At 27.0% G+C, this 72089-nt stretch overlaps 3 protein-coding genes and 3 long non-coding RNA genes across 6 annotated transcripts; 2 read left to right on the top strand and 4 right to left on the bottom strand.

The window, feature by feature from the left end:
- Window positions 1–3189: 3189 nt before the first annotated feature.
- LOC135925231 (uncharacterized) lies at window positions 3190–3964 on the bottom strand. The gene is made up of 6 exons (XR_010571587.1): window positions 3932–3964; window positions 3809–3886; window positions 3699–3761; window positions 3529–3654; window positions 3391–3472; window positions 3190–3339 (listed from the first exon to the last, which is right to left on the bottom strand). It is a non-coding gene; the product is annotated as an uncharacterized LOC135925231 (long non-coding RNA).
- A 668-nt stretch (window positions 3965–4632) lies between these two features.
- Window positions 4633–7767, bottom strand: LOC135924381 (uncharacterized). The gene is made up of 3 exons (XM_065459437.1): window positions 7667–7767; window positions 5288–7535; window positions 4633–4653 (listed from the first exon to the last, which is right to left on the bottom strand). The coding sequence occupies exons 1-3, from the start codon at window positions 7765–7767 to the stop codon at window positions 4633–4635; spliced, it is 2370 nt and encodes a 789-aa protein (XP_065315509.1).
- A 4644-nt stretch (window positions 7768–12411) lies between these two features.
- LOC135925186 (uncharacterized) lies at window positions 12412–12702 on the bottom strand. Its single transcript, XR_010571568.1, has 3 exons — window positions 12630–12702; window positions 12482–12586; window positions 12412–12442 (listed from the first exon to the last, which is right to left on the bottom strand). It is a non-coding gene; the product is annotated as an uncharacterized LOC135925186 (long non-coding RNA).
- Window positions 12703–13280: 578 nt separating this feature from the next.
- On the top strand, window positions 13281–33363 carry LOC135925339 (WD repeat-containing protein 48-like). The gene is made up of 21 exons (XM_065460609.1): window positions 13281–13327; window positions 13398–13538; window positions 13581–13656; window positions 13697–13779; window positions 13820–13949; window positions 17421–17611; window positions 17789–17893; window positions 18153–18278; window positions 18658–18723; window positions 21050–21176; window positions 22995–23092; window positions 23305–23415; window positions 25804–25999; window positions 26664–26765; window positions 26883–26943; window positions 27805–27919; window positions 28324–28400; window positions 31318–31460; window positions 31745–31896; window positions 32849–32929; window positions 33192–33363. The coding sequence occupies exons 1-21, from the start codon at window positions 13310–13312 to the stop codon at window positions 33282–33284; spliced, it is 2292 nt and encodes a 763-aa protein (XP_065316681.1). The 5' UTR covers window positions 13281–13309; the 3' UTR covers window positions 33285–33363.
- Window positions 19090–19660, top strand: LOC135925340 (uncharacterized). The gene is made up of 3 exons (XR_010571621.1): window positions 19090–19196; window positions 19416–19456; window positions 19505–19660. It is a non-coding gene; the product is annotated as an uncharacterized LOC135925340 (long non-coding RNA).
- A 557-nt stretch (window positions 33364–33920) lies between the features above and the next one.
- On the bottom strand, window positions 33921–51385 carry LOC135923811 (alpha-glucosidase-like). The gene is made up of 13 exons (XM_065458760.1): window positions 51343–51385; window positions 38574–38701; window positions 37054–37233; window positions 36550–36692; window positions 36175–36300; window positions 35968–36090; window positions 35773–35888; window positions 35335–35521; window positions 35160–35247; window positions 34941–35038; window positions 34743–34877; window positions 34504–34655; window positions 33921–34162 (listed from the first exon to the last, which is right to left on the bottom strand). The coding sequence occupies exons 2-13, from the start codon at window positions 38677–38679 to the stop codon at window positions 33943–33945; spliced, it is 1674 nt and encodes a 557-aa protein (XP_065314832.1). The 5' UTR covers window positions 38680–38701; window positions 51343–51385; the 3' UTR covers window positions 33921–33942.
- Between the last annotated feature and the right edge of the window lie 20704 nt (window positions 51386–72089).

A 72089-nucleotide genomic window follows, 5' to 3' on the forward strand; every position in this document is an offset into this window, starting at 1 on the left:
ATCTAAACTTAAGAAATAAAAATAAATAAATATTTTATCAAGTTTAAGGTTACTTCTATCTTATATTCAAATATTAAATCAAAATAATGAATATAACTGGACATATATACATTTGAAATTGGGGTCTATTAAACCCCACCGGAGTACTAACGTCATTTTTTTCACCGGAGTATTGAAGGGTTTTAAATGGGATTAATAAAAGGTATTAAACCTATCACTATCAAATTAATTACATATATTTTATTATTTTAAGGATTTGAACATATATATGAAGATGAATATGTTCTTTCTGCAATTATACATCCAATATTCAATGGCCATATAAAACTTCCACAGAACCCACTTATCTAGAAATGCTAATGCAAGAACTGTTAATTTCGAAGTATCCTTTTTTTGACGACGAAGTAAAGGATGGATTGGAGTAGGATAGCCAGTGACCCCTACACTTTTTGAGGGATAGAAGCAGAATACCCCCCTAAAGTACCCCCCCCCTTGTAAATTATTTTTTGACAATAAATTTCAAAAATAATTTTTATTGCATCAATATTTATTATAATATAAATATAATGTAAAAAATATATGCTTTAAAAATATTATTTTTAAATTAATAATTTAGATAAATTAGGGGAAGAGAAAGCAAAAGAATTTATAATTTCATCAATATTTAATTGTTTAAATAAATTATTTTCCATTGATAAAATGGTTAAATTATTAAGAAATGGATCTTTCATGACACTAAGAAATCTTGTTTTAATTAGTTTAATTTTACTTATGACCCTTTCGGCAGTACATGATGTAGTAGGAATAGTTAATAAATATTTATATAAAATTGTTAAATTTGGGGAAGCAGAAAAATTTATAAGCAGACGAATGAATAGTTTCTCCAGTCTGAATCATTCATCTCAGAATTATTATCATCATCAGAAGAAGCTAAATAATGTATTAGTAAAAATATTTTAATTAAATAAATTTACAATTCTCAGAATCTGATAAATCTTCTTTAACCTCTAGGTCACGAGTAATAATTACGTCCCCCGTTTTAGCCATTTTATAAATATTTCTAAACATCAACATTTCCTCAAAAACTTGACTTGTATTTAATTGATAAAATTCACAGATATCCTTGATATCATCTTTAACAATTGCCTTTTCCGCCATTCCCTTTGGGGTAAAAAATGATGTTTGACTCAAAAATTTTATCGATTCATCGTTAAACCTTTCACTAAACTGCATAATAATTAAATCAAGTGCAGCATAAAACACTGATTTTAAAGCTAAAATAAAATATTATATTTAATAATGAAAGTATATATATACCTCTCCTTTTTGGATTGTAATGTTTGAAGTCTTGAACTTTCAAAATCAAAAGGTAAATTTCTCTTCTTTATAAAGTCTTGGGCCTTTGAAAAGACATCCAAAATTTCAGTGTTATTATCTATTTTAAAATTATAAAATAATAAAAGATAATAATTTAAATTATACTTCTCATATTAATAAGGCAATCTTTTACCAATTGAATTTGATTTATTGCAAACCCTATATCCTTCGAAATGGTTTGCAATTTTGTACAAGCCAAGCATGTTATCAACAATATTTTATCTAAAACAAATAGTGATAAAATAAAATCAAATTTTTCTATTCTATAGACTATAGCACTAGCCATAGTGGAAGTGGCAGGATCTTCAGAATCCTTTAAATTTGCCAAAGCTGCCCTCAAAGCATCATAAAGTAGGAAAAAATTTACAATCGCCTTATATGATGTTAGCCAGCTTCTATAAATATAAAATAAACATTATATATCGAAATAATTAAGATAATATTACCGAGTGGTATTCTTGATGCGTAAAAATCTATGTGATTTTGTCAGTAAATCACTCTGACATGTTTTGAGCACTTCATATCTTTTAACACCATTAAAATGTACTTAAATTTCGTCTAATATTCCCAAGACATTTCGCAGCTCTTTTACTGATTGGCATAATTGAACAACTATTAAATTTAATCGATGACAATAGCACCAAATAAAAGCTGCCTTTGGCGCTTCCGCTCTAATCAAAGCCTGCACTCCATTAATTCTTCCACTCATGTTTGAGGCGCCATAATAGCTTTGCCGCACTAGGAATTCGAGGGGTAGATTCATGGAGCCAAGCTTGGATATTTTATTCTTTTTAATATCGAGGCCCGTTGTATTTCCCGTACAATAAATGTCTATCAGCCTTTCAACGGGCTTAGGTGTCTCGCTATTTTCAACATATCTCACTGTCAAAGCTATTGCTTCTGATTTCGATACATCACATGTGCCATCAACTATAATTGAATAGCACCTGTTGAATTCAATCTCCTTTTGAATTTTTTTTATAATCATATTTTTCATGGTTTCAATAAGAATATTTATATTATTATATGATAACAGATTTGTATATAATTTAGATTTTAATCCCTTAATTTTTTTCTCACTTCTTCTTTCTTCATTATCTTGTATATACATTTTAAGAACAGGCTCAGAATCTGCAATAAGTTTAATAATGCTCATCATTTTGCCATCTTGTTGCCTGTTCCCCCAGAAGGCTTGATTGCGAGATATTAAATATCCTAGGCATCTTATTATTATTCTAACGATATAACGGTTATTATCGACACATTCCTTTTGGGGTATTATAAATTGTAATATGGAATTTTTATTGTGAGAAAGCCTTCCATAATCGGCCATCATATGTGCCTGTGAAGATTCATGCACAATAATATCACGATTTTTCCATATATTAAGACCTTCACATGTCCATTTTGAATTTGAGTGTGGACCTCCAAATAATAGACATGTTAAGCAAAAATCTTTATTCATTTTAATACTATATGTAATCCAATTTCTAGCAACTTTGCTCTTGTCAATATTAGTTTTCTCATAAAAACTTTCATTAAAGGATCTGTTTCTTTTATTAATATCATAAAAACTTTCATTAAAGGATCTGTTTCTTTTATTAATATCTTTGGGGAATAAATAATGTTTAGGTTGGAGAGCTCCTAATTCTAGATATTGATCAATTATAAATTTGTCAATTCTTTTTCCAACAATATTGATGGGATCATTTGATTCCTAAGAAAATGGAGGGGGAGGGAAGATAAAATAAACATAACATATTTCACATTAAATCGGGGTTTAACTTCTTTTGCTGATCTTGATAACTCATTATTCTCCATTATTATCAATCCCACAACACCAGATCCAGATGGCATCTCTTCTTGATGTTGATCCTCTTCTGTAACTGTAGTAGTGTCCATAATATTTATCTTTGACATGATAATATCTTCTGTAACTGTAGTAGTGTCCATAATATTTATCTTTGACATGATAATAATTATAAATTTATATTTATTTAAATATTATATTACTTTTTTCTTGAACTTTTTCTTTAGCTGAAAAAGAGTGAGTAGACATTGACATTGAAGTATCTTTTAAAATAATATCTTTTGCCTATTAATTTTAAAACAAATATAATCTAATAATAAATATTTTTTTAAATGTTGTACTTGAAAATAATTCTTTATGGTATTACTTTTGTATTTTAATAAAAATTTTGGTTGTGGTTCTTCACCTTGTTCTTGTTCCATAGCCATACTCAGATTAATCTTAATGGGTGTAATTTGTTTTTCTTCCTGTTGTATTCATTAAAATTTAAAGATAAATTGATATTTATTACCAGTAGAGAGATAATAGGTATTACTTGTTCTTCATCATTGTCAAATCTCTACTCTATGTCTGCCTATAAAAAATATTAGAGTAGATAAAAAATAAGAATAATAAAATAACTTCTGGTTCACCAATTTTATGATCATTATCAGAGTCAGATATAATATTTTCTTCTAACATATTTTCATTATTAGTACACTTTTAAAAAAATAATCATATTAATAAAAATATTTATTATCCAACAGCATTGATTTGCCAATTTTTACTTCTTTTTCCTTAAATTGTGTTTTAATACCCTTTATAAATAAGTATAAACAATTATATATTTAATAAAAAAATTACTTTGCTATTTGTCCAATTTTGAGAAATATTCTTAAAAGCTACTATTTCAAAGCTTTTATTTATATCGTGAAAATTAAGCCCACCATATCTTTTTCTAATATGATCTGTCTATTTATCATATCTTATATTATGATATGTACAATTTTAATCAAGCATTTATATTTTTTTTGGTTAATATTTTTGGGCATATTTTGACAATGATCTAAAAATTATAAATGATTATATATAAGATTTAATATTTAAATTTTTACTATTCCCTTTGATAAAATTTTAATTTTGCGCCAAATCTTGAAAGTGGAAAAATAATTTTATGATAAGAAATATCGGATAACAAACTAATTTGCTAAACATCGACCATAAAAATTTAAAAAAAAAATAAAAATTTTTTTAAAAAAGTACCCCCATAGAAATTTATAGAAGCAGTTGCTTCGGACCCCCCCCCCCCGTTGTAGGGGTCACTGAGGATAGCTTATCTTTTTTTGAAGCAAAGGACAAAACAATAAATGTTTTAATAAATTCCCCACATTAAATGAGTTGTTTATGTAACCGCATTCCCCTTATCTGCCTCTGTAGAGCTCATTTTTAGTATAGCTAATACCGTATTAACTACCAAGCATTCCTGTCTATAAGATAAAAATTTTGAAAAACAATTGTTATTAAAAATTAATAAGGAAAAATTTTTATAAATAAAAATATCTTTTTATTCGCTATATTATATATTATTTTTTTTTTATATTCATGATATATTTATTTTACTTTTTAATTTACAAATAGTTTACATGATATTTTTAAATTACGTATATAAGTTTTACTTTTAACGTTCAATGTATTATTTGTATAATTAAAAATGTTTGAAAAATATATAATAATACTATTAAAAAAAGAACGGAGATGGTGTGACGCAGGGAAACAAAAATGAAAAAGGGACGTAAGCGTTTTCTATGATAGCTCTTTGGCTAGAAGGCTACCATAGAAACTGATATAATTAGCTTTGTGAATCGCTATGGATAATCGTTGACGAAGAAAAAAACCCTCTCGGGGTTCTTCTGAGAGTTTGCTGATTTGTGATCCTAATTTTTTGAAAAATGCTAAGGCGAGTTTGCCGAAGGTGCCAAGAGTGGTTGATATGATTGGGATGAAGCAATGATCGTTTATTATTTCTGTGTATTTAGAAATTTTAAGTTGTTCCTTCTGGTCAAGGATGTTGATGGCGTGGTTGGATGGGGCCAAGGGGTCAATACAGGAATAGTCCCATACCAAAAGTTGGCCTCTCCTCCATGGGATTTGAGAGATCCCATCAGGACGTTTACCGTCAGATCTAAAAAGACCCTGTGGTTCTAACGTGGAAGGAATTTGGGCGGATTTCAGAGCATGTTGGATGATTGTATTACATTGCTTGTGTCTGATGAATCGTCCATTGCAGGAGCGACAATGTAAACTATGTCTACCCTTCGAGTCAACTGGCGAGTTGCACCCTGAGCAGATGTGGGGGTGAGTGATGGAACAATTTAGACGAATGCCGATGGCATGGGTAAATTCATTGTTGGATAGTTGAAGCTGAAGATTGGTAGATGGGATGGCCTCAAGAAACTCATGTCCCGTACCATTGAGCAAGGAAGAGAATAGGGTGCGGTCGGTAGATTGCATGCTAGATAAGAGAGTTTCAACGCAGCGAGCAACCACTGGTGCATCCCAGTCTTTCTGTTTATGGGTTGTGGGGGGATGAGAATCAGCATTGATCCTTGTTTTCCAAATATCCATAGCAACGATTAAGGAAAGGTCTTCTTTAGAATTATGGGCGGTGGTTATTGGCTTTGTCAAGAGACTACTCGATATGAAAGTAGTTGTTGCTAAGTCAAGTGGAGATCTGATGCCGAGACCACCAAATTTGGTTGGAAGAGTTGCTTGGGCCCAAGCAGTTTCGTTGAATCTGATATTTACTATTTTTTCGGTTAAGTCCTTTATTCCTTTTTCATAAGTTTGGAGAGGAATAGGATATTTAAAAATTGGAGTTGACCGAAGTGCGTAAAGAATCCTTGGTATAAAAAAGAAATTTTTTAGCAAAAAAAAGGACTTGTGTGATGGAAGAAGTGTAAAGATGTCCTCCAGTTTAAGGAGTATGTCAAGTGAGGAATGAAGAAAGGTGCTTATTGCCTCGTGTCCTCCAACAGGCGATCCTAGATGTGTTAATTCAACGCTTGATGTGAATTTGAAATCGTGAGTGTTGGGAGCATTAGAATTTAAAAGTGAGAATTCAGATTTGCTCTGGTTAAGCGAAAGTCCAATGGCTGTGCCCATTTCTTTAATTATGGTGACTGCTTTGGCAATTTCACTACTGGGACCACTCAAGATTCCATCATCAATATACCAAGCGTGGAGCGATAGAGTACTTGAAGAGTTTATTGATTTTATCATGTCATTGATTCCAAGACTAAAGTGAAGGGATCCGAGAGGGTCACCTTGTTGGATACCCTCAACAGAAAGTATCTTTTCTTTGTTGAATTGTAAGATTGTTGGTGATTGGTAGCAAGAGAAAAGAAATTTGGTATAAGCTGGGAAATGGAAGCAAGTTGAATGTAGGAACGTGTTGCGCGAAAGAGTGTTGTAAATTTTTACTATGGATTCGTTTTTTGGGTTATTTTCAAGGTGAATTCTTGCTAAGTGCACAGCAGCTTCACACCCACCAGGTATCCCTACACCAAGTTGATAGGGGCTTAGAATGTGTGCGGCATCGTGTTTGATTCTAGATGCGATTAATTTAGCGACCAATCTACGGTAAGTTGAACCAATGGCGATGGGCCGAATGTCCTTGTTTGGTTTTTGGAGTGCGATGAGTCTGGCACCGAATAGTAAGGGGGTAATAAAGCTGGGTACGTCTCCATTTAGGATTTTGTTGACTAAGTTTGTGATTTTAGTGAGAATTGAAACCTGTGTACAGATCACAGGAGAGGTAATGTCCTGTAAAAAAATTGGTCTAATCCCATCTAGACCATGAGCCGAATCCCGATGAAAAGATAGGATTGCTTTCCTTACTTCTTCCTGTGTGAAATCTGCTGCACAATGGGAGAAGGGTTGGGGCAATATTGGCATAAATGTTGTTGTGGGATGCTTTGATCGAAGCTTAATTAAGGTTTCTAAATTGGATTCCGCCAGAGTGTCATTGGTTGAAATGAGTTTGAGGGCCCCATTGATATTAAGACTGTCAATTTTCTTCGAAATCAATGAGGCTTTTTGTTGAAGTGGGGTTATTTTTTTTTTGTTTATGGGATGTCTGAAGATTTGGGACTCATGAAGATGAGTGTTGATGTTTAAACAGGCATCTTTTATTTGTTGAGTTAATGATTTTTGGAGTGATATGTCAGGTATTTTGAAAGTATTGTACCCAAAGTTTAAAAATTTTAACCATTCTTCTTCTTTGTTAAAATTTTGCAAAAGAGAAGATATGCAGTTGCTGAGAGATTTAGCTACTTGTATTCTCGCTCCTTTGGGTATTCTCGTTATGATACTTGGTTTTGTGGAGTTAAGAAAAATATCTGAGAATGAGGCACCAATTACTTGGTTTAAGGGAGAATCTATGAGAGGGGGGGAAGCCAGTAAGTGATCTGATAAAGAGGCGTGTGTTTTGAATGCGGACACCTGTTAGAGATTGGTCCATGAACAAAAAATTCTCCATCATTTGTTAGATGTATTTGTTTCATGCAGGATGGGCAGATTCTGCGTTCGTGGGGAATGGCCATAGGTATAAAAAATAAAAAAAATGCTGCCAATAATAAAGCAAAAGCACCTGTGAGAGGTCTGTTGATTGATGTGCAAAAATAGCAAAGGAATGATGAATGTGTATGTCAGAAAAATCGAGCAACGAGCGAGAAAGGTGCTCAATATGAGAGGTTTCAAATAAAAAAAGGATTAATTATTATAATTATATTATCAAAATAAAACTATATTATTTTTTAACATGGCTATAAGACATTTATTTATATTAAATTATATTTTAAAAAAAATTCATAAAATTTTGAACATGAACGCTTCCTTTTTTTGAAAGTGAACGTGAACACGTTTGACTTTTGTCAATGAACGCTGAACAGGTTGGATTTTTTTAGAAATGTTTACAGCACTAAAAATTTCACATAAATTTATATGAAAATAGTAAAAAAGCATTAAAATATATATATTTATATGAAAAAGTTAATATATTGCAAATTTAAGATCTTAGGCGCAAATTATACAAAAATAAGTTTTAGGGTTATATTTTGAAATTACATAGACATTTTTGATAATAAGAATAAGTAATTTTGATATGTTAGATTGTCATTACCACGTCAATATATAATAAGAATATTATAGTATATTTTTTTAAAATTCCAATTTGCTAAAAATTCCATTAAAACACTTAGAAAATTAAAACACTAAAAATAAAATACAATTTCATAATTGTGTTCACAAAACGAAACCATAATGTATCGAAAGATTTCTATTTGAATTTTTTGACAATTATATAAAAATTATTTGGCTTTGTTGGCCATATATTGAATTTTATTATTTTTTAGAAATTAAGTTAATGGCAAGAAATGGTCATTTGGTTATGTGATTATTGGAATAAAAAGTAAGTTAAGTTTATTAATCCGTTTTATTACTGCTTGAGTTAGCAGATTGATGTTTATGTTTGAGGGGAATGAAGATCAAGAAATATGATTTCAAAAAGTAATACCAAAAGCAAAGTAGTTGGTATTGAATATATCTAAAATAAAAAGGCGCGAATTGAAATAATAAATTGAGATTTTCTCATGTAGTTTGGTTTAAAATAAGATTAAATTTAATATCCCCAGTCGAGCCAATTTATTAATAATTTCAGGAATATATTTTGAAGAAATAATTAATTTAAACTATTTTCCATTATATTGCTCCTAGAATGGATATATCTTGCCTAACTCCTCATTAATAAATTTTTATATTCCCCGTCGCGAAATCGCGTTAACTGAAAGAGGGGATACCCAGCATTCAAAGCAAAAATTCGAAGCGAAGTATACTAAGTACGCTGTATTTTTGTATACTCATCCCTGAATTCGCGCTAACTGTTAATGAGGGGTATAAAAATCTGTACTCCTTTATGTAAAATATTTTAAGGTCGGGCCAGAATATTTTTACATAACTATTTATTGGCTGGGCAAAATTATTATTGGCCGAGTCTTTTTTCTAAAACAACTGCTATCTATCGGAAATGTGTTACCTTTATTGGAGACATCAGTGCGAAATCATAAGGCGACTTGATTTTGCATATGTTCATACACATGCAAAGATTGGATTGGGAAATTTAAACATAAATAATAGACGAATAAATTTATTAACATGTGTTTATTTGGTAATAAAAATAGAATTTGACATTTTGGTGAAGGAAGATTTTTGTGAAAATAAATAAGTATATTTTTGAAAAATACAGAGCAATTTTTGGTTAAGGATATCTTACTGTTTTTTTAGAAACAAAGGGTTTCACTTTTTTTTGACATTTTTGCTATTACTAGTAAAATGGCAAGACACGGTGTGCATATAAATCAATGGTCTTATTTTACATTCAGTTATTATTTTCTGTCAATATATTGGTCTCCAATTAATCATTTTTACTCTAAAAATTCAAATTATGACAGTAAGTGTGAGGAAGTTAATTGAGATGAGGATAAATGTGGCATGATAAATTATTTAAGGGGGAAAAGTGAAATCACCAGTTATATTATTAATAGAATCCAATTATATTAAATAAATAACTGTTAGTTATATCCTACTTAAACCTTCAAAAAAATTACAATTTATACATCAAGGGGGGAACATACCAAAAAAATTTAACTTTGAAAGCTGGAGGATCTGGAGTTATAATTTGATGCCAATTTTTCCTCCTAGTTATTCTTATATATTATCAGAGTAATGATGCTCATAAGGATATGTGAAAGCTTGTTATCTATCTACAGCAATAACAACAGATGGATAAGAACCAAAAAATAAAGAAAAATAGGGGCCAAAATATAATATGTACATGGCTGGCATATCCAGGGTTGGGTAGTAAGGTGGATACATGTATTTAAATAATAAATACAAATACTTTTTTTGTATTTAGTATTTATTTGAATATTTTACAAAATTTAGTATTTGTTTTTTAAATTATAAAAAAAGCATTTTATATTTATTACGATATCACGATCTTCTGACAAATACAAATACCTTTTTTAAATTATATTAAATACACATTTAATAATTATATTATATTTTCAACCAGAGTAAGCTAATTAACATCTCTATTTTAAATCCATTTAATTTCTAAAATGAGTATTACCGAATGAAAAACACAAGTTATTTTTAAAGATTATGAGGATATAGTAAATGAAGAAAAGGAGTTTCTATATTAAGCTATTATGTCTATAAGACATTTTTATAGGGATTCTGTGACAACATCAAATCTTATGAATGCAATTTGATAATTATGAATGAAATTTTTTTTTCAAAATATCATCAAAAATTAATAACATAGTGAAAGCTAAATGTAATATCTACTAAAAATAAAACCAAAATTATAAATGGAGCGATTTCTTTTTCCAGCAATTTATTCTTTGCTCTGCAAACAGTGATATTTATTATAATCGCAATTATAACATTATTTATGTGATATGCTACTGCTGCAATTAGTGTTGTTAAAACGGCTCGTTTTGAGCCGATTTTTAAAACGGCTAACTCAATATTTTGACCAGAAAAAATATTGCCTGACTCAAGATTTCGATATAATGTCTAAACCTTTGTTCTTTCAATGAAAAATATCTTCAAGCTTGGGTAATATTTTTTTGGATAAAATATTGAGTTAGCCGTTTTTAAAATCGACTCAAAACGAGCCGTTTAACAACACTAGCTGCAATAATAAATATATTATTTATAATGTTTACATATTACTACAGATTTCCAGAAAATGGTTAGTAAAAATATTATTTAATTTAAAAAAATCTGATAGTATGGTACTAAGATAATCGATTTACAAAAAGTATTAGTTATAGTATATTTATGCAATTCGTCATATTTGTATTAAATAATTTTTTTGAAAATATTTTATAGGTATTAAGTATTTATATTTATAAATAATTTTTTGAAAATTTGCTAAACCCTAGGTGTATCATTCACAAAATGAGTTTAATCTGTTGAAGGTTTAAATAACTATTGCTACAGTATATTTGATAAAACATGGAAAGAATCTGATCTAATTGAATTATCCAATTTTTTTTTCTTCGAATAATGTAATATGATATAGACGAACATTTTTGAGCTATTTTCAGTCTACCAAATCATAGATAATAAAAATTGTCCAACCAATTAAATTTGAGTATTTATTTTCAAGATCAAATCTGAAATTTTATTTTAGAAATAGATCTTACTCTGATACAAATTATTTTGTGTTATTCTTAAAATATTTATAAAAATATAAGAAAAACAAAATAATTTCAAAGCTGAGGACCAGACCAAGTTTAGTTTAATCCTAAATAAATTTATATTCAAAGTCCAAATCCAACCAAGTCCTAGAGAATATCTGTCTAAGCTGTTGCAAGTTAAGGTGTATTAATAATGATTAGTCTATGCAGGCATGAATTAATACCATCTAATAAGCAGATAAATAAGCATTGTGTAAGAAAAATTATCATTTTTATGTGAGAAATGCAGGAACTTACATGGAGCTTATGCCATACAAAATTTGAATAATAAAACTAATGTATATGGTTCAATTTTTTACTTGATACCATTAAATATCAAGAAATCATGAAAAAAAATTGAAGAGGGAATGGGTTTAGGCAAAAAATAATAATTGTTGTTTTAAAAAGATGATTGTAATATTTTAAAATATCTTAGCAATTAAAAACTATTAAAGCAAATTTTTTTATAAATAAAAAATCTACTTTACTTTATAAATATTTAAACTAAATATTGACTGTCCTGTGTAAAAATTAAAAGCCCCCACTACCTATGCATATAATATATTTTAAATAAGGATCAACATAGAACAATTAAAAGATGATTAGTGGAAGAGGGGGGGGGGTGCATATAGTTTATTTATATAAATTTAATAGAGGAAATTAATTATCAAAAATTTTATTACATTATTTTAGTTAAGTTAAAAAAATTTCTTTTAAAATATATAACTATTAGAGACTTCTTCTTCTTTTAAGATTATATACATATCATATTATCAATGCATTCATTTCAATAGTGCATATAAAATATTTTAGAAAATTTATTTAATCAACGATATCCATATCAAATGTTTTGTATATTTCCTTTATGGTTACACCTTTATATCTAGCCAATTCTCCAAATATTTTGAGACCTATATCTTTAATATCATTATACTCATGCAACAAGTTCATATATATTTGTGATTTATCTAATCTATAATTAAACATTATATATTTTAAAAAAATATATTACTTGTATCCAATTTTTATAAACTCTTTAATTTTTTCTTCTATCTCATTTAGTTCTTTTTCTAATTCTTCTATATTTTGAGATACCCGTTTCCGTTTTAGAGGAGTTCTAAATGGCTTATTTAAAACATTGTTAGAAGATTTTTGCATACCGATTTATAAAATTTTTAAATTAACATATGGTTTTTATGTACAAATGGGATAGACATCCATATGACATTATTTGTTAAACAGCGCTTCTGCAATTTTAAATTTTTGGTTTAATTAATCTCTTTCCTCTTTATATGCCTTACCCTATGCTATAGCTGTGTTATTATACTTTGTTATATTTTATTTTAAATTTATATTCTTTGCGTATTATTACTTCGAATGATCTAGCAAAAGTAAGAAAAATAATTGGTTTGGAAATGAGGTTAATTTATTAAATGATCTAAATTTTTGTTAAATCCAGTAGGTGCTATTTTATTTTTTGAAATGATTTTGATATATTAATATTAGATGCGGAGATTTTTTATCTGTACAATAAAAAAATTATTATGGCTTTAATCCTAAATTAGTCTAAAACCAAATTTATTTTCGAAAAAAATTGTTCTTTGTTTGAATAAATAACTGTAAATTTTTGAGCAAAAAAAATTACAATATTGTAATTTAAAAGCTATTATTTAATATTTTGAACAAAAGGTTATCTTAAAAAGTACATGGTTTGGTTTATTATATTATATATGGCTATTCTGGACGAGGTTATAATTTAGCAGAAACCATTATGTACTTTATAATTTTTATATAAAATGTATTATCATTCACTCATATTATCTCATATATAAACTGGAAAATGAGGAAAAAAGTTCAAGTATACTATAAGATACAATGCGATATATATCATATTATGATATTTATATTTATCATATTATTTTTTTAAGATTTCATATGTGATAAAAGAAGAGATCGAAAAGTTTAATCATAATGGTATAAACGCTTTGCAATATAACTACGTCAATGATTCTCTTTACACAGCAGGTCGAGATTCTATCATACGATTATGGAACACAAATCAGACTGAAGTTTTTTGTTAAAAATTATTATATGATTGATTTAAAATTTAGAGACCATACATATTATCAATGGAGCATCACACAGACTGGATTAATGATATTGTACTTTGTTGCAATGGAAAGAATTGTTAAAATCTGAATTCTATATTTTAAAAATATTTTTTTAGTAATATCTGCATCAAATGACACTACTGTTAAAGTTTGGAATGCTCAAAAAGGTTTCTGCATGTCTACATTAAGAACTCACAAAGTTTTTATAATTAAAATATAAATGATATATTTTTGTAAAGGATTATGTTAAAGCCTTGGCATATGCTAAGCATAAAGAACTTGTAGCTTCAACAGGCTTAGATCATACTATTTTCTTATGGGATATTCATACCTTAACAGCATTAACAGCAACCAATAATATAGTTACAAGTATTAAAATTTGAATAACAAATAAATTAATATTTAAAGTAAAATAACAAAAAAAATAAGAAATTCTTGTTTATTTAAGTCAATTATCTTTTATTTAATATATAGTATATTTATTGTTCAAAATAATTAATTATTTAATATATTCTAAATAAGAATTATAATAAAATTTAAATTTATTGCATTTTCCTATTATATTTTTATAATATTTAATTATTTTTCTTTGAATATGGTAAGATTAGAGCAAAATTGATTCTTTATCCTATCTTCTATATGATTGATTTATTATTTTAGTTTATTTTATGATTATCAATATTTTTTTTATATATGGTTGTATTGGGATATGAAATCCACAGGTCTTAAAAAATATATAAAATATATGAAAAAAATTTTCTGAAATTCATAAGGTAGGTTAGTCATATGCATTGGGCCTAATTTTTGCCCAGTTCAAATTTTTTTAAAAAACGTTTTGCATGCCCATCTCAAATTTATTTAAATATAGAAATGAATTTTTATAATTACTCAAAATAATATATGTTATATGGCATCTAGTTTCTATAAATAAAATCAAATATTTTTATTTTAAGAAATTAATATAAAATTGATAAATTCAGATATATTTAAAAAAATTCCAAGATCAACCCAGCCCGAATTTTTTTAAAAAATTATAGACCAACCCATCCCAAATTTTTTTTAGAAAATATTAGGCCTGACTTAGCCTGAATCCAATTTTTTTAAAAAAAAACTTAGCCTGAAGCCCATTTGGGCCGGGTTCAGACTGGGCCTACTCCAGTTAAAAAAATTTTAATTTTTTTTAAATGCCTTCAGTAAATTATTTAAAATTGATAGATTCCAAATCCCCATATATTTTATATCCCAATATTACATGTATTAGATATCTGCAAGAGTAGCTCACCAAAAGTTTGGCAAGTGGGGCTGGCTAGATAATTTATTCATAAAAAAAATCAGGCAGGGCTTCATAAATCTCTGATTTTTTAATAAAATTTTGATAGGCCAGTCTAGGAGTTGAAATTTTGAATTTCATTATAATATTTTGATTAATAATATTTGAAAATAAACACTAACTAACTAAATCTATAAATAATAAATTCATAATAAATTAAACAAATCATTTATCATATGATTCAATTACAAACACACAATTACAGATATCAAAATTTTGAGAAATTGATAGCCCTAGAGAGGAGATATAAGAGCTAGATTTCTGTAAAAGTGGGCCTGACTTGAACAGTCTTTAGGCTTGATCTATTTTTTTTAAATTTTATAGTTCGGGCTGTGTTGCCTTAATATTTCTTTAGAAAATTTGGGCCAGATCAGGCTTAATTTTAGAATATTATATGGTTAAAATTTTTCAAGAAACAAAACACTAGTATTTTTTTTAAATTTGTTTTAGAATATTTTTTTACGATTAAAAATATTTTAATGGGCCGGGCTGGGACTTGGTTATGTCAAATATAACAGGTGCAATATTGAACCAGTCAAAATTCGATAAGATTTAGATTACCAATATTTATTTATAATATTTATATTAAATAAATAGTCTTTTCAGCTTAGTCGGTCGAGTATATATATATATATCAATCCGATTGTTCTGGGTTTGAATCTGGCAAGAACGATGTTTTTTCCTAGAGCCAACCAGTCATCCCTTCCAAGGCTGATATGGAAGCGAGCGCGTTATTCCATATCTTAAATATATAAAAAAATAGATTGTTTAGAAAATTTGTCTGTTGTTTGTAAATTGCTATATATGACTATATGGTAACTAACATTTACCGGGTAACTTGTGCAAAATTGCCTAACGGGCCGAAAGAGACCAGGCTTTGAAGTTCTCTAATGAATATTTGCGTTTTTCAATACTATAATATTAAAATATTTGACATTATTTTTATTTTTTTAAAATTCATAGTTGTTTCCTTATTTTATTTTTTAATTATAGTTTTGATTTAATGGATTTGAATAAGAATTTCATTTTTTTTGTGTCGAAAACGAATCTCCTGAATTATTTGAACAAGAATTTCCTCATTATTAATAATTTCTTTTCCTTTATTATTTGTAATTTCCATTCCACTTTCGATATCATAAATTACATCAGTATTTGTAATTTAATTACTTTTTCAACTATTTTTGTTCAAGCCAAATGATTATTGATACTTTTAACCATAATTTATAAGGTTTTGTTTTCATTTTTCAGAACCTTAATATACTATATATATAATTAAAATAGAAATGCGCGGCGATATATAATTTTTAAAACAAATTCTCGAATATATGAGGGAATCAAATAATATGATAGATAATCCATAAATTCGAACCTATGAGGTCTTCTTAGTATACCTAAAACAACAAAGTTCTGACTTAATTATGCCTTTTTTTAAAATAACATAGGCGCGAGCACCCTACCTTTCTCCATTTTATCCTCAGAACAGTTTCTCGAAACATAGAACCCAGTTTATACTAATGATAACACTATTGCATTCTTCCTTCCTTCAATATTACTTCCCTTACTCTTATCTGGCTCCAGTAATTAGTGATTTGCATCTGGCCTAATTTTTCAAACCCAACAAGGCCCGAATTTTTTAAAAATTTGTACTGCCCGACCCGATCCCAAACGAATTTTTTTTATTTGTCTCGAAAAGCCCGACCCAAAATAAAAATTATTTGTCGGCCCAGCCCGATTTATTTAAATATAGAAAAATTTAATATTTTTTGACTTAAATAAAATATTCAATAAATAAAGAATATTAGCGCCTTGTTTCTTGCAAGAATTTTAAAATATATCACCTTATTTGACTATATATAATGATATCATATTTAAAAAATTTAAGCCCGACTCAACCCGAACCTAAGTTATTTTTAAAAAATAGACCCGGCCCTAAGTTTTATGGGCTGGGTCATGATTTGCAGATATCTACTAGCAATAAACTACTCTCAAAATTAATATTTCATTTTCTGATTCTCGATTTCTGAGCATATATAAACCTTTGCTTCATTAAACAAATCTCTCCCAATTATTTTAACGTCTTTCATCCTTGTCTACTTTGTTCTTCCTAAAAAACACAAATAGTTTTTCCTGTGTTAATACTCCTCCATTCTCACACCCTGTTTTAGAGCAAGAGGTCAGTGAAGTTCAAATGGCCCCTAAAGATTTAACACTGCTTTAAGCCACTGTGAATAATCTAATGGACAATCCACTTAAAGACTTCTACCATTTGAAGCAAATTTTAGAGAAATTTTATTTGTTATTTCCATATTTTTCCCCTATATTTTTTTTAAAATTATATTTACAATTTTATATAATATTTTAATTTTGCGTAATATATTTTCGTTAAATCATGTTCGTTCATCAATATGATCAATGAATATATTTGAATTTCAAAAAAATTATTAAAAATAAACTTCATCAATCATATATTTTATAGTATAAAATTGAAAATAATTTTTAAATTAAAAAAGCTTCATCCCTGGAGGCTGGGAGAGACTCCATATATTGTTTGACCATGAACGAATCTGGAACCGTGCTAATAAGCGGTTCTACCGAAAAGGTGCTGCGTGTTTGGGACCCAAGAACTTGCTGCAAAATAACTAAACTCAGAGGGCACGATGATATCATCAAAACCGTCGTGGTTAATAAAGATGGAACTAAAGTTTTGAAAAAGAATATTAAATTTTTTTAAATCATTTTTTTTACAAATATAATTTTAAAATTCATTTATTTTTCTTAAATATTTTATTTTTATCAATTTAAAAAAAAATATATCCTGTTTTTTTACGTTTAAATTATAATTACCAATAATTGCATTTACCTACATTTAATTCATTAGTGTATATCCGGGAGTTCAGATGGTTTTATAAAGTTATGGTGCTTAGGTCAACAACAATGTTTACAAACTTTTCAAGTCCACACAGAAGGCGTTTGGACTTTACAGGTCAAAATAGAATTAATAATTTATATTAAAGTCTTAATTGTTATTTAAAATTTATCGTAAGAATTCGCGTATATAGAATAAGGCCGCTTTTATAGTGAGCCAGAAAATAACACATGGCTCTCAATAAAGATTGTACTTGCATAAAAAACATTTCATCAATTAAATATGAGTTAGTCCCGAAAGACACTTAAATAGAAATATCCTATAGTTCTAAGACTTTTTTAAAAGTATTTAGAATCATTTATAAAATATAATTTAGACGGATGAAAATTTTACTAAAGTTTATTCAGCCGGCCGCGATAGGAATGTGTTCGTGACATCCTTAACGGGAACCGAACATAATCCTTCTCTCTGGTTGTGTCGCGAGGAGGCATCCATTTTGAGAGTATATATTATTATTTTTTCTAAATTATATTTTCATAAATGCCTCTCTCTCTATACTTTCACTAAATTCTGTAAAGTTTGTTCGTTTTAAATAAAAATTTTGTGAAAGTAAAAGAAATGTTAATGTAAACCAAAAAATAACTTTTAATATGATATATTATAGATTGTAAACAAACAATAAAAACCTGTTTATATGAAATTTTTCTCGCTTTTGTCGTTTAGATCAGGTTAAGAAATCTTATTTACAAAATATTTTTCGTATCTTATAACGTTTTCCGCGCCTTAGAGAAACCTTTTAAACCGGTTATACTTTATTAAAAAAATTATTTAAAAATAAACAATTACATGCCATTAATAATTGTATAATATTAATTTACAAGTTGCTATTAGATCCGGAAGAAAGATTTCTATGGATATCGACCACTTCCTCTCATCTCAAAAAATGGGTACATATTACATAGATTAGAATTGTTTATTTAATTTAACTCGAAATTGGAATTATATAAATATATAGGTTGCGCATTAATTTATCATGATATAATAATTTATTTTTTAATTTGCCCTTTTCCAAATGTTGAAAAGGAGCTGAGCTCCCTTCCCTCACCATTTTCTCCAAATTTTTAAATGTTATAAAAAGTAAATTTTTTTATAAAGCCAAGAATAAAAATATATTTTAACAATTTTGAAGGAAAATTAGGAAAAAAATCGGGATAATAAAAAGTGAAGTAAAATAATTTTTAATGAAAAATATTCAAACTAAAATAAAAGCTAGTTACAGATGAAAATGCAATAATAACAATCTACAATGATGGCAGATTTTTAAAATTTTTACTTTATTTCAGTGGTATCGATTCCACTGGGTCTCGAGGCTCGACCCATTAAAATATTCTATAAAATGGATAATATTGACCCATTAGAAGTATAAGTTATTCTATTTTTTTAAGATAAGCCTGGTAGAGTGGAATATTTGGAATTATTTATAATAATAATTAAATTTTTAATCTAAGGGAATATTTTTTTTACAAATATCGTTTGATTTAGAAATTAAACTTTTATTTAAAAAATGTACCATTAAAAAAAAGATCTAAAACTTATTAAGATTAAAAATTAGACCAATTTATAATTTATTTTTATAAAGCATCATGTAGCCTCGTCTAATGTATGGCTTTGAAAACGAGGGTAAAATGACTTAACTAAATTTTAATAAAAAGTATATTTTAATTTTAGAAATTCTTTTCGGTGTATTATTTATTTTAAAAAGTAATAATTACCTGGATGCGCTATTTGGCGAGAAGCAAACAAAAAATGCTAAAGATTCAAATTAAGTGAATATGAAATAATTACTGGGGTTCGAAAATATATCGATGAAGATATTCCTAATTAAAAATTTCTTAACTGTGTTGATACTTTATTCTGCAGCATTGCCGAGTGTGAATGGGGCTTTCATCTTATGAATCTGATCATAGTAAATAATCGAGCGATTTAAGGGTAAATATTTTATCAAATTTAATATTCATACATATTAATGGGCATTCGATATCTGAGTGGATTTCGGATCTATATATCAAAATATGGAAAATAAATTATCGCGGGGCTAATGAAATCTCTAATTATCTTTTTGAAATATCAAATAAATCGCAATTAAAAAAATTCGATTATATATATTGTTTTTCGATAATATATAAAACATTATAGCCCCCTCCCCGTCAGATTTTTAAACAGGTGATCACTGGATATAGTATTTGAATCGAACGGGAAATATATCGCCAAAAGATAGGTCATGTTCAGATGAGCGTCAGTGCGAACATATTGATGTCTAAGTGATTGACATATTTGGTTATAATTATTATCATAGATATTTGTAGTTTTGGTGAATTATTTTTCTAATGATCATGAAAAAATGACTAAGATGCATTTATTATTATACAAAATTTTTTGAATAATTAATAATAAATGATTTCTCATTTATCAAATGTAGATGATAATTAACTAAGGGAAGAACTAACTTCCATTGCAATAATAATGATTTGATAGTAGGCCTAAAATAAGATATTGAGCATCTATATTAAATATTAATAGCAGATCAAGAGAAAACAAGATCGATTTTCACACCGCACTATAGTATACTTATTTCCGCCTTATACAAATCTTTATATTGTCTGAATAATGAATTTATTCGGATTTCTTTTACCCAAGGTTATTGTGTGTGTAAGTAAAAACTAGTGATATATTACGTACAAATAGTGTTGTTAAACGGCTCGATATGAGCATATTTTTAAAAACGGCTAACTCAATACTTCATCTAGAAAAATGTTACCCAAGCCTGAAGATTTTGCTCATAGAAGGGAATAGAGTTGGTGCCTTTGAAATCAAACAAGAATTTTATGAACCTGGCATCGCTGGCAATTTTTATTGCATAAAATTTTTAAATATACATAAAAATTGTTAAAAAGAGATAAATAAAAATATTGAAAGCTTCTTATCTTCCGTTAAAAGACACTATCTGGCGATAAAATAATATGAAAAAGATTTTTTTGCTTCATAGATGATAATAAATTTTTCCTGGAAACGGATTTTTTGAAATATTTGAGGCCTGTTTTGTAAAACATGGATTGTAGCTTAAAAATATTATAGATCCTAACCCTAGAAACTGAGGGTTAGAAATGAAGCTGCCATCTTTTTGGACCCCTATTAGACATTCTCGAAAAGCCCATCTTTGCTCAAATATACCCATCTTTACTACTTTGAAAAATATCTATATATTTTATATAGATATTGGATCCAAACAAAATCAATAAGGAGTTGGAGGAATTTTCTAGCAAAAGATCGAGTTTTGTCGACACGTCAATCATTAACCCTCAAAATCCTATGTATTTCGAGTGCTCCTCCATCATTCCAGGTTTTTTTTATATGGACTATTTTGTTTTACATTTTTTTCTCGAAAGCGATTAAAATGGGTTATATTTATAAATGATATTGGTAGTAAATAAATATGTATTTTCGAACATCACCTATTATTTTTTTAGCACTTATAAACAAATTGCGGTTTTCTTAAATAAATAGTAATTTGGTTTAAAAGTAATTTACCAATTAGCGTACCAATTTTTTTAACTGTATTTATCTCTAGTTTTTCGATTTTAAGTTTTAAATGAAGAATGCAAAAGAAATTTAAGGATTTACATAAATAAATATAATTTTAAAAGATTAATTAAAATTATCTAAATAAGTATCTCCTGTTAGCTAGTTTTACTTAAAAATAGTATAGCGCGCTACTTAGAAATGATAAAAAAGAGATTTCGATTTTACAATCGTCTTCTTTGTTACGTTTCAGCAGAAGAGCTCTTCCTACTTGTCTGAAATTAAATGTCTACAACGGGCGGGGATAAATTGAGCTGATTTAAAATTGATAAATTAAAGGGTAAATTTGAAACTTTTTTTTGACATATGAGCACAACCGACTTGTATTTATTTTTAAAAAGGTTTTATTTCATAATATTTTATAGTTTAACAAAAAATATATTAAAATTTAAATAAATTAAGAGCCAAATCAATTAATCAAATAATTTTAAAACTATGGACGAGTGAATTAAGCCAAATTTTTAGATAAGGGAAATGTCGGGTGAATTATTTTTAAAAAATTATAAATGGTCGTGTTAAAAAATTTTTTAAACATTTGCCGGGTGAACTTCGGGTTAAAAACCCCTATTGTAAATATCTAGTTTGAACCTTTAGGGATAGATTTCCTATTTAAAAAAAACACCTCATGTCAAGAAGAAATGAAACTTTTTAAACTGATGGTCATCCCTATATATTTCTCAAATTTGTTCTTTTTTATTAATTGAATAATATTTATAAAAATTAATATTTAGTATCAATAATGTTGATATAGTAAAGTGTGTAAAATTTTGGACCTCAATTTAAAATAATTTCTGATATATAGCCGTTTAAAAATGGGAGAAAAATTAACTTCACCTTTGCTCATTAGGGATTTTTTTCCCACATTTACTCTGAAAGGTTAGAATTTCGAGTCTAACTCTAGTCTATAAATAAAACAAAAATTCAAAGTGAGTTCGGGATTGAAATTATATAACTTCATTTGGTTATAATGTGTTTAATATATTTTTTTTATATTTAACACCGCTTATTTATAACATGCATCCTATACCTATTAAGAGTAAAATGTCCCCTCGCCACATTTTTTTTATGTTTGAATCTTCCCGACTTATTCTGATAGCTTAATTTTATTTTATATAGAATACATCATTTTATATAATTTAATTTTTCATATAATATAATTTATTAGTTAACTATTTTTTTTCTTCATATTATCTTCTTTAAAGTATTATATTATCTTTTTCACTGCAAGGTAAATTATTTAAAGGTATAAATTATTTCTACTATATAATGTAGTAAAATCCATGAATATGCTTGTATATCATATTAGCTATGTACAGCAAAAAATATTGAATATTGTTTGAGGGCACTCTAATAATTGAAATACTTCATAGGCTCTGCACGACTCTTCCAAAACATCCCGGATTATATATATTATTATCTAGTTATGTATATGAAATTATGTTGAATCAAACAACTTAATAAACAATTAAATGGTTTGATTAAATTTTGTTGGATTTTTTTATATGAAATAGTTAATTCAAATTATACCATACTTAATCTTTGAAAAAAAAAACTATTTTACTATTTACGTTTATGAAAGGTACAACATCCTTAAAACAATTCCACGTTTTAGACAATAAAAGGCATATACTCACCAAAGATTCTGAAGAAAACGTATGCCTATGGGATGTATTGACGGTATATCATATGATATAAGATAGATTTTTCACAATTGTATATACAAATCAGATATTTAAAATCGATTGTATATATTTTAAATATTATATACAAATCAGATATTTAAAATCGATTGTATATATTTTAAATATATATTTTAGTAATAATTATTTCATTGAACTAATTAGTTTTTGTAAAAATTCTTAATCTCTAATTCTTTTAATCATAATTAGGCAAGAAAAATTGAGGATTTAGGAAAAAACGTTGATTTTGCCGAAGAAATCGATAGAAGGCAGCAGAAAATGTTTATCCCGTCCTGGTTTGCTATTGATCTAAAAACTGGGGTAAATATTTATATTCCTCTAGAACCATTTGATTTAAATGATACACTAAACATTAATTTTAAATATTATACATTTACCAAATGTTTGGGTTATTTAATCATCTAAATGTAAAATGGAAAAACTTTTTGAATCACTATATTTGTATATCGTATATATATATATATATAACTAAATTGAAGTATGAGATTCCCTGCGAAAAAGTTCAACTGTTGTTGTAAAAGAAGTTTCGAAATTAGTATTTGGCATTGGATGACAAGTATACTAAACCTGTATAAGGTATACAGAAATCGAACGAAACTAACTATAAAGAATAGAAAAAAAACAAACAAATGAATATGCGTGGTATAAATAGGCCTTTGCACCGATGAAATAATTGGCTATGTTTCCTTTAAAACTAACGGCAATCGGCGACGAGCCTATTTTATGCCGCCATATATTTCGACGGCAGTACGGCGTAGAACAAAAAAAATTTACCTGATTTTTTTCAGTAACACTTAAAATAAATAATTTATTTGAAGCAATTTTGGCCGATTTATATAAATAATTTTATAAAAATTTAACAAATTTATTAAATTAATCCTGTAAAAATAATTTTGTTTTATTTGAAGATAATTGTGAGGAACTTCTTGAATGCAAACCTAGCGACTGAAAAAACACACTCACTGAGTGCTTGTAACCGGGACAAATAATATTTTTCGGTTAAATAATCTAAAAAATTCTAATTATCTCTTTTTCTAAATGTTTAGAATATTATCTACTATCAATGTGTAACATTCTTTTTTCAACTCTTTCAGAATATCGTTTTTAACCTCAGTATTTATTGAATGTTTACCCACTTATTTATAGATAATTTGCTTCCGAATAGACATTTCTCTTGTATCCTACTATTTATTCCAATCTTTGTAAGAAATAGTTTGATTGCTTAATGACATAGAAATTGAAAAGGACGGAAACTTTTTTTAAAAAATATCTAATCACGTTATTTAACCTTTGAACTTCAACATATCGGAGGCGAAGGACGATGTCTGGTAGATTCCGTCTGATGGAAGTGGGGGAACAAGACTCAATCAACCAAAAACAAGCTAACTGAAAGTGTTAATATTAACATGAGCTAGATTAAACTAGTGGCGATGCTCAGGACCGTGGAAAAGGGAGAAAAAGATTATTAGGGGAACGGGTTTACCCAAGTTACCCTGGAAAAGGGCTTCTAAGAAAACAAAAAGTTTATTTGAATACAAAAATAAAGATTTTGTCAACTCTAAATAATATTAACACCAGTCAATTGGGATTAGAAATCTATAATCTTATTTATTACGCATATTTTTTTTGAGAAAAAATATATCAACATTATCATTGATCAAATTAATAGATATTTATCTACGAAATAATATTTAAATATATGGTAAATTTTTTAAGGATAAAAAATTCCACTGTATCAAAATTATTCTATGAATTTGTCAATATCTTCCACTAAATGCCAATTAAAATTAAATAATTTAATTACATGCTTCTCAATTCTATTTTAATTAATATGATAATAATTGGATCTTTGCTGATTTTACTTCCACTTCATCTTTAGACTTACTTCTCCTAAATTTATAATAATGTCTAAGATTCTTTTATCAATAGTTTATATTCTACTTTCTTTATTTCATCCATTGTGACCAGATTATGTAATTCATTCCCCAGAGATAGATATTGTATATAATAATCTAATCGGACACTTTTCCTGGCATTCGATTCTGCATCCGTGACCAAGAATTTGTTTTATAAGGTGTCAATAAAGAAAAAATCTAAATAAAATAGATAATGTAAAACGCTAAAATTAAAAATGAATTATTTATCGATAATAAATTCAAATCTTACGGAAATATTTTTAATGAATTAGATTCTTTTTTGGGTTTAATCACGAAAAGAATTATTAAAATAATATAATCTATAATTTTATGATCGGCGCGTTAAATCGAAGAGCTGCGGCGCATAAATCTATGTCCAATATTAATTGGAGAAAAAAAATTGTGGTTGGTAAATGAAGTTGAGGTAGTTTGGAAAAGTTGAACCGAGCACAATTAGGTGACAAAATTGCACCATAATTGAAGGTCATGACTCCCTTTATAATAGCCTTAAGTAAACTTGAATAATGGTGGCGGCTAGTGAGAGGAAACAGGGTAACATCCATAAATTCAGGCTCGTGAAAGTATAAAGGATATTTTAAAGAAGTTATCTGATCAACTCAAGTAAACCTGAATTAAGGTCGTTAATCAATTATTCGTTTTAAAATAAATAGGTTCTATGTGAGATATATTCTTTTGTTTTAAAAAATTCATAATGATTATTTATTATCTTGTTCCCACTTCCTTTAAAAACGCCATGTAAATCCTTAAAAAGTTACTAACTGTACACCTGGACGAAATAGATTGTTATTCCGCCTGGGTATCCGCTCATCAAGTAGGTATCAATGAAGACTTTACCAACTTAGACCTCAAAAATGGTATGGATATATCCTCCTCACAAAATGGTGATTATACCTTAGCTTTAAACAACGAACCTGTGCCATCATTAATTTCCGCTAACAATATTAAAGGTGACGAGAAATAAAATGTTATATTCCATTGGCGTTATGTTTAATTAATGCATAAAAGTCATTTTTTGAGATTTTTGTGGGTATAATTTTTAATCCTCAAAAAGTTTTTACTATATATATTTTTTTTAAATTCCAAATTTATCGGATAGTTATTAATAAATTTTTTTTAAAATACGTTTACGATATTTCTGTTATTCATAATATGGCTAATTTTGATGATGATATAAAACGTTTTTTTTCAAGAAAAACAAGCTATTTTTGTTTTTTTCTGTCTTTTTTAAAAAAACTTATTACCAATACAATCCTTATGGAAAATATAATTTAAACTTTTTTTAAAAATATTTATATAAATTATAAATTTTATTTCTAAATATGTTGTCTTATACATAGTTTACACTCTCTGTTCCAAATATGACATATAGATTATACGTTATTTTCCAATATATCAAAATAAAGAGTCGGCTGAGAATGCCATTTTTTGTCGATTGACAAGAAATTATGTTTATAATATTTTACCTTATGGTATCATTTCATACTTTACGAGTATCATTTTAAATATGTAAAAGAAGTTCAAAATGATACTTTACAGTTTTGAAATTATAATTTTGTATTTATTTTTTAAAAAAATTAATTTATTTTAATTTTTTTTTGGTGTATAAAACAGTCAACTTGGGATATTTGGTGTTGCAATGCCTTTTCGAAAAATGGCTAAAAATTACCAATAATTTAGAAATTAATGGAACCGTACCCTACACATTTAAAGAAGGTATATGTATTAGTTTTTTATATTTTAATTTGAATTGGAACGATTAAATTAAATAAAATGATGGATAAAATCGTTTATAATTATATTATATATGATTTTAAAAAAATTGATTTTAAGGAGAATATCCATTTCCGACCTTCGACATAAAGATGCCCCCTCACACTCCTATTATAATTAGGTAAAATATTTAGAAATAATAATTCGAGAAAACAATGTTTTCATTGAAATATTTTAAAAAAAATTTATCGCATTTGAAATCTTCATGCACAAAACGATAGAATTAGTCGAAATGAAAGTTTTGAAAATGCCCAATTTTCTAAGCTTGATAACTAATGTCGCGATTGCAAAATATTGGCATGGTATCCTAACCCAGGATTTGGAGTCACAACTAATTTTTATTTATCTAATCTCTACCATTAAGATCCTTTTATTGGAGTTTTTTTTTAAAATTCACTTATGTAAATTTTCATCATCTCTTTTTTTGCCAATTTGCAATTTGCGATAATTAGAAAAAACCCGTCTTTCTTCACTAACTTGAATTCTTTATCGTAATTTAAACCAATTAATTCAAAAACAAACACGAATCTAATGGTAATTATTCATACTCGATTTTTTTAAAACAAGAGTTTAAAAAAAATATTCAAAATTGAACAAAAATCTTTAAAAAAATTTTGTTATTTTATTTTGAAAGATTTTTTTTGTGCATGATAATTACAAAAATATTTACTTAAAAAATTTTGGCATTTTTATGTAAAATTTGATCAAAATCTTTCTTTTTCAAAAATAATATTCAAAGATTATTTTAAAAAAAACTCTGTTTTAAATTTACTTTTCGCAATTATACCAGTCGAATAAGAGTTGTAAATTTTATTATTCATACGAATACTAAAAATTGAAAACGAATAATTTATTATTCATTTTTGAATACTTCCTTATAAGCATAAAATCGAATTTAGTACATTTAATGTTTCCTCCACCTCTTGCTTTTTCTATTTAATTCAAATATTATATTTTCTTTCTTCTTTTATAAATCATAAAGTGAAGGAGAAGGCAAGATGTTGTATCGATTGTTAGTAAGGGATTCGGACGGCGAGAACGAATGCTGCTATCTCAACGATATACTTCCCTCATGGGTCACTGAAACACTCTTAGAAGTTTTTTTTTGGAACTAAAGAAAATTTAATTTTTATATGAAGAGATAGATGGTTATATTATCATTTTTAAAAAAAAATACTTAAATAAAACTATTTTAGGTTAAAAAATTATGACGAGAAGATATATGGGAACCCTTTTTTTTGTCTATGCCTTTATATTTTAATTATTTATCATAGGATTAAATTATTATATTATATAAAATAAATTGAGTTTGGCTTGCCCTTTGATCCCATGTGTTCTGTTCTCCCTCCAAATTAAATTTGTATAAGAGGTCAAGACCAAATTCTATTTTAGTTGTAAATTTTTATTTTTGAAAACTGAACTGATTTATAGGGTATAATATTTTATATTGCTGTAATTAATTTTAAAAAATAATTTTGATATATATTTATTTTTACTACAGAAAGCCTTGCCGAAGTTTGCTAAAGTCGCCTTCTTCTTGTTCCCACATTCAGACTCGGGAATTAAAACTTGGAAAAAGTGAAAATTTAATATTTATTTAACATGTCTGAAAAAAAACGACGCTGCTAACGACAATTGGGGTAACTAAGGGTTGGTGGAGGGGGATTTCCCTCCTTAACAAATTTGTCAGTTTTCTAAAATATGAATGAACGCTTGAGTTTTTTATTATTTGATTTTGTGTCGCGACGCGCTTCGATTCAATAGTTTAAGGTGATCAACATTATTTAGGCGTTGAAAATCCTAAGTTCAAGGGAAATTAAATTTTTTTGTTTTGTTTAGGTTTTCAGTTGTGTTTTCTTTTTTGGCGATTGTCACTCCAAATACAAGGAGAAGATCTCTTCATTTGCTTAATTATTTATTTTAGATTGCGGTGATAGAGGGGGGGGGATTAAATGAAGTCATTGTTTTAACTTTTCCTGGTTTATTGACTCAAGAATGAAGGTTGTTTTTGAATTTCAAGTTAAGGCATAAGTCATCTGCATAAGCTAATATATTTATGCTGTCTTTTTTGTACTTTTATTTAATCCGTTGATAAGATAGATTATTCTGTTTCAAGCCAGTTTTAACTGATATATAATTTGATTTTACCTGATGTAAGTCAAGTTTATCGAATTGTTTTTGTAAATATTGATTTAATAAGTTTAGAAGGTGGAATGGGATGGCTACTTCTATCAAAGAGTTCTCCTGTAGTTTGTTTTGAAAGATAGTGTCGAAGGCTTTTGAAGCTTTTAAATTCTACAGTTATAATAAATAGTTGCGTCTTAGTCTCTTTTCTAATAATATGGTAATCAGTTTGATGGCATTGTGTTATTTATGAAGGAGATTATTAAATCATCTAGAATGGGTCTGGGCAATTTTGAGTATAAAAATTTTATATAGGGATGAATTTATGACTAATCTCTCCAGACTTTTAGTTGTTTTAAATTTTTTAACAGCTGCACCAATATTTTTGTCGATATTAAAATGGTTTGGTCATAAATTTGTATATCTCGGAATTTGCAGCTAATTTTTTATTCATAAACATTTTGGAATATCGATATAACATCACAACTTGTCATAAAACTAAATTATTTTAAGGAGGCATTAGAATAGGACGATTTAAAGTTTGTTCAAAACCGGATCAGTAAAACCCGATCAAAAAGATAGGTTGATTTTATTTGCCGATACCAATTCATACTTAGTATATTTTTGTTTGATAACATATTTTTAAGTTTTATTAAAATTCCAAAATGGTTATGCATTAAAAAATTCCCGATAATCTTGTGCTAATTTCGAAATATACTCATTTAATATCGACAAAAATATTGATGCAGCCCTAGATAATATATTTTAGGAAGGTTTATTAGGGTTGCATTGAGCTATTCAGGGGAAGGTACGTTTTTCCCATATTATTTTTATTAGCGATAGAACTCAGCGCTCACTTTTTCATCCACCTTTATTAGTTCATTGTTGACCCTTACTTGTCCTGCTGTCCTATGCCGCTTTAATTTATTTATAATTTGGGTTCCGGTGGAAGTTGTACAACTTTTATTGTAAGAGGTTCTTTAGATTAATTAGTGTTTCTCTCTGATAGGCATTGTCTACATTGGATATGCATATTTCATTATAGTGAGTAGTTCATATGTTTAGTTATAGATTGGTATCCATAACTATTTTATTTTTAAGGTAAATTTTGGAAATCCTATATTCTATAATTTGCGAATGCTTTTGATAATTTAAATGCTTAGAAAGTATTATTTGCTGCGAAGGAGATTTTTACATTTAAAAAATTTGTTTAAAAATTATTTTATTGGTTGGTTTGGTTCTTTGTTTATTTTTTAGTATTTTTAATTAAACTTATAAAATATACAATATTATGAATTAGTAAAATAATTTTAAAAATAAATATAATTTGTTCTGCGCATTTCGCCTTAAAAATATTTCAAATACACCAACCCATCGCCCTCCCATTGTTTTAATATTTTTTAACCCGCCTGCTCACCCTGCAAATTAAGGTTTGTTGGCACCCTTGCCGAATATGCCAGGGTTAAATAGTTCGATTTAAGGCAATTTTTAAAAATATTTAACTCAATATTTAAGCCAGAAAATATTACCTAAGCCACGAGCTTTCGCTAAACGTGTCCAAACTCTTGCGCCATTTATGGGCAAAATCTTCAGGCTTGCGTAATATTTTTTTGGATTAAATATTTAGTTCGCCGTTGAATAGTTATGAAATAATGTTTATTTAAAAACTATATCTAAATGACAGGCTCTTATTTTTTTTTATCTTTATCAAAATTTTTGGAACATCCTTAACAGATATTATTAGAATCAACACCCTAATCAACAAATGATATTGAATATATTTTTAACTAATATTTTTAAAAAACATATAACTTTTTTTTAAAATATCATTATAATATACAAGATTCGCTAATCAAGATAATATCTAACATAAATGTAGAATCGTTTGATATTTTTTTAGAATGTTATAATTTGTTTTAATGTAATCGAAGCTTAATTCTGTGAACTTGACTAAGATACAAAACTTAGAAAAATATGTAATTAATTTCAATTCCATGTCAAATGGCACATAAAGGAATTTTAAAAACGTCTTAAAGACAAAAGCGTTTTTCATTGTCATTAAATTTATAGATAATTATAAGTTATTTTATATTCGAAATTATAAATTTAAATTCGAACAATTTTGATGGGGAATGTAACTAAAAAAATTTAAATTCTATATTGGCCTAATAATTTTTATGATATTTTCAACTAAGTAAATATTTAAAATATCATAATGGAAAAAATTTTTTTTACCTTTAAAAATTAAATATATAAAATTTGACCAAAATTAATTTTTGAGAATAAATATATTATTCAAAAAACGAAATAAAATCCAAAATGCGAAAACACATTATATAATTTGCTTATTCTCCATCTATTTATTTTATAGAGATAGGTTATCAGCCAACGATATGCTCTCGGTCAAAAAAGTCATGGAACACGTGTACACCAAAATATTGCCTTTTTGTTATGGTCAACACAACATTCTAGAATACCAAAATCCCAATTCTCATATGTCCAATGGGATGCATAGTTGGATGAAATTATTGATAAATTCATTTTTCTTTTTTTTTGAGGGATGGGAGAGGGATTCATTGTTTCTTTTTATGCATCTTTTTTCTTTTTTAAGCCTTTTTGCATCAAATTTTAAGAATTCCTACTAGCTAATAATCGCAGCTAATTTTTTATCAATATTTCGAGCTTTTTTAATAATTACTCTTCACAAATTACTTTTTCGATAATTATTTTCCAAAATTTATCTATTATGCTTATAAATATTTATTTATAAGACATTTTTTTAAATTATATAATTTTAGTCACGAATGGTCCCAGTAGTTCTAATTCATCAACCACCAATAATTACAAATTATATTCGTCGAATTCATCTCCAAATTCCCCTAACCTTAGACGTAAACTTAGAAATAATAGTTGCATGGGTCATCACGAACCGTATAACACATATTCCATGGTTTAAACTTATTTAATATAGCGATACTTTTATATGCTGTATTTACCATGTAATCTCGACTCATTAAAAAAAATTATTGTTAAATATATAGAGAAGGTCGATTTTTTTTTAAGATGGGACGTATTCCAAAGAATATTCTAATAAATTATATTTTCAATTATTTACTTTCAGGTGCTTTAAATATTTTTGAATCTGTAAATCATTCCAAATTTCAATGAAATTTTTGGCATTTGGATTCTAGAATTTTAAAATTGTTTTGTAAAGATGTTTCTCTTTTTTGAGTGGGATTAAAAATTCCTTATATTTGGAAAGACCCTAAAAACATCCATCTTTAAAAATATTTGATATTCACTAGTGAGTCTAGTTAAATAGCAATACACATAGTTTGGTACAGGACCCCTTTGAACTAAGATAAATCTAGGAGAAGAACCTCTTTTTAAAAATATTCTAAACTGGCATACTATTAAGCTATTTTAATTTAGAAAAATAGACAATTCTTGATTCGATTCCTAGCTGTGAAATGTCAATACTGCATATACAGACATCGTTTATTTATTTACTTTTAATGGCTATAAATTTTGTCATATAGTCTTCCGATACAATTGTTTCTGACCTTAACATCCGCATGACAACATAAATATTAGCTTGGTAATTGATATCAGTATTTCTTGTTGATCTTTTACGACGATGATAATAATCTTTTGCTTACAATATAATAATACTCTTTATTGTCGACACGATGCTCAAAACCAAGATTTATCGTGGATTTATCTATTTATTAAACTGGAGATAAATATCATATAACTGTAACATATATTTATAAGATATAAATAGGACTCCTACCCGGATGAATCATGTAATTGTATCCCTTATTTTCTTGTTTTAAGCCCCCAATCGTTATTTTTACTGATATATATTTTATTTAAAATTCACTTTTTTTAAAATATAAAAGGATAAAAGTGAAAAGGATGGATCATCATCTAATTTATCGGCCAACTTTGAAGAAAAAATCCAAATATTTTGTCAGAATCAAGTAAAAAAAATTAATAGCATTTTATCTAAATTTAAAATTATTTCTTTTGAATAAAAATGCAGCATTAACTCCCACTATAAAGTCCTCCATAAGTCAGAAATTTAAAAAGTTTTTAACTGGAAACTTTTTAAATTATAAGTTTTCTAACGCATGTAAAAACTGCATTTTTTGTTTTTGATTTTCCCAGCCCTGCATAAGACCTTATTAGCGGTTTAGAGATTTCTACATTATGAATAAATATATTCAATATTTTTAAATAAAGCTTTTAGATCCTGAAATGGACTTGAGATCCGTCAAACATTTTTATTGGAAAGGATCTAGTGATATGATATTATATTATTTGCCTTTTAAATGAAAAGAGAAAACCAATAATCTTGAACCACATAATAGCAAAAGTAATATGAAATTGTTGTAATTTTTGTAATCAAATTTAGCACTTTTTAATGCAAAAAGATTGATGTATTTGTGAAAAATAATATTTATAGAGATATATTTATAATTATAATTTGTAACTAGTCTATTATTATTTGTACCTTTGAATGTTTCTTACAATTTATAATATATTTTTTATGCTATTTTGTAAATAAAAACTAAATTATTTATTATCAATCAAATCATCAGATGAGTATTTTTTCATATAATATGTTATTCTTGTAAGAATCTGTACCTCATAAAAACAAAATAATCGCCTTGGCTATTTTTAATATAAAAAAGAATAAAAAGGGAAAACGAAATTAAAGCTAATTTGTTAAAATAACTAGATAGACAATGAATTATTTGCATTCGATTTAACTTTTACGCACATTAAATTTTCTGTCATAAAATTTGAAATGCTACAACTAAAAAATTTTAATATAATATTGTAGCGAAAATTAAATTTGATGATTGTAAACTTTAATGAGACTGAATTGAAGATAACTACTTAAATTATTTATAAGATTTACAAATAATACAATAATAAATTAATAATTAAATTTATTATAAATTATTTTATGTTTATATGTCATATCGTTTCAATTAGGGAATAAATTGTTGTATTTGCCAGTTAATACGAGTCCATCGCCAGGATTTAATCTTAGGTCCTTAAGATCTATTTCTTGCCCAACTTTATAAGTGTCCTGGAGGCTACCCGTAAATAATATTACGTTACTTGCATGATCCTGCATTTTTTTAGGATGTTGATCGTATGGATAAGTGTCAGGTTGGTGACCAAGATTTAGTATGATGTAAAATCTGTTTTAAAAATATTTTTATTCATAAATAGATGATTATTAAGATACAAAGGTGCCTAATGTTTTATTAATTTAATTTTAAAAATAAAATAACTACCGTTGATGTCGTCTATGATCGTGTAATACATAAAAATAATTTAATAGTTAACATGTCAGTTAAATTAAATAGTGTATAACCCACTTATAAGTTATATATTATAATGTTCCCTTTTTATGGTCCCATTTTGTTTAAGGATCCCCAAGATATAATTTATGATAAACAGGGTTTTTGCTTCTCCCCCGAGGAACGTCATTTATATATATATACTTTAAATTTAATACCTAATTTTAAAATAATATTACCCTCTATTTCCTGGCATGTATCTTCCAAATGAATATATGTTATCGGTTATTGGACCGTAGAAAAGATTTTTGTCTCTAAAAGAAGGATATTTACGTAACCACACTAATGCGCGAAATATATTCAAATGAGAAAATTTCCGAATCTTTTGAACCTCATTTTTTTATATATATAAAAAAGAATAAATGATGGTTTTAACAATTTTATTTTTTATAATGTTATCTTTAACTTTGATTATTACTTCAACATTACGAGTTTTGTAATCTGGATGAACAGGTAGCCAACTTATGTTAGCTGTCGTGAAGCCAGCCATATGAGAAGCATCCCATTGCATTGGCGATCTATTTGGGTCTCTGCTGTACAACACGTATCTTACCTACGTCATAACGATTTAATTAATTAAATATTTAGGAAATATATAAACATGATCTTAGCTTACAGGGCCCAGATTTTTTCCCCACGGATCTTGAGTTTCTTCGAAGGTTACATTTATATTCTCCATACCTATTTCGTCTCCGTAATAAAATTGCGGTGTGCCTTTTAAATCATGATTTACAAAAAAAATAGATATTGAAATATACGCATTGCATCTCAACGATTATTATCCATTGTATTTTATATAAATATAATGCATAAAATTAAAATATGATTCATATACCTGGTAAAAGCAACATAAGGGAATGTATGGCGTCTATGTATTGTTCCCCTACTCGAGTTGATATCCTAGCCCTGTCATGATTGCTCACCTATGATAACATACATTTTTTGTGAATTTCCCGGTAGTTATTTTTTTATCGTAATGTAGTGTTATGTAAAATGAAAATAAAATTTACCACCCAATTCGGCCATCTATTTCGGCTCATTACATCCATCCATTCTTTTATCTTTTCGGAATAGCAAGATACATCACAAGTTTTATTGAGGTAAGTCAACCCAAAATTGTAAGGCATATCGATATCAGATAATTCGTAGTATTCCATGGAGACTTTAGGAGTAACATAAGCTTCACTAACGATTAAACTAGTGAATATTGTTATAGTATTTAACCGATTTATCAAAGTAAGGAGTAAAATATATTTTTAAAATATCTTAGTGTTTCAGCAAGATTAACTAAAACCATCTAGGTTACATCCTAGTAAACATTTTATTACAGTCAAAATTAAATTTTATATATTTTATAATTTAAGTATATATAGATCTAGGACTCCGCCTCAATCATCTTTACATTAAAAATTTAAATTACTATAAGCATTATTAAATTTATTGTATACTTGTCCCGTCCAGTTTTTGTTTCAAAGTCTTTTATAACCTCACTGAATTCTTTCAAAGTTGTGAATATTTTGGGGAGATCTTCAGTATATATGTGTCTCAAATACTCATGCTCGATCTAACATACATAAAAGTTAGGGCAAAAAAAATAATTAAAAAAAATTAAATATCCTACACAAAACATTCAAAAATTTTACAGGCTTAGCGTTAGGGTCACCACTCAGAGGCTCGTCCAAAAATCTTTGATCTTCAATGAGATTTACAACAGCGTCATACCTAAATCCATCTACGCCTAAGTCCATCCAGAAAGCTAGAGCTTTCTTGTGTAATAAAGAACGATATTAAGTTAATAATATATAACTAAATATTTTCATTAAAATAAATGCATTTATTTATGTGGTTACTTTCATATCCTCTAAAACCCTGGGATTTTCATAATTTAAATCGGGCTGTTCCGGGATAAAGGCATGATAGTTCCATTGTTTGCGTTCATCGTACCAAGTCCAGGAAGTTCGTCCAAATACACTAAGCTAAATATGAAAAATAATAAATCAATAAAGCTTTGAAAATATGAAATAAAATTAGAAACAAATGAGAACCGATTAAATTGTAACAAATTCAATAAAAGTTAATAAATATAAAATTTGATACGTTTAAACAATCATTCGAGTCTTGCATTGTATCATTTTAAATCATAGCTCAACCTGTCCTGCGTAGTTATGCAAGAATATTTAAAAAAGACCATGTCTTGGCTTGTCTATTCGAAAAATAATACATACCCAATTGTTTGGAATTTTATCCTTGTCCCCATCACGCCAAACATAGTAATCGGTATAAGGATCTTCTCTTTTCAAAGACTTTTGAAACCATGGGTGTTGATCACTAGTGTGATTAGGTACGAAATCCATAATAATTTTCAAATCTTTCAAAATATATTATTTACAACAAGAATTCGATAAGCAAAAAAGTATATCTATTTTCATAAAGGCATATAAATTTTGAAAGCACGCACAGTAAGCGAACAAGTAGCTAACTCTTATTTTTTCCCAGCTTTATCAAGGCTCGCGGGATCACCTTTCCTTTCCGTTATAATCTATGCAAATGTATATCTTTAATTTAGTGAAAGTTAACTCAAGTCATTCACCTTTCAAATAATATTTTGATTATTTATTTTAAGCTATTTTCCCTTAAATTATTTACATCACATTTATAATTTAGATTTTGATGTAGAAACTTCTTTTTTTTAATAAAGGATATTTTATTATATAATTTATGAGATTTACCTCTTTTATGGGCAGCTTCTAAAAGATTTTTAAAATCTTCCAAATTTCCAAACAGCGGGTCTATATCTGTAAGATTTGAGATGTCATAACCAAAATCTTTCATGGGAGATTTGTACATGGGGCTAAGCCAAAGTCCTTGAATTCCAAGGAATGTAAAATAGTCCAGTTTTTCGATAATTCCTTATTTTAAAATTAGATTTTAAAAATAATTATTAAAAACTTATAATGCTACAGAAGGAACCGAAAAAAATTTAAAACCTCTGAATAAGGAATTTAAGAACCAAAAATATTGGGAGCTTCAGCGCGTAGATGCATCTGAAACAAAAACTAAGGTCTCAAAGAAAATTTATTTTGGATTCTTGTTCTTACATAATTAATTCGGAACACATAAGGACAGCCACTTTTGTTATAAAAGATATTCCATTTTTTTCAATTTTTATACGAGTAGTGAATCTCTGTAGAACGGTAAATGATTTAGGGATTTTTCAAAAATACACAACATGTTGATGAATTTTTATTATATACAAAAAATAGTTCAATTATGGAATGGCAGCTGCGTCTTAAAAGTTTAGATTAGTTTTCTGAGGCTCAGTAAGACTCTGATTCAATACCTATAGGGATCTTTTTCTAAAAGCACTTTGGAAGAGGTTAGAATAAAATTAAATGAGTATCCTTATATATGGGCGAGTTAATATTTGTATTATAAAAATTGGCCTATATACAACTATTTTAATAAAATATTTACCGACGTGTGTATATTTGAAGAGAGTATTTTTTACATAATTCTATTAAATGTCTAATATTTTTTAATTAGAAGAATTCTCTATTACGCTTTAATAAACCATATTTTGTTAAATTGTGTTTAAAAAATAGTATAACATTTAAATTAAAATCAAGGTGATACAATAGAAGTATTTTGGAGGTTATGCTTTTATTGCCATTATCATTCTTGTATAAAATTTTTTTGCAATTAAATATTTAACATTGCCACATTAAAATTATTTCTTAATTTGGACAATCTTTTTCTTTAAAATACCTTAAAAACTAAATATTAAAAAAATTCGAGAACTTTCGCAGATTTTAAAAAATATTTAAAATAAACCACCAGAAGTAGTTTTTTCTTTTTTTTAGAAGAAAAAAGCTCATCCCTTTATTTTCATTAAATTTTTTGAAATTTGTCAATTTTTTCAAATATGGACATAATCCTAATAAAATTGAACCCTCTCACTTACCCAAACTTGGAATTGTTATGCATGATTAAACTAAAATGTATCGTTGTATCGTTAATGAAAAAAATGAAAAAAAATCACTATTTTAATACTTATTTCACAATCAAAATATAAACTCTTTTACATTAAGTTAAAAATGAAATAAAAATCCACACTTATATTAAGATAAACTAACCCCTAACATAAATTTAACATAAAGTTACTGCATAGATTTTTATTTTCTTAACAAATAGTGGCTAACAGACATACAGATATTTATCATAAAGTGTAAGAAAAAATAATATAAATAACCGTTGATGTCTCCTATTCCATCTCCATCGCTATCTTTAAATGATCGCGGATATATCTGGTATAGCACAGCATCTTTCCACCATTCTCTTCTACAGCAAGATTGCATAGTCGAAAAGTCTAATAAACTGCTAAACGATACGAAAAATATGAGAATTAATAACATTTTTTTAAAATTAATTTAAATAATAATAAAAAATTTTACAAGAAAAAATTAATAAAAATTTAAAGGTAAGAATCGATAAGAAAAAATGAATTTGATTTATTTATAAAAAATATAATTTAAAAATGAGATTTAAAAAAAATTTACTTTTTTAAATTTTTTAAATTTTTTTTATTTAGGTTTCGTCCAAAAAAGGTTTCAGAAGTTTTAAAACTTAAGGACACCTAATAACAAAGTTTTTAAAATTATATTTTTTATCTTGAATAAGTTTTTAAAAGTTTTCGAATTAAATATTTTGATGTTTTGGACATAAATGGCTCGATTTGAGCCGATTTATAAATACGGCTAACTCAACATTTTAGCCAGAAAAATATTGCCAAAGTGAGATTTTGTTAATAGAGATCCAAATCTTTGTGCCATCTATGAGCATAATCTTAAGACTTGCATTATTTTTTATGGATAAAAAATTGAGTTAACCGTTTTTAAAAATCAGCTCAAATCAAGCGGTTTAATAGCACTACTTATATACATAAAATAATAAATATATAAATATATTATACATCTCTTCTGTTGGAGGTGAAGATAACTGTTTATCTTAAAATCGTCCTTTTTTATAAATTCCAAAATTATACATCTATATAATAAATAATAATTTTAAAATCAATTTACATTAATTTTGTTTTAAATAATAATTTGGTTTCACTTTATATAACCGTAATCAAAATCAAAATCAAAAACAAACATTATCTATTAGCGGTATTAATTTAAATATCATAATTCATAAGTAATAATGCAAGCCCAAAGGATTAATAATAAAACAAACAAAACCTAAACATAGCTTCCTTTCGAACGTTATAATATAAGTTTCTTTGAGAGTCTTGGGGTCGTTCTCTTAAATTTGTATTCTTTGTTTAGAGTATCGTGTCTATACACTTCAGCACATATTTGACGACCGGCTTGTTGGATCGTGATCCTAGCGTACCCTTATCTTTCATCTAAAGATCCTCTCATCTGACTTAGTTTCGTTAACTGGATCCTTGGTTGTCCTACAGTTTTTAAAAACTGGTACAACCTGATTATTGTTCCTTTTGATAGCTTCCTTAATCGTATAGACGTATCTTCCGTGATAATTAACAGCTGGATGGTAAGGAGACATAAATATCGGCGCCGCTGTATTTTTATTACATTCAGCGTAGATTTTCTATTTGTCTTTCCATCTCAGATCATTAAACATAATCATTTGCCAATTCTGTCACTCTTTTTACTCCATAGACGTTTTGATCCCTATCCTTTCCTTTCCTTTCCTTTCCTTTCCTTTCCTTTCCTTTCCTTTCCTTTCCTTTCATTTCCTTTCCTTTCCTTTCCTTTCCTTCCTTTCCTCTCCTTTCTATAATATATAACACCATTAGTAAACTTATATCGAGAATTTTGCTAGGTAGGGGGGCGGGGTATTAGATATGGCTTTTGGAAATAAGTTTTATTGGAGATCTTTAAGTCCACTTTAGATATTTATAAAAATAATTATGAGTTTTCACTTTTTTTCTAAAAATTTTGAATTATAATGTCGTTATAACTAAAAGTTATTAACTTTTACTAATTTTATTTTTCCTTATATATGTATTGTATTTATTTTTTGAAGAAAGGAGGTGAAGTTATGTTAGGAGATTTGTTTCTTATTAGCTTAAGACCGAGGTATCTTAATTTTTATTTTAGGCCCGAGCAAAGCAAGAAACCATTATTTCACCTTTTTCATTTTTAGGAATATTTATCATCCCATAGCCAGGCCCGAATTTAAAAAAATTTTTTTAGGCATTAAACCGGCCAATGAATTTCTTAAGCTCGAACCTGGCGGTCGGGATTTTGGATCGACTTGTAGGACTTCACGCAATTAACAATAATTTTTTTCGGTATTTGTAGCTTGGCCATTTCCAGACAAAACATTTTTTCAAAGCGGTTTTTGGGTAATGTTACAATCAATATTTTTTCCATTTCCAAACAAAAGATATTAAGTCTAATTAATTTTTTTATATAATATAATATTTTAAAAATAACAATCAGAACCCACATTTCAAGATGTCATTTAATCGTTTAAAATCAAACAAGTTTGTTTTCTATTTAAGATTAAAAAAAATGGGGATCTGGATTGTTTTTATTATATTAATAAAAAAATTAATTTACAAGTTAACCTTTGGAAATAAATAAAAAGATTGCTGGTGGTAGCATTACGCTCTTTCTGGAAATGACCTTTAATAAAAAAAATTGAAATACTAATTATATGTTTTAGAGTTTAGAGCCATCAATTATGGCGTTAAAGTTTATAAGAATAAAATACTTTAAGTCTAAATAAATATTTTGTATTTAAAATCAATAAAAAATAAAAACAAAGTTAACAAATAGAAAATAATAAATAGTAACAGATTTAATTGACCAATTTAAAAAAAAAATATATAAGCCTTTTATTGTCTGATAGATTTGTAAATTAAAGAAGTAGTTCGTTATTATTAAATGATAAAGAGAATTAACTATAATTTCTTTTTTCAAAACCCTTGCATCCAATCTTCTTAGATGGTTGCGTGTATGTTAGTTTTTTGGAGCTTGTTTAGTTATAGCTGACTTGTCTAACTCGCAACTGATAATTTTAAAAAAAATGTATCGACTACGTAAAAAGGATTATTTTAAATGATAAAAGAATATATATAAATGACACGAAAATATCGAAATTTTTTGGGCGAACGATATTAGTACAAATGTTGATTACAGCGGAAATATATTTCCGTTTAGCGCGAAATCATTCCTGCCATTGCTTAAATATTTCCGGAAACCCATTTCAGCAAATGTATATCACTAAATAAACTTTAAAATAAGTATTTATTGATTATGCAGCAGTGAAAACTAAAAATAAAATTCGGGCTCGACCAGAGTTTAAAAAATTTATAATAATTTGGGCGAGCGAGCGCTTGAAAAAATTAGCTAACAAATTATAGTTATGTGGGTACTATTTTTTTAAAAATAATCTTAAAAATAGATGTGATATACATATTTTTAAAAAGATATTTTTTTGTTGATTTATACTCTGTAATTTGGTTAAGGTTGAAAATTTAAAACTCTAATTATGGGCACTAGATGAGGGGTCCTCTTTATAATAATGTTAATTTATTATGATAAAAAATGACATACATCTATGGTATATGGATGATGTGGTTACTTCTGGAAATTCTGAAGAATTATAAAAAACAATTAATATTATAAAGCAATTTGCCATTAATCTCGGTTTTGTTAACCAAAGTAAAGCAGAATATTGAGAAATGAATACTATTCCTTATAACATTTATGATATTAAAACATAAAACATACTTGGATAAAATTTTTTATGGTATTTACGCTCTCCCATCGGTAAGTAATCAAGAAATTTTTTCTTTGGCAATGTAGACGTACTTAAAATTTAAAAGGCATCCTTAGTGTATACAGCGTCTATATGACAGGATATTCTCTGGATGCAAAGCCCCTTCAAAAATCTCTGCATACTCCCTTAAAAAATCTCACCGACTTCGGCAGTGATATTCCCATTTTTAAGATAATTGTACTCCCTTCATAATTTAAAAAAAGGAACTTAAATGATTACTGTTCTGCTGCCAACTATCAAAATCTTGTGTATATTTTTTGCAACTCAAATAATTTTATTTTCAAATAAATTAAAAAATATGGAAATGTTTTCATTTTGGCATGAATATGAGTTTTCTGATAGAATTTTTAAACTTTTAAATTACAATTAAAAGGATTGCAAAAAATAATATGTCTATGATTGTGTGCCAATTTTGGTTGATAATCGGCCATATCGTTGTATTATAATAGGTCTATAATAAAAGTATTTGATTTTACAGCAATTTTTGCCCTATTTCATCTAAAAATTTAATAGATAACCTATCATTAAATTTATCCTACCCCTCCTACCACCCTTAAATCCTATCCTTAAAAAAATTCGATGCAAACTATTCCTACTCCACCCGCACATGTAGACGCTGCTTGTCCATCCACTCACAAGGCTTTTTTAGGGATTTTTTCAACATTCCTAAAATCCTTTATTCACTACGAAGCCTATATTTTTAGATAAATGTAATCTAGTAAGATAAGAGACCAGAATAAAAACGATTGTTAGTGATTTCAAGTTTACAGACAAAGCTGGGAATCAAGCCACGCTACCCATCAAATATGACGGTCTTTGTTACACTATCGATCTCATTTGAGCCTTCTATCGCTAGCCACCTACAAACACAGGCACTAATCGATATCATCTATAAGTAGTCTATACATTTTTTAAATATAGCTAGGATGGAATGATCAAAACGTGTTGCAATCACAACCGAATTTCTGATTTCTATAAAACCGAAAGATTTGGATCTACCACTTGTAAAATACTTCATTGATTACCCTATTTCGAGTTTTTCTCCTTTGGCTGCATCCACATTCAATGAAATTATCAAGGATTGGGGATATAAATTTTTATAGGTTATTCCATATAAAAACCTCTAATTTAAATTACATAACCACGAGCTAGTTACGCCCTCAACATTTCATTCTTATTACCAATGTTGTACTAATGATGACAGTTTGGCGCTGCTTCACAATCTTGGTGAGAAAACCCGATATTCAAAATGTCAGTTGGATTTCTCACCTCATTAGGACCTACTAATCTCTTTCGGATACACGTCCTGATGGAATCACATGAATTCATGGTAACAAGGTAAATTTATAATATGAGATTTTTCATGACCAATAAAGACGCTAAGAGAGCAAAATTTAAGAATTACCACATAAGCCGCTGATTCATCAAATTACACTTTCTTACCAATAATCATCCCTACCACAACTTATAGGAATTTAGCTAAGTAATTCTTTAAAGACGTTAGCTATCAAATCAGTAAAAATTCTGTAATAAGCATCATAAAGGCCTTAACGAAACAAGGGTTAGCAATAGTTCTTAAGATAAATTATGTTTGTTTTAGTAATTCAATTACTCCTGCTGATTAGTATTCTTGTCATAAAAAAACTTATCTTCCTTTTTCTCCTGCCACCCCACCTTTTTTTTATATATAATATAACATGTATTAATAATTTTTAATTGCGATTTTAAATATTATTATCGATGACTTTTATATTGGTTATTATATAATTTATATATAGATGAGATAGAAATTTAATATAAAAAAATTTAGCTTTCAAGGTATGCTACTATTATAATTTGAATTTCTTAATACATTTTATAATTTTACAGAATGATGAGGATATTTTACTGTTAATAATTACTGGATTTGCCTTCAAGTTTCAAAAATGATTTATAATAAATATTTGTACAAAATACATTATGATGTAATTATTTTTGTTATGCAAAGGTAAAATGAAGTTAAAAGTTTAAATTTTAATTTTTATAATTAAAATAATTATTTTTAAAATATGATAAATGTGACATAGATTAATATATAATATATTAATTTTAATGTTATTATATAATTTATATTTTTTTTAGCGAAATCATTTTTTCCCTCTGGAATAGCCCTAATTCTCAAGATTGGGCGAAAATGAATATTATATTTTAAAATATTTTTATAGATTTATCACGATGGTAAAATATCTTAAAAAATAGAAAAAAAATTGAAAACGGAGGTGTGTTCGTTATCACACCTATTTATTATTTTTATTGATAGCCAATGGGCCTCATATAATAACATCAACCATAATTTAAAAATTATATTTTAATTTGTAAACGAAAATTTTACAAAAAGATAATTTAAAAAAATCATCATTAGATTTGAAAAAATTTATTCAATTTAATCATTACTTTAGGCCTTTTAAGTCAAATTAAATTTAAAAAAATCATAATTCATAAGTTTTATCATATTTTTTAACTATTAATGACTGAGTAAACATTAAAATTTTTATCTTTAACATTTAAAAGATGAGTATTCATTTTCAAAGCGTGATTTTTGGCTAATCATAGATTATGATAGTTAGTAATCCAAATTAAAAATATTTTTGTTTAAGTTTAATTTGAGATCAATTATATTAAAACTTAAAAGTGTTTAAAAAGGATCTAAATTTAAAAAAAAAATCACGATCTTTTTAGGATAATTCATATATTTTTATTAAGACATTTTCTCTATCTAGTTTGCTTATTTTCTAAAATACTGAAGAAAATTTATGCGCAATGCAAAGAATACCATATAAAATTATATATAATGTTAATTATATTGTGATTTGTGACAGTTATATAATTATATAACAACACAATTACATATATAAATTTATTTAGAATTTAATGAAAATTTCTTTAATGTCATTAAATACCCACGTCTTAATAACTGTTGTTTTATTACAATCGCTTCGTTAGAGCATGATAATATGTTATAATTTAATACACTTAAGTGTTTGCAATGGTCCGGTAGGACCGAAAGAACTGACGGTTAATTCTGGTATAGTCCAGTCTCTTTTGTATCGGGTCCGGTGGGACGATACGGTCCAACATCATGGTCCTATGGTCTGCTCCGGTTCGATAGATGGCCATATAAAAAATAAAAGTTTATTATGATTTACTTTTTAATTGATGTACATGATTATGATTTACTTTTTAATTGATGTACATGAACACGTAAAACATAATTATTTAATGTTTAAAAAGTTATAATATTTCATCCATCGTTTACTTTTTTTTATTCTTCCGTTTCATTCATTAATCAGGTAATTTAATATATTAGGTATTACATTTTTATTTTTAGAAATGAAAATTGAAATCATAGATGATGATATTATTATTGAATCTCCTTCTTTTGGAGGTGATTAGAAAGTAGTAGTATTAGTACTAATAAAAAATCAATCAAATTAAAATTTGAAAGATGCTAGAGAATTATACAATTTTTTTAAAAAAAAAGAAAATTCTGGAAAAATGTGTATACTATGTGTGGTGTTATTGATCTAAATCTTTTCATTTTTTTCTTTTCCTATATTTATGTGTAAAACATTATCCTAAAAATTATTTCTTAAAATATTGTGATTTGACCGATTGCCGACTAAAAACCGGTGACGAGTAGCATATTCAAGAATTTATTTAATAATAAAAGAATTACAAAAATGTTGATGACAAAATTATAGAAACTGTTCAAGATGTAGGTTGGGCTAGTTCTCTCACTCCATTGAGATTGTGCGCAGACTTCAAATATGAATTCTGCTTTAGTAGAATTCAAATATCCAATACCACGTTTTAATGGCTTAATTTCCAAATTATCAAAAGGCAACAATTCATGAGACATTTACTTTTTCTACACATAGAGGATACTATCGTTTCACTAGACTCCTGTTCGGATTAAAAATTGCAGCTATTTTTTAACATATGGACATAATATTTGGTGATATGAAAGATGTATATTTTACATTGATGATTTACTTATTACTGGAGATAATGATGAGCTCACTTGAATAACATTAAATAGTTTTTGATAGAATTACAAAGTATGGTTTGATACCTAATTTTGCTCAAAATATTTTTTTTAAAAATGAAATTTCGTTTTTGGGACATATTATTGATGTAAATGTTAAACATCTACATGTAGACAAAATTAAAGCCATTACGAATATGCCTAAACCTAAAGGAATTATCTATATTCTTAGGCATGGCAAGCTTTTATCGAAAATTTATAATTCTGGAGACATAGCAAATCCATTGTACAAAAATGGTCATGGAAAAACATACATCAGAAAAGCTTAGATTTTTACGATCCAGATTTACCCATTGGTATAGCTGCTGACACTTTGAAAAAAAAGTTTAGGGGCTGTTTTATTTCACATTGAAGGCGTTGACAAAGAGAAATCTATTGCATTTGCATCGAGAATTTTACTCAAATCAAAAACAAATCATACAAATATTGAACGTGAAATTTTAGCGATTATTTAAAAAAATTTCAAGAATATTTTATTAGAATTAAATTTACTATAGTCACGGATCACAAACCGCTCGTGTATTAAAGGTCTTAAAGATAACAATTCGATGTCTATGAGATTTCAAATATGGAATTTGGCCCATTGAACATCAATTTTACAATAATTCACAGAGCAGAAAAACGTAATGCTAACTCACTGAAACTAGGGAAATTTTTTTATTTTTATTGAAAAAATAATAAATATGCGATCGTCTGGATATTGGTGGAAATTTTTCTTGTGAAAATTTTCACAATTCTTTAATTTTACAATAAAAACGGAGTATATTATTTACAAGTTTTAAAAAGGCGTGTGCTAATGATGCTAATATGTTAGGACTATTAAATCAAATACTAGATAATTAATCAATTATTTTAATAAATTTTTTTGTGAAAATTTTTATTCTTTAATTTTATAATAAAAACAGAGTATATTTAAAAATTTAAAAAAGGTGTAATGCTATGATCATACTAAGTTAGGACTATTAAATCAAAAACTAGATAATTAATCAATTTATTTGATAAACATAATATATAAACAATGTTAATATAGATGTTGTATTCCATATTAAATCAACCAAAAAAAGTCGATTCTCAACCTGACCCCCTTCGATTTTTTTAAAAATTTGCATGTTGGTAGTATATACACTAATTAATAAAAATGTAAACTTTTACTTTTTAAATCGCCTTACTTTATGAGATATGGCCATCTCTAGAAAGGCGGAAATTCCAAAATACACTATATTTAATTTTAAATATGTCAAAAAGTAATTAAGCTAAAGACATGATTTAAATTTTATCAAATAGCTCTTTATTATGATATAAAATTTATTTTATTTAAAAAAAGTCTATTACCAAAAACCGGAAATGGCTATAAAATAAAAATTGCTCTTTTTTTCTTTTAAATTTTTTTACAGATAGACATTATACTTCTTAATATTTGTACAAAATCCTAGATTGGGAGGAGTACTGGGCCAAAAGTTATTACACTTTAAATATAATTAGTATGGCTTAAATCCTATATTATACCAAATATATAGTAATTTACGAAACAAATAAAAAGAAATTTCATTTGGGATCGGGCTGTATTTTTTTATAAATCTTTCTGGCCGTGTTAGAAAAATTAGGCCCTATGCAGATCACTAGTAGACATTGTGTCATATTTAGCACATAAGTTTAGCTATTTTATTTTAGAAGGAAAATAATTGTAAAAGTATTTATAACTTTATTTAGCTAATTAATTGGAAATTAATATTCTAATAAACATATTAATTAAATAATATCATACATTAAATAATCTAATGAATTAGAATAAAATTTGACTTTCATTTTTCCTTTCATTGGAATAAATGAATGATATTTTTGTGTCCCGGGAATTCATTTGGCCATTAGAAATCTATTTTCAAGATTGATTTCCATTCTTAAATATTCTACGTTGCTAACAAATATATAATTAATTCCCGGGATATTGATTATCGCATAATTATTTAAGTCAATAGGAGTTATTATATGATTTTCATGAGGACGTTGCAGGCTTGCTCTAGCCGCCAACCTCTTAGTAATTCCACCTAAACTATCGCAAGGAGTTTTGCCATGTGCAGTTGCCAAAAATTGCCATTCTGCCTTGATCCTAAAATCATTATAATGGTTGTAGAGGTTTACAAAGTTTTTTTTTGTTTTTATACTGGGTAACAGCTCCATCAGAAAAATAAAATATTATTGAAATCTTATCAAATCTTTCTTTCAAGAATATAATTAATTTTATTTGAAATAAATGAAAGGAACAAATATTGTGTTTGAGACAATCTGATATAATCACGTAACTTAAATGTTTGATGATATCGCCTTCGCGGTAATAAATCATAAATGATGCCAAACATAATTATTTTATTTTAATTAATTATTAAGTAGATTAAAATAATCTTTAAAATGAAAATATATTTCTGACGATCCAATAATAATTAATCTGACAATGAAAAATAAACTTCATCTTTCACTCACAGAGTGGCCAGGTCAAAAAATCTCGAATTTAAGAAGAATTTGGGACGAATATAATCTTTAGGTTGGGGTGAAGAGATTATTGAGCTCACTTTTTATTATCATAGTTGTTACTTTTTACAAAATCTTATTATTTATTCCTTATAATGCCTCCAAATCAAGGCGTTTTGAGTTATATTTAAAATAATACAATACAACTTGGTAAATGTTGTTTTGAGTTTTTTAACATTTAATAAATGCAAAATAATCAGATTTTTTAGGATTTTAGTTTTAATGCTATTATTCACATATATTGCCCACTTTAAAAAAAATAATTACTCTATATTTGGTATAATATAGGATTTAAGCCATACTACTTATATTTAAAGTGTAATAACTATTGACCCAGTACTCGTCCCAATCTAGGATTTTGTACAAATATTAAGAAGTATAATGTCTATCTGTAAAAAAAAATTTAAAAGAAAAAAAAAGCAATTTTTATTTTATAGCCATTTCCGGTTTTTGGTAATAGACTTTTTTTCAATAAATTAAATTTTATGTTATATTAAAGAACCATTCTAGAGCTATTTAATAAAATCAAAATCATGTCTTTAGCTTAATTACTTTTTGAGATATTTAAAATTAAATATAGTATATTTTGGAATTTTCGCGTTTCTAAAGATGGCCATATAGTAAGTTGAGAATTAAAATTTAATATTTTTACTAGTTAGTGTATATACTACCATCATACAAATTTTAAAAAAAATCGAAGGGGGTGGGTTGAATCTTCAGTTGATTTGATATGGAATACAACAGATATATATCAATTTAAGGAAAAACAAAAATAGATCGATATAAATTTATATCATTTAAAAATTTTATTTACTTATTTAATTTTGACATATTTTTAATATTACGAAAATAGGAATATTCACATATATATAAATGAGAGGAAGATTTTCTTCCATTTCTGAGGATGATTGCCTTAAGATCCCTCCATAAATGCTCATTGCGTTGTGTATGGGTCGATATATCATTTGGGTCTATACTGTTATGATTGACCGAGTGATCATATCCATTTTCATTAAAATTGTTATAATTTGGAAAAATCAAAATTATCAATATTGAATTTACCTCTTCCATTAATTATTAAACTTTTGAGTAATGAAACTTTGAATTATTATTACATCAAAAAATTTCCACCAATATCCTGAAGATCGCATATATTTTTTTAATAAAATTTTTTTTTAAAATATTAAAAATTTTCCTGAGTTTCAGTGAGTTACCTTTCGAAATCATTAATAATGAATTATGGAATATATTGATAAATTTTAAAATGGTAGTAAAAGAAACTGCTGATCATAAAGAATTACAGGAATTATAGATAATATAGGAAAAGGTGAATTAATAAAAAAATAAACTTACAAAATTATGGAAGCAGAATTAAGGTTGATAAAAGATTGTCTTTTTATAGAAAATAGAATTATATTTCAGTGAGAGACGCAATGTTATGTGAATTGCATAAAGGACATTTAGGAGCTGGGAAAACTAAACTTTTAGACAAAGATTAATTATGGTGGTCTGATATTAATACAGATTGATCAAGAAGTCAAAAATTGTGATTCTGCAACGAATGGACAGACAATCCTCATAATGTCAGGGCCACATTGGCTGATAAATTATTGATTCTCTTGAAAGAGCTGAGTTATGAAAAGGGGATGCTTTTGTCAAATACACTCGTGAAAAGTGACTGATGAGACAAAGGGAACATAGTACTATTACCGTGTAGCCTTAAGGTTCCATTTTTGTTAATTAGGGTTAAGGCCCACAGCTTGAACTATTTTTCCTGATAAAGATAGGTTATAAAGCGAGAATTACTAGAGAAAAATGAGAGGGGGCAGTTGAGTAACCAAGTAAATATGTTGAAGCAATAACTTGAACAAATAATTTTTTAAACTTTTAAGGGAAGAACGCAAAGAAAAATTAACAAATAAATTAAAAAACGCTGAAAATTTTAAAAATTATAAATAATTTATTTTATAAAACTATATTTCCGTTTCTTAAAATGATTATAGGTTTAATCGATATTGAAGAAGGTAAAAATTATAAATATAGGTTAATGATCCAGCCATGTTATGAGATAACAATCAACACTTGTATCGATAAAAAACGAAGAAATCGCTAAGTTCGGCTTCTAGTGAAAGGTTATTTTCTATAGCCAATCGCATATAGATATTTTCTAAATAAATATTTTGATTTATAAAAATATTTATTTTGTGTTATTAATATGGAATTAGAGAAATAAAAGCTATAATAGAATAAATTTAAAAACGCGTAAAAGTAAAGCAATAAAACTTTGAAAAATTTAAAAACACGCGAATTTTTGGGCGTGATTAAAATATTGTATTTCGTGAGCGGGCGTGTTGGATCAAATTTTTTTTAGTAGTAAGCGTAAAAGGACGTGATTTCTTTTTATTACCACTGTGAACGGGCGGGCTTTGAATAAAAAATTAGGCCCACGCCCACCTACTTTAATTGCAGTTATTAAGGCCCCTGCGACTGAAGGTATAACTTACTTAGAAAAGCTAAAATTTTCTTAAATATATAAGAATAAACACTTTAGTATAATTGCGAAATATATTTAAAAAAATAATAATATTAAACTTACGTATGAGCCAGATTAGAATCTTGATTTAAATTCTATCGAAAATACATGGCGTAAAACTTCTTATTAGAGGACTGATGTATATATTTTTTTTAAAAAAGGTAGTCTAAAATTATAATAGAAATTATATAATTATATCTCTATATATAAAAAATTAAACGTTATAATAATTCTATCTATCTCTTTTATTTTCAAATAATATCATTATCATATAAAAAAAATTTCATATATATATAATATTTACATATTATTACAATAATAAGGAATATTATTATTATAAAAAATGAAATTACCAAAAAATTAAATAAATATGTCAAGATTGTCAGCTCTAACTATTCTGTATTCATCTCCACACAAACAACATGTAGGCATAATAGGTTTCAAAATTTCTGGAGTCAAAGAGTCATCCCTATGAGGCCTTAATAATTGCTCCAGAAAGGGATTTTTAGTATTATCTATTATATTTTAACATAAATTTGGTGATTTAAAAAGAATAATAAATCATTATTAAATTACATATTTCCAAAACGGCCATTGAGTTACAAGTATCACAACTAAGCACTGGAATCGAACCGCAAGGTACCAACGTATACGAACATCTTGCTACAATTTTTATTATATCCAAAATATTATAATATAAGTAAAAAATATATTTAATGTATGAGCAAAAAAAGAATGTTAACTTGTTATGTGTCCATTCGTGCATTTGATTTTGGCAAAGTCGATAAATTCACTAACTTTATTGTGTTTTTTTTTGTGAATCAATTAAAAAAAAATGAAACATTATTTACAATAATAATGCGAAAATGATTTCAGACTTCTTTTTTTCCTCACAAACTATAAAATATCACTCAAATATTGTCATTTTGTTTATACCTACCACAGTATACTGTGTCTGTTCAAAGAGCAATCCAAAATGTAGGACAGTAAAATATTAAATACGTATAACTATAATTAAATATAACTTAATAAATACCGTTGTAACATATGGGACACGTCTCTAATACATTTTTCCAATCCTTTGCAGAGGATAATTCGCCATAATCACTCGCTATGTTTTCCGCTTGTAATTGCATGTTTAAGTCGGTGTATTTACGGTTAAATTCGTGAACACTTGCGATCAAATTATCGGCGAACTAAAACAAATAACGAAGCGAATGAAAAGCAGGTTTTAATTTTAGAATTTCGTTAAATTCATAAAAAAATAATTCTTGTTAGACAAAAATAATAGTAGTTAAAGAAGTTTATATAAGGCTAGATACCGATATAATTAGGATTTAATTACATAGGTTATATATTCAAAATATGGTTTGATAAAAATTGCTGGTTGTTTATTAAATTTCTATATGGTGACCTAAACTGTCTCCTTTTGCTAAATAGTGTAAATGAGATATCAAAAGATTTTGATGATAATATGTGAGCAGTGTCATACCATAGACTTCAATTATGGGGAGAAGGGAGGGTGAGAGGTATGATGCAAAATCGTCATTGCAAATAGATGGGGAGGGGGGGGGTAAGGAAGATGCTGTCGTCATTTGAATAAAAATGCAGGGGAATAGTTTTAATTTAGATTTTCTTTTTTTCCTAATTTTGATTAGGATTCATTTTTCGGCTAATATTGATTTGGTAATAGGGGGCGGGGGTAAAATTTAGAGGGGGTAACAGGGGGTAGGGGCAAATTTTTTAATGGAATATAAAATAGTCATTGGTTTAAAAGGGTGTAGAAGTCCCTGTTAAATATTATTAAAATGCATATACATGATATTCGAGCGTAGAGTCTTGTAACAATGCTAGCCAAGGCCTAGGAGGAGAAGCCAAATACACCAATGGCAAATGCTTTGAGATAGCGCCAATAAGCTGTCGAGCTTTGCCCATTGTACCATCAAGATCGATTATTTCTAATAATTTTTCATTTACAGGGTTTTGTGTTTTATCCAGATTAAAAATTTTGGTAGTCATCAAAAATGTGTCCATTATTCGATTTGCCTTGGTAAATATCAATGTTAAATGCTTGCTAGTGCATATAATTTTGTTTTTGGACATTAACTCCGATATATTAGATATCTTAGATGGTGCAGATTTCGTTGAATGATTGGAATGAGAATTTAAAATGGAAGGAAAATAAGGCGCGACCATGGAAAGAGCTCTTTCCCCTCTCTCGTGAAACGTGCTAAATTCTAGAAAGTAACTTGAAAGGCATAAATTATAAAATAAATTTATAAATATTTTTTTTTAACCAGAATGAAACTAACCCATTTCTTATTCAACACGCTGGTATATGACCTGTCCTAAGAAAAACGCACGTGAATTATGTAAGGCGCATCGGGTTTTTTTTACAAGGAAGCCTGCAAAACCTTGTTACCCAGAAAAGAATAATAAAGGGGAGGAAGGCACTAAAAATCTCTTCCTTAGTTTAATTATTATATAAATATTAAATAAAATATTATATTATATAAAATATAACAAATAAAAAAAATGCTTATCTCTTAAAATGGAATATTTAGTAACCATATTTAATACATAAACAGTCATATAAACATTCATTTTGAAAATCAGATGATATTCTTTTCCCAATCAAACCCATTTTAAAATTTCCAGGAACCAGTTCCGTAATTGGTTCTAACAAAAGCTCAAGTAATTTAATTTATATAAATATTGGGTTTAATTAATAAATTCTTTGATCGATTTAACAAAGTTTGGAAGCGGAATCAGAAGCCCTTGAAACCTCGTAAAATTTAGAACCAAACAGATGTTAGAGTCCACTATTCATTCCGAGAACTGATAAACTCCTTTAAGACAAGGTTTCAAACATATGATTAAATGATTTTTTTTAATTTTTAAAATAATTATTTTTAAAAAAATTTCACTTGATCTTTTTCAATAATAAACCAGTTATCTCTAAGGGAACGAGTTGAGGCTTGGAATTTGTATTGGCATGACTATAACATTCGAATGTAGAATTTTCAGAATTGACCTTATTTTCTGGGGTAGTAATATTAAATTTTGTGGTTTGTGAGCTTCTCAGACCTAATTGGGGCATAATGCACTGAATAGATAACGCGTAGTCGATGCATTTATATAGAGGCACTTCGTGTTCATTTATACCAAAATAAAATATACATACTTATGGGGGTAAAATATTTAAAAAATAAATAAAATAAGTATTATACTATAGTAATAATTATAAGGTTTTATATAGGTTGAAGATAAATAATTTCTTTAAATAAATATTTTAAAAAATTTCAAACTCAAGAATATTTTGAGGTAGAATCAAATAAAAAATTTATAAATGAATTCTTAGTTTTTACGTATGTATAGATAATGAATATTGATCTTTTATTAAAATAATGAAGCATAATTTTTTAAAAAGGACAATTTTGGATATAATATAAATTAGTGATTTACATCGGCCTAATTTTTCAAGTCCCTGTACCGATCCCGATATTTTTTTTAGCTTAATTGTTCAGAAAAGTCCTACCCGAAATAAGATATTTGTCCGCTCGGCCCGAATTTATTTAAATATAGAAAAGTTTAATATTTTAATTGAAAAATAAATATTATACAAATAAAAAATATTGGGTTCCTTATTTCTTGCAAAATGAAATACATTAACAAAATTAATGATAATATTAAAAATTTAAGCCCGGCCCGAATTCTATCAAAAAATATTAGACCCGGTTTATACCTAAAAAGTATTATTCGATATTTAATTTTATTCAATTCGTATTATATTATTCATCGAAGAATATTTTATCTATTATTCGATCGAATTATTTGAAATTTTTAGTATTATTAAATTTTTCGTAAATTTAACATGCTTCTTTATGAAACTTTTTTTTATTTTTTACTTTTTTTCCTATAAATCACTTTTAAAATTTAATAATCTATTAAAATTCCAAGTATATTTAGTAAAAATCTTTTATACCTGCAAGGTAAAATTACATTTTTTTGAAAAAAAAAATTCCTAGATTTATTTAAAAAAAATTTTGAAAATTTTTTCATACTCTGATTTTTTTAAATATTTTCAAAAAATTTATTTTTCGAATCATATTCGACGAATCAAACCGAATAATGTTTCTATTATTCAACTATTCGATTCGAAAATATGAATGATTTAAATATTCGATCTCGTATCTTTGTAAGTTTAGGCCCGATCGAGCCCGAACCGATTTTTTTTAAGAAAAAGGCCCGGCCATGCTTTGCCGATCTCTAATGTAAATTGCCGAACAAAATAAAATAGTGTCCTTTTAAAATTATATTCTCATTGAATAGGATTGGTTAATTGGTTTTATCATTAACCTAATCATATTATCTTATATAATAAAAAAAAATTTAGGAATAAATAAATACTAACTTTCGTTATAGAAGAAATTTTTCAAAAGATTATCGTAACAAGATGGCAGACTGTAAAAGTTTAATTGTAAGGGCTGTTTCAAGGCGTTATGGTCGTAAAATTTGCGAGGACTTTTTTTAAAAAAAAATGATTTTAAATTAGTTTTGTCTTTAAAAATATAGATTTGGCAAATTAAAAACGGCTAAATCAAGATTTTCGCCCAATATAAATTCTAAGTCTCGAGATTTTACCAAATGAAGGCCAAATCTTTCTTCTATTTTTTCGGCAAAATCTCGGAGCTTAGGTATAATATTTTTTGGCTAAATTGAAGTTTGTGATAGTACTAGTTTAGTTAATAATAAGACATAAATATCCAACAAAACCTACATGTTTGCAAATGTGCTAATAGAAATATAAGTGAATAGAATATCCTTCCCAATTTTAATAATAAATTTTAAAAATATTCCATCATATTATATAATCTTACCCTAACCCCATATCAGGCCTCAGCCATATTTTAGTTTAGGTAAAATAAATCTTTAAATATCCAAAAAAAAGTACGAAATTAAAAAAATTTTTTTTTTAATTTAAACATTTAGATAATATTTTTTATTTCGATAGTTTATATATGGTATCTTTTTAAAATTGATATCGTTTTTAAATCAACAAAAAATTAAAAAAAGATATATATATGTTTATAAACCTTTGAAGCGTTACCATCACAACACCGTTAGGTGATGTAGTCATACCCTGATACAAAGCTAGACTGGTCTCGTAATTTTTAACTGCGGATTTAAATTCAATTTGATCATTTTTAGAAGATATATCCAAATCATCTGAATGATTCTCAGTAAGAGCGTAGGAAAGATCGTATTCTTTTTCGAATTTTTCTTGATGAGAACTCCATTGATGAGTTAACGTAATCAGGTCTATACCGGTTTCGATGATGTACTTTTAATATAATTGAATGAAACATGTAAATCTGAAGTGGTTATATGACAATGATTTTGATCTTTTTGCGGTGAAAAATTTGTTTTATCTGAATCATGGTCAAAAATAATGATATAATCATATTAACATAATTAGCGTTATTAATTAGTGAGGTCGATCCAAACGGCAAAACTCATTTGAAATATTAAATTGTAAAAATTCAGTCTATCCAGGGATCTTTTTTTACGATCAAATCTTCTAGATGTGTCTAATTAATAATACAACTTATAAAATCCATCTACAAAATTAAAAAACCTCTAAGATCTCTACTAAACATAGTTTAAAGGCTAGTTAATATATTAGGTGATATATTTTCCAATTGATCCCATGCTGGGAAGGCGGCAGTACATTAGTATTGAAACGATTTGGAAACAAATTATCGTAAATCATTTTTCTTATTACATAATAAAGGGGAGGGGGGAGCGAATATTCTGGAACGCTTTTATACCCATTTAAAAATTAGATACGAACAACAATTTTTTTTCAAATCTCATATTTCAAAACTCATATTTAAATTGTAAAATATATAAATAAATAATTTAAAATAAAAACTAACCCTAAACCATATCTATCTAACCCTAAGTCACCAGTTTTATTTCATTGAAGTTTGTTATTTCATAAAATTTTTAAATTTGCTAAAGTTTTGAAAAAATAAATCGTAATTTATGATATAGCAATCCAAAAGTTTCACAGAATCTTCGTAATAATGTCGTTAAAACTTGGGATTATACGATTTTTAAAAACGGCATAATCAAGATTTCAGCCAAACAAATATTATCTAAACTTTAATATTTCGCCAAGGGGTCGGGTCATTCCATAACAAATGGACCAAAAATGGGATTTTCGGACCACCCTTTTTAAAATGATGGAGTTATGCTTTTTCAAAATCCGATGAGAGCCTTTCTTCTTTTAAGGAATCTTAAATTACTCAAAACGTTTTTAGTACAAAGTCACAAATTATATATCATTTTGTAGCCCTCTAAATTCTCCTTTAATAAAATTCCAAAATTATTTTAAAATTATCTTCAGTGTTTTTATATTTTCGGTAAAACAAAAAATATTTTGAGAAAGGCCATATTTAACGATGAAACTCACCATATATGTTTATTATCCATATATTTAAATATTTAAGTAAAAATATAAATGGAGAAAATAAGAATTTAAATTTTATTTAGTTTTTATAATTTTAAAAATAAATCAACAACTATAGAGAGCTTTTGAAACAATGAAGCTTACAAATATGTTTATTATCAAATATATTTAAATATTTAAGTACCCGCTTTGCCATTGCCACCCTACCCCGCTACCGCGGAATTAGGATCAAATGAAGAATTAGTCACTTCTTATAATTAGGATTAGCCCACAAACTATAGTTAAAAATCTGGGAGGTGGGTAATGAATCATAGTATATTATTATTTTAAACCTACAAAACACCCTTTATTTTATCCATTGCCTTTTGACCCTTTCTATCGTTTTATCCCTAGTCATTTGATCTAGTGTTGTTAAACGGCTCGATTTGAGTCGATTTTTCAAAACGGTTAACTCGAAATTTAAGCAAGAAAAATATTGCCTGAGCCTCGAGATTTCGTTAATAGATATTCAAACCTTTGTGCCACCTATGAGCAAAATTGTAAGGTTTGCCTACTATTCTTCCTAATAAAATATTGAGTTAGCCGTTTTTAAAATCGGCTCAAAGTGAGCTTAACAACACTAATTTGATCGATCCGAGAGTAGTAGACTTATATAAATGACTCTAGAACATTTACATTGAGACAGAAACTCCTAACAACTTTAAATCTATAATATGGGCAATAAGGAACCTATCATGCAAATTTTTAAAAATCGAATACATTTATTTTTCTTTAAAGCAAATAATATTAAACATATTTTGGCTCTTGCCTAATTCTAATTGAATATACGGTAGAATATTTTTAGGTAAATTTGAGTAATCAATACGTTAAAAAGTTAGATATTTGGTTTCTTACCTAGCTGGCCATTCAGCCCCCCCCCATTACTTACTTAATCCTTTTGTTAGAATATGGATATGTTTATATAAAAAAACTAAATTCATATATTAATATGCAAATGTTTTTTTTAACTATAATATTAGTTATAGGCTCAGAGTTGTAATGTTGAGGATATCGAACAATAAAGGATATAATTTGCATAAGGCCATCTTGAGAAGATAAGTATAATTGATATTCTTTTTCATACTTTAGAGGAACCCCTTCATTAATCAATGATATTCCTTTAATTTTAAAATAAAAAAATATAATATACAGCCGAAATATATTTGTAAACCCTAGCAATCATGATGCGAAATATATTAACTGAATCTTTATATATATATATATATTAAATACGATTGCTATTAGTTTATAATCGTATATTTCTATGTAGTAGCAAAAATCATAATATTAGATGATTTAAATTTTTTTATAAAAAATTAAGCTCGAGCTAATGATTACTTAGTAATTGATTATTGATATCAGAGATCTGCAAGGCCAAACCTGTTAAGATTTTTATGTATTTCCCGGACTAGCCCGTTATTTAAATGTTTGTTCGGTCTGTCAAGCCCGATAACGGGCCTGCCCGGCCAGATTAAATATTATTAAAAGTTAGTCTCGGCCATAAAATTTTATGAAATATAAACCCAGCTCTTTAAAATTTTACAAAAAGTCTGCCCCAAATCCGTTAAATTTTTTTGCACTCATTTTCCGGCCATTACATATTTAATTATAATTTTTCCCCAATGTCAATTAAGGCTCTTTCTTACTACTCGATGGTTATCTATTTTTATAAGAACCATTCTATAAAACAATTGTGCTTTGATATCTGTATAGTGTATTTGGAATTGGATCCTATCATGTTATAAATAACTCGTGAATTTACTATTTTATTCATAGAATTAGTATTTTAGTTAAACTGCTCCTAAAATAAAAAAATATCTCTTTAATGCTCGGACTGTCGAATTAAAATTTTATGAAATGTCCGGTCAGGGCTATAATATTCTATATTTAAATGGAGAATGATAAATTTTTTTTATAAATTTAATTTGGTCAAAAATAAAATAAAAAGAAATAAACTCATATTTTAAAGAATCAGGTAGTGTTGACAGAGCTGACCCAAATTTTGGGTCGTTTTTTTCGACCTCGACCCGAGTCCAAGCCGAAAAAAACGACCTCGACCCAAAATATGGGTCGTTTTTTTCGACTTCGACTCCAATTTTGGGTCGTTTTTTCGACTCCGACCCGAGTCCAAGCCGGAAAAAACGACTTCGACCCAAAATATGGGTCGTATTTTTCGACTCCGACTCGAAGTTTGGGCCGTATTTTTCGACTCAGACTCAAAGTTTGGTTTGTTTTTGCGACTCAGACTCAAAGTTTGGTTTGTTTTTGCGACTCAGACTCAAACATCGTGTCGCTTTTTACCACTTCAACCAAAGTTGTGGTGGTTTTATTCAATCGACCCAAAATATGGGTCGTTTTTTAAAAGACGACCTAAGGTTTGGGTTGCTTTTTTTCACTTGACCTGACCCATATCTACATTTTTTTCGTCCAAAAGGCTTCTAAGTGTTGACTCCAACTCCAATAAATATATAAATATAAATAATATTTATTAGATATCAATATAAATGGGCGGGAAAAGTTACTTAAAGCTTCTATAAATCTAATCAATGGCAATTGTCATCGTAATTTTTTTAAATTTTTTTGATATAAATTAGTAAAAATATAAATTGTGAACATGTTAAATTAAAATTTCAGTGAAGATCTACCATAGAAAAATGACAATTGTCATAATCTTTATTTTTGAACTTTTTCGAATTTTTTTAAAGCAAATATGTAAAAATATATATTGTAAACATGTTGAATTTAATTTTCAATTGAAGATGACCCAATGACAATTGTCATAATTGTTATTTTTGAACTTTTTCGAATTTTTTTAAAGCAAATTTGTAAAAATATATGCTGTAAATCTGTTTTATAATTTCAGTGAAGATGTGCCATAGAAAAGTGACAATTGTCATAATCTTTATTTTTGAACTTTTTCGAATTTTTTTAAAGCAAATATGTAAAAATATATATTGTAAACATGTTAAATTAAATTTTCAATGAAGATGACCCATAAAAAAATGACAATTGTCATAATTGTTATTTTTGAACTTTTTCGAATTTTTTTAAAGCAAATTTGTAAAAATATATGTTGTAAATCTGTTAAATTATAATTTCAGTGAAGATGTACCATAGAAAAGTGACAATTGTCATAATCTTTATTTTTGAACTTTTTCGAATTTTTTTAAAGCAAATATGTAAAAATATATATTGTAAACATGTTATATTAAATTTTCAATGAAGATGACCCATAAAAAAATGACAATTGTCATAATTGTTATTTTTGAACTTTTTCGAATTTTTTAAAAACTAATTTGTAAAAATATATGTTGTAAATCTGTTAAATTATAATTTCAGTGAAGATGTACCATAGAAAAGTGACAATTGTCATAATCTTTATTTTTGAACTTTTTCGAATTTTTTTAAAGCAAATATGTAAAAATATATATTGTACTCATGTTAAATTAAATTTTCAATGAAGATGACCCATAGAAAAATGACAATTGTCATAATTGTTATTTTTGAACTTTTTGATTTTTTTTTAAAACAAATGTGTAAAAATATATGTTGTAAATTTGTTAAATTAAAATTTCAGTGAAGATGTACCATAGAAAAGTGACAATTGTCATAATCTTTATTTTTGAACTTTTTCGAATTTTTTTAAAGCAAATATGTAAAAATATATATTTTTCTCATGTTAAATTAAATTTTCAATGAAGATGACCCATAGAAAAATGACAATTGTCATAATCTTTATTTTTGATCTTTAAAGCAAATATGTAAAAATATATAGTAAACATTTTAAATTAAATTTTCATTGAAGATGACCCATAGAAAAATGATTATTGTCATAATCTTTATTTTTGAACTTTTTCGAATTTTTTTAAAGCAAATGTGTAAAAATATAAATTGTAAACATGTTAAATTAAATTTTCAATGAAGATGACCCATAGAAAAATGACAATTGTCATAATCGTTATTTTTCAACTTTTTCGAATTTTTTTAAAGCAAATGGGTAAAAATATATGTTGTAAATATGTTAAATTAAAATTTCAATTAAGATATACCATAGAAAAATCACAATTGTCATAATCGTTATTTTTGAACTCTTTCGATTTTTTCAAAGCAAATATGTAAAAATATATATTGTAAACATGTTAAATTAAAATTTTAGTGAAGATGTGCCATGGAAAAGTAATAATAGCCATTGTAATTTTTTTAAAATATTTTTAAGAAAATGGTTAAGATATAAATTGTAAATTATTTTATTATAATTTCAATGAATATGTGCCATAGAAAAGTGACAATAGTCATAAATATTTTTATACTCTATTAAATCCAAGATGAAAAATCTATATTTCATTATAAATGAACCCTAGAAAAAGATTCATAAAGCAAACTATCTCATATAAATACTTTTTCAAAATCAGAAAACTGATATTATATAAATTTAGGGTTTCAAAGCGTGTTGTTATAAGGATTACCGTAATTTATAAAGTAAAGTAGCGTTCTATTAACCATTTTTACATTACCTCATAAAAAAATATTTATTGAAACATCAATAAAAATATTAATATGAATTTTTTTTAAGATTTATAATATAACGTCTATAGTATTTTTATTTCAAAAAGAATTTTTTATCTAGCTATCCTGTTAGGTATAGTATTATTTAGCGTTACCATTAGACTATTAAGTTGTCAATGGATTTAGTCTAATTAATAAATTCTACTTGAAACTTGTGGGTGAACAAACATCCAGATAATAATTTTTAAAATAGATGATATAATGAGATGTTAATATATTTTTTGTAATTTTTAATATAATTCTTAAACATCTTATGGCCGGAGACTGTGCAAGAAAATCAATTATCACATAAACTTATCTAGTTTTGTTTCATATTTTATTTTATAGATTAACGATTGGACTACACATTAATGTATTAATTTAAATATTTCTTCGTTGAAGCAACTAGTTTTGATAGAACCTAAATTCTTCTTAATAAAACAAAGTGAATCCCAGTTACAATTTATTGTGTAATTTTTCTAAAGAGTTCACAATTCAATTTTTTTTACAAACTAAAGTTAATATAAAAAACTATTTTAGTTAAAGTCAAATATTATTAAAACACGAATGTTCTCCAGTATTCATAAAAAACAACAGTTTGAAACAAGAACCCTTACTATGCTTAAAACATCTAAAATCTTTGTTACCTTTATAGTTTAAATATTTTTATTTAATTATATATGATATTTATTAATATACAAAAATTTATATTTTTCTATAAATATATACAGTGGCGTCACTAGGGAGGGGGCGCAGGGGCTCAAGCCCCTTGAAGCAAAAAAATTTTTTTTTAATGGTTCCTTAATATCCATCCCTTTAAACTAAAAAGAACTTTTTTTGATTGTCCCCTGTTTATTATAATTCTATTAAGTAATATATAGATTTAATTTTATTATTTAAAAATTAATAAGACTATCTAAATTTTATTAGATTAGATTAATACATATTTATATTTTCACTATGTCAGCTTGCAATTAAATTCTTTGTTAAAAATTAAATATCAATACCATGCATAATGTTTAAATATCAATTTAGCATTAACAGTTGAAGTTTAATTGATTTTTATTAATTAAATTATTATATAACCCTAATTAAATAAATATAAAGATTTATTAATTGAAAATTAACAAATTTAATATTGTAAGCCGAGTTTAAAATCACTATTTAAATAAAATGACTTTGCGATTTAAAAATTTAAGCATTAAAGACTTTATGAAAAAAACTAAAGATAAAAGTAGCAATAATCTTGAGGACCAAAGAAGAGGATTCAATAATAAAGCTGGTGATGAACAAAGTATATTTTATACAGTTTTTAAAATTCAAACTTTGATTTAGTTGAAAGACGATTAATTGTAGTTTTAAAAGATATAAATATTGAAAACAAAAATGTTAAAAGAAAGAAAATAGGTAAATAAATTTATATATAAGTCTGTGTCCAAAATGTTTTGAAAAAATCCTTAAAATTTTCACAAATTAATAACAAAACACTTTGGACATTTAAGTTTTAAAAAATAAAAATTTATTAGTTAATTATCTATTTTAATGGAAGGTTTCTTTTTCACTTGATCATAATTGAAGTTATATGTTTTTCCTATTTCCTCCCAAATTTGCCTAATTTCTATAGAATTTCTATTTAAGTCATTTTTCACCAGAGTATTAAACAATATTGATTTCTTTAGTTTTCAAGTTAAGCAAAAATTGCTTTACAATATATTTTCACATTTCAGGAGCAGGACACTAGAAATGGAAATTTTTTTTAAAATTTTTCTATTATAATCACATAAGGTGATGTCAAAATATTAGCTAAATAAAACATAGTAAATATTTTCTATATAAATAGTCAATATCTTAAAAAATCATACACTATTATTCTTTTTACATTAATAAAGATAATATTGGCTAAATTGTTTACTCAATCATTCTTTCATAATTTGATAATTATATATTTATTTGTTTATCCTAACTTAATAATAAATTATATTTTAATAAAAATGCTAAATAAATTTAGAATAGTTTGCTTATTTATATATATTTTTGAAAAATGGACACTATAATATGGAATATTACTTTTTATATATTATATTTACAAAAATAAATACACTGAAAAGAAATACATTTTAAAATTAATCTTATTTAGATTCATTGAATAATGAAGAAAGTATTGTGAATGACATGATTGTAAATAATGTAAGTACAGAAGGAAGGAAAATTAATTTATATATAAGATATTTTATTTATAAAATAATAGAAGCACTATGTGTGGCTCAATCTGAAGATATATGTGAGATCCAATGTACAGATATCTCTGAATGTATTAATTTTTTAAATATAATTAAATTAAATATAAAATTTTATATAGACATAGAATCTGAAGAGGATACTACAACAAGCCAGATTCATGGTAGCAGTAAATATAAAGGTATATAAATAATCGGTTTTATCACTTGTAATTCTTTAGACGCGAAATTTTTTATATCAGCAATTTAAAATACTTTATACTGTAGTAAATCGATTTTGTATTGAAAAATTTGTAGAAATGTATTGTTTTAATTATTTATATTCTAGTTTTAATTATTTATATTCTAATCTTAATTATTTATATTCTAGTCTTAATGATATTAATATTCTAGTCTTGAATCGCATATTTATATTCTAGTCTTAATGATCAATATTCTAGTCTTAATTATTTATATTCTAGTTAATTTTGTACGTATAATATAATAAAAAACAAAATATGAAAATAAGAATAATCCTTCAAGAGTTTAGTAATTTTTAAAAATATATTAATATATAACCCGACCGAAGGCCGGGCATAAGGCGCGAAATTAGGGGGTATAGGGGGCGAAACCCCCTCATAAATTTTTTTTAGATAAGCCCCCTGATTGTAAAGGCTAGAGACGCCCTTGAATATATACATATAAAAATTATGTCCAGAATTGATTGTTCATTATATTCGTATTCCAAGAATTTAAACACAAACATTGTTTAAACGTCTCTGAGGCCAAACGATTTCTTTTTTTAGTAATGGTGTCCACCCCTCTCGAGAAGACACGCTTGCTCGCAACAGATGTGCTCTGTTGCGATAGAAAATCCTTCGCCATTATGGAAAGGTAGGGAAAATGCATGGAATTACTTCTCCACCAATCCAATACTATAGTCGAGGCTGAGGCGACTGGATCAGCTAGGTATTCCGCGATCTCGTCAACCATCGGAATTAAGGAAGCTTTGCTAAAACATATAATAAATTTTTTTTTAAATTAAATATATCTACTCTTTGAGAACATTTAAAAAAAGTTGTAGTATAATGAAAAAATATATACCTTCTGAGACTTTTTAAAATAGTCGTTGACATCATTTCGAAATTATGGTTTTTTTCTGGTATTTCGGGCACCTGATTAGAACGGTATTTACCGTATAAAACAATCAACTTTTCATAATAGCACACTTTATTCATCCAAATAGGTATAAAAGTTTTTTTGATCCGAGGATCTAAAAAACTACATAGATAAATCTCAAAAGTATCCATAATATTAATATATTTTTGGCATTTAACCGACATAAGTCGAGCCGTTTCAACAATCGTATTATTATTGTTAGTATCAATATTTGATACCAACAATGCTTGCATTGTGTCCAGATATAAAAGATACATGCCTATTGTTGAAGAATTTGAACTTATTTCACACGTAATTTTATAAAAAGGGTGCAAAAATTCTTCAATATCCTTCAACAATTTTACCTCTTCAGTATTTATGAAAAAACTGTCATTGATACATTGCTTGCCCAATTTTATAAGGGCTTCTATATTCTATAGAATTAAATATTAAATAATTAAATTTTTAATGCTATTAATACCTTATTGATTTTATTTAGCATGAGATATTTGGAATTCCATCGAGTTGATACATCTAATGGAATTTTGCATTTACAGTTTTCAACAAAATCCTACATCAAAGAAGGACTTTTATGAATTTTTTCACCAACAGCTCAACTTTTTCCATATCTGTTGAGATAGGTGATAGTCCTTCTTGTACAATAATATTAATAATATGGGCAAGGCATCGTATAGTATTAAAATTAGATTTATGTGTTTCCCGAATATTGTCACGTTGAAGGTAATACTGACGGATATTCTTTATCAATTAGTTTATACTCCGCCAGTATTGTTTATCAATTCTTTAACATCTTCACCCGTGTGAGGATGGGCAAATTCCACTATTGATAATAGGGAGTTGACTAAATCCCATTTATCGTTTATATAATGGACCGTTATGGCGCAATAACTAATTGAATTATTACTGGTCCATATATCGGTCGTTATTGCCATCTTGTATATTTATAGATTGTCGAAGATATTTAATATATTGCATTTTGCCTGGTTATATATTATATTTAAATATTTCACAGCAGTTTGTTTGCACCATATTTTGGTGCTTTTGTTCAAATATGTAAAGATTTCCTTGATAATATTTACTATCATAGGTTCTAAAAGAAATATTGTACGTTGATGACAAATTTCAGTATTAATTTATATTAAATGAAAATTATCCTCCGTTGCAAGTATTTCGTGCCTCTATAATGGAATCTGGCAAAGGTGGTGAATCATTAACTGCTTCAGGATGTTTGGTTACAAGATGTTTGCGCAAATTGGCTAAAATATATCTATATAAATTATTAAATCAACCAAAAGAAATTATATTCTAAACCCTACCCCCATCTCGATTATTTTAACAAATTTGATATGTTGGACAGCTTAAAAATTTTTGAAAACCTGAGTGGAGCAATAACAAATCTATGACCAACTGATATAATATTTTACCATTTATAAGTATGTGGAATATTGGGGATATTTTAAAACTAAAGTCCTAAAATATCCCCAATATTTCACATACTTTATAAATGGTAAAAATCATATCATTGGTGCTACAATAAGTAATTGCTCCACTCAAGTTTTCGAAAATTTTTAAGCTGTCTAACTATACAGAGTTGTTAAAGTAATCTGTATCTAGATAGTTTTTTAGAATATAATTTGTATCTGGTTGATTTAGATACTTTTTATAGATACATTTTATATACCCCTTTGCTTATTATAACCAAACATTGAAGCAGTTAATGATTCACCACCTTGCCAGATTCCATTGTAGGACAAAACTTGCAACGGAGGATAATTTTCATTTTAAATGAACTAATACTGAAATTTGTCATCAACGTACAATATATATATATAGTACCTATGATAGTAAATATTTCAATTACATATTATGAACAAAAGCACCAAAATATGATGCAGACAAACTACTGTGAAACTTATATATAAATAGATATATATAACCAGGCATTAATGCAATATATTAATTATCTTCGAGTTCAACTATAAACCATACAAGATGGCAATAACGACCGATATATGGACCATGGTAAATATTATTTTACAACTAAGTTATTACGTTTATATATCGGTCCAGATCTATATAGACGATAGAATGAGGATTTAGTCAACACCCTAGTATCAATAGTGGACTTTGCCCATGGCTCACATGGGTAGAGGATGTTATAAGAATTGATAATCACAATACTGGCGGAGTATAAACTAATTCTCTGACGGTAAAGTGTCCTGCCGTGTCTACCCATGATAATGGATCAAAAATAGTTCCGGCAGCGAATCCTGATCAATCCTGCAATATCGTGAAGCACATAAGGCTAATTTTAATACTATACGATGCCTTGCCCATATTATTAATATTATTGTACAAGAAGGACTATCACCTATCTCAACAGATATGGAAAAAGTTGAGCTGTTGGTGAAAAAAATTCATAAAAGTCCTTCTTTGATGCAGGATTTTGTTGAAAACTGTAAATGCAAAATTCCATTAGATGTATCAACTCGATGGAATTCCAAATATCTCATGCTAAATAAAATCAATAAGGTATTAATAGCATTAAAAATTTAATTATTTAATATTTAATTCTATAGAATATAGAAGCCCTTATAAAATTGGGCAAGCAATGTATCAATGACAGTTTTTTCATAAATACTGAAGAGGTAAAATTGTTGAAGGATATTGAAGAATTTTTTCACCCTTTTTATAAAATTACGTGTGAAATAAGTTCAAATTCTTCAACAATAGGCGTGTATCTTTTATATCTGGATACAATGCAAGCATTGTTGGTATCAAATATTGATACTAACAATAATAATACGATTGTTGAAGCGGCTCGACTTATGTCGGTTAAATGCCAAAAATATATTAATATTATGGATACTTTTGAGATTTATCTATGTAGTTTTTTAGATCCTCGGATCAAAAAAACTTTTATACCTATTTGGATGAATAAAGTGTGCTATTATGAAAAGTTGATTGTTTTATACGGTAAATACCGTTCTAATCAGGTGCCCGAAATACCAGAAAAAAACGATAATTTCGAAATGATGTCAACGACTATTTTAAAAAGTCTCAGAAGGTATATATTTTTTCATTATACTACAACTTTTTTTAAATGTTCTCAAAGAGTAGATATATTTAATTTAAAAAAAAATTTATTATATGTTTTAGCAAAGCTTCCTTAATTCCGATGGTTGACGAGATCGCGGAATACCTAGCTGATCCAGTCGCCTTAGCCTCGACTATAGTATTGGATTGGTGGAGAAGTAATTCCATGCGTTTTCCCTACCTTTCCATAATGGCAAAGGATTTTCTATCGCAACAGAGCACATCTGTTGCGAGCGAGCGCGTCTTCTCGAGAGGGGTGGACACCATTACTAAAAAAAAAAATCTTTTGGCCTCAGAGACGTTTAAACAATGTTTGTGTTTAAATTCTTGGAATATGAATATAATGAACAATCAATTCTGGACATAATTTTTATATGTATATATTTATAGAAAAATATAAATTTTTGTATATTAATAAATATCATATATAATTAAATAAAAATATTTAAACTATAAATGTATCAAAGATTTTAGATGTTTTGAGCATAGTAAGGGTTCTTGTTTCAAACTGTTGTTTTTTATGAATACTGGAGAACATTCGTGTTTTAATAATAATTGACTTTAACTAAAATAGTTTTTTATATTAACTTAAGTTTGTAAAAAAAATTGAATTTTGAACTCTTTAGAAAAATTACACAATAAATTGTAACTGGGATTCACTTTGTTTTATTAAGAAGAATATAGGTTCTATCAAAACTAGTTGCTTCAACGAGGAAATATTTTAATTATAACATTAATGTGTAGTCCAATCGTTAATCTATAAAATAATATATGAAACATTTTAAAAAATAACGATGACAATTGCCATTCTCCATTGATTAGATTTATAGAAGCTTTAAGTAACTTTTCCCGCCCATTTATATTAATAATATCTAATAAATATTATTTATATTTATATATTTATTGGAATTGGAGTCAACACTTAGAAGCCTTTTGGACGAAAAAAATGTAGATACTGGGTCAGGTCAGGTGAAAAAAAGTAACCCAAACCTTAGGTCGTCTTTTAAAAAAACGACCCATATTTTGGGTCGGATTGAATAAAACCACCACAACTTTGGTTGAAGTGGTAAAAAGCGACCCGATGTTTGAGTCTGAGTCGCAAAAACAAACCAAACTTTGAGTCTGAGTCGCAAAAATACGGCCCAAACTTCGAGTCGGAGTCGAAAAATACGACCCATATTTTGGGTCGAAGTCGTTTTTTTCGGCTTAGACTTGGGTCGAGTCGAAAAAAACGACTTCGACCCAAAATTTGAGTCGATGTCAAAAAAATCGACCCATATTTTGGGTCGAAGTCGTTTTTTCGGCTTGAACTCGGGTCGAGGTCGAAAAAACGACCCAAACATTGAGCCGGAGTCGAAAAAAACGACCCGAACTTTGAGTCGGGGTCGCGACTCGCGGCGTTTTAACAACACTAGAATCTGGGATGTGAACCCTCCTACAAAAAAAGGGTCCAGGTCCGGGTACAGGAATAAAATTTAAAAAGGACCCGGGTCCAGGGTTGTTAGGGAACATAAAAATAATGACTCAAAATAAAATTATTTTTTCATTCATTTATTATTATACTTCAATATATACATATTCATAATTTACAAATGAATTTATATTTTAAATGTTTTATTCAATCGCACAATCATAATATTTTCTAAAATATCATCCTTGAGATTTCCACGTAAATTAGACAATATATATTTCAAAGATGAAAATTTCACGTTCTACCCTTACCTAAAATAGATAGTTATCTTTATAAAATTATTGTACTTGTGTCGCCGGTACAGCCATGAAGATTCTAGATAAGATATATAATTCTGGATATATTGAAGAATTTTCTTCCCAGAATTTTAAAATATTTGTATCCTTATTTATTCTCTTAACTTCTGAGAACTTTTCTATTAAAGATGCAATAGGCATTTTTTGATCCTCCTTTCTATCTGATGATAATTTGATTTTTTTTTTATCAAGAAGTAAAATTTCAAGATCATCAATGTTGCTATCATAATTATTATTATCACTACAACCAGTAGGTATTGTCGCAGCCTCCAATATATTGTAAATAATGGAGTTTAGCGTATGTCATAAATCCTTAAGATGGTCTTTAGACATTTATTTTTGCTCAATACTCAATAAAACTTGATATCGAGGGTCTAAATATATAGAAGCGTATACAACACTATTTTGCAAATATTGTTGCTATCTAATTTTCATGTTTTCTAATATTTCGTATAAAAAGGACTGTAAATTTTTATAAATCTAATCGGCATCTAATCCATATGCCATAAAAATCAGTTAAACATAATTGTTCTGATTGTAATCTTAATGTTGTTATTTTTAAAGGAACTAATACACTAGTAAGGTCCTTTATTTGCCACCAATCAACTTCCGACAAAATGACTTCACATGCTCCTTTAATAAAATCATTACAGAAATCTTTCAGACTTAATAATCTTTCTGGCATTATACAAATTGAGGACCAACGTGTTGTGCATTATCATTCAAATTAAAATATACTTGCACTACAAAATTATTCACTTTCAAAATAATCAAAGAATTTCTATAACATAGAATATTAATAAATTTACAAAATAAAATATTATTACGTACACTAGAAAATAATTTATGATATCAATCTCTAAATAATGGAAGTCGATGAAGAAAATTGAAAGAAAAACGCGAAGATAAAATAAATGATTCCACAAAAAAAAGTTAATAAAATTTATATTATTTTAAAATTTTTTTATGACACCTAGAACCCTTGGACCTTCTACTTTTAAAAAGAGTCCGGGTCCGGGTACAGCCAAAATACGAGGGTTCAGGGTCCAGGTTCGGGTTCACATCCCTGATATTAATGAAATTCAAATTTAAGGATTTGCGAGTTTCAGCTTGATTTATTTTATTGTGTATGAATTGTCCGGCCAGTACGAGCTTATGTACGAATTTCCCGACCAGGCCCGCCTGGCTTTGCCACTAATAGGTATAATAATTAATATATTTTATTATTATGTAAACGTTCGACATCAACAGTGGTTTTTGAAAAAATAGGATTATTTAAAGATAATATGAGCAATTTTAACATTTACCAGATACGCAAGCTATATTTTTGCAAGTCATGCATCTTTTGGTGATCAATTTGATCGTAGGTTGCTTTTTATCATTCGATTCTTTATTATCACTTTCTGCTGACTTTCTATCCATAACTTTGGTTTTAGTTAGAGAGCTATTCTCGGAAGGAATGATGATTTCCACCCAATGAAAAAAGAGAGTGG

The sequence above is a fragment of the Gordionus sp. m RMFG-2023 genome, chromosome 2, assembly GCF_954871325.1.
Source record: "Gordionus sp. m RMFG-2023 chromosome 2, tfGorSpeb1-WG-v2, whole genome shotgun sequence".
Lineage (NCBI taxonomy): Eukaryota > Metazoa > Nematomorpha > Gordioida > Chordodea > Parachordodidae > Gordionus > Gordionus sp. m RMFG-2023.

Bases quoted from the DNA above. Each gene is read 5' to 3' on its own strand.
- LOC135925339 (XM_065460609.1), top strand. The intron at 17,894-18,152 runs GTCAAAATAGAA...AATATAATTTAG, and splicing joins AAGGCGTTTGGACTTTACAG to ACGGATGAAAATTTTACTAA. The intron at 26,000-26,663 runs GTGACGAGAAAT...TGTATAAAACAG, and splicing joins TTCCGCTAACAATATTAAAG to TCAACTTGGGATATTTGGTG.
- LOC135923811 (XM_065458760.1), bottom strand. From the start codon at position 38,679: ATGCAATCTTGCTGTAGAAGAGAATGGTGGAAAGATGCTGTGCTATAC. The intron at 36,301-36,549 runs GTATGTATTATT...TTTCATATTTAG, and splicing joins ATAAAATTCCAAACAATTGG to CTTAGTGTATTTGGACGAAC. The intron at 36,091-36,174 runs GTAACCACATAA...TTATTACACAAG, and splicing joins GGGTTTTAGAGGATATGAAA to AAAGCTCTAGCTTTCTGGAT.
- LOC135924381 (XM_065459437.1), bottom strand. From the start codon at position 7,767: ATGGCCATTCCCCACGAACGCAGAATCTGCCCATCCTGCATGAAACAA. The intron at 7,536-7,666 runs GTGTCCGCATTC...CACAAAACCAAG, and splicing joins CATGGACCAATCTCTAACAG to TATCATAACGAGAATACCCA. The intron at 4,654-5,287 runs GTATGGGACTAT...TTTATCTTATAG, and splicing joins GGAGGAGAGGCCAACTTTTG to ACAGGAATGCTTGGTAGTTA.